Source organism: Saccostrea cucullata, unplaced genomic scaffold (genome assembly GCF_032062105.1).
Source record: "Saccostrea cucullata isolate Sc308-1 unplaced genomic scaffold, CSIRO_AGI_Scuc_v1 ctg125, whole genome shotgun sequence".
Lineage (NCBI taxonomy): Eukaryota > Metazoa > Mollusca > Bivalvia > Ostreida > Ostreidae > Saccostrea > Saccostrea cuccullata.
The window spans coordinates 484,011-556,099 of record NW_026936290.1 but is presented as its reverse complement, the minus strand read 5'-3'; the positions used below and the strand labels follow the sequence as shown (position 1 = coordinate 556,099).

The window sequence follows — 72,089 nt, the reverse complement described above, 5'->3', positions numbered from 1 at the left end:
AAGATATCTAGATAAGATCTCGTTGCGAGCAACGAGTAGGTCTTCCGTCCGATTTTTCGATAAGATCAGCTATGATTTTGACTATAATCTTTGTTAAAACATAATCATATAAAGCCTTCCCAAATTTCATTTAATTTGTTTGATTAATATAACATTATCAACGACCTAGAGATGAAAGTCTTTTGGCCCTCTAGGCCCCTTATTTGAGGGGTTAGCCCTTTTTTCTTCATATCAAATGATAAGGCTTGTGATTTTAAAGATTTTTTGTTCAACAACTATTTAAGGAATGCATTTAATAGCTACCCATTTTATACGGTATAAACTGGGTTGGGGCAGTTTACGCTTTATAAACCGCGATTCGGAAAGATATGTATTTAAAAATTCAAAATTTTAGAGAACATTGACTATATTATGTCTATGCAAAATTTGGTAAGTATTGGTTTCATGTTTAAAAAATTATAAACATTGTCTACGACTTTTTGGGACAACCCTCGTATATTGCTCCACATTACAGTCAAGGGAACTTATTTTGTTACATAAATCGGCATCAGCATTTAAGCAAAATAAGCATGAGCATTTACCTAGCATCTCTATCAGCATTTAAAAAAGAGCATTGCCAGAATCAGAATTAGCAAGCAAAGCATATACACAACTTGCATTGACCTACTTAGAAACAGCATTAGCTTGCAAGCATCAGAATATCAATGATGTTTTATTCAGCAAAAAAATAAGAAAGAAAACAAGTTAATATTTTCAAATTTATTTATACATGATGAACTATTATAATCAAATGATTATTTTATAAGGTACTTTAATTGCTTATATAACACAATTATCCAATGTGTTTGGATTAAGAAGACTTTTGTAAGTTCATAGTTTTATTATAAAGTCACAGCAATGGTAACCAACAATGGTACATGAAAAGTTCAATTACAAAGATCTCGGAACTAGGATGGTAAAGCTCTCATGGTCCGTCTCGGAGCTAGGATGTTAAAAGCTATTGATACTCAGTGCGCACATCTTTTGTACAAGAAGCTGCATCATAGGGTTCACATATTTGGTAACAGCAATTAGTGAGTTAGAGTGTCACTTCATTAATATTAACATAGTCCGATCCGCCCCTCACTGAAGTTCTGTCTCACATCTCCTTATAGGATGCGGCAATGTCCACTATTTACATTAACAATGTGTATCTTGCACATTCGTCAGTTAATTAGATAGCTGAAGCTTTGCACAGTCTGACTGAAAGTGTCAATGTTCGAGAACAACACATCGTAGAAACTAATTGTCCGTCAAATGAAGACGCTCTCTTACTGTATCCAATTTCCCAGAGTTTGCTAGCAAGTTTGTAATTAAGATATCATTGTCCGTTTCTCTACACACTGATAGTATCAATTATAATTCACAACACAATATTAAAACACAGATAAATGTACTGTACAAGTTTATTTATCAATTAAGGACAGATGATACAAACAAAAAATGGATGCCTGAATTGGTATATATTTTTTGGCCTAATTTCATAGCAAAGATGCAAATAATAAATTTCTAGAATATAAAATTAATAAATTTTAAACCTTCTGTGATGTTCAAAAGTCTGTCTTTCTGAAATCATCCTTATTAATCTTTACAAATATTTTTCACTTTAAATTCCATTTTTGTGTAAATTTGAGTAAAAAATAAAAAACTACGCGGTGAAAGTTATTTATTTTATTCATTTAAACATGACCCAAGTTGTTATTTTTAAATTCTTTGACAAAAGTTTGTTTGTAACATTTGTCCTTAAACTTATAATTTATGCGCTCATTGTGTTACACTTAAAATAACAATGCTGAAATTCAGTTATCTACTTGCAGTTGTATAATGCTACTTCCTGTAATATTGACCTTGTTTTAAAACAGCATCAGGATAACCAATAAAAAATTCACATCATGATCAGAAAGCAAAGGAAGCTTTCAAATCAGCATCGATGATGTGACAAAATTAGTTCCCTACACGGTGAACTAGTGGCGAAAGAAAAGTTCATTAAGTTAATCCTAAAAGTTTTGTTTTAAGTCTACAGTTATCAGGTGCCATGGAGGATTGAGCATTCCCTGCCGACCGGTCCAACTGCCGTGTGTTCCTTGTCATGATTGGGAACATATAATAACGAAAAATATTTCAACAATTCAATGTTAAAATAATTGCCAAACAATTAGTATGAAAAACGTCAGTAAGTATTTAAAATAAATGATAGACTGTGTTCGCCACAAAGCCATTGATCGACCAAAGAACTTACAAAATTGTGATTTTAAACGAGGCTGTTGATATTCTTGTTTCATCAATTTGTTTTTCAATAATTTCCATCGCTCTAGAAATAAGAAATTAAATTTCTTTATAAACAAATAAATCAATATGCATTAAGTTTATTCTTTCTTATACGTTTGAAGTGTTGTTTCATCTTATCACGATGAGGCAAAAGTTTATCTGGTATTTTTTTTTTGCTTGTGTTCATTTATTTAAATGAACTGAATTTATTCAAGGTTGTCTACTTGCTTGCTATGACCTTTAACTCGAGATTCCAATATAATGGCGGTATTTAATTAATTGATATTAGATATTTCCATTCATATACCGACTCAATAATTCCCAGTGAACATGAAATAAAAAAATCATCAAAGTCGGTCATATTTGTTTCATAGTTGGAAGTTTACTGACTTAAGAGGATAATTAATAGCTAAACCTTATTAAAAAGGAAATGACCACTGTTTTAAAATCCTCAACCTTCTTTTTCTGATATAGAAATGGTCAACTTTCCCCTGCAGTTAGTGTTTACTCAATTATTCGAAACGTAATAGAAATTTCTAGGTACAATATGTTTTAAAGGTAAACTACTGACAAATGTGTTGAAATTTCATGGATTTAACAAAACGACATTTTATGTTTTAAATCAGCCTTCCGTATATTCTGTTTTGCTTAAAATGACCTTTATAATAAGTATAACTTTTAAGTTTACCTTTCTTTGGGTGAAGTGTTTTAAACAATCGATAATCCTTTCTTTTTATATGAATTTTGACTACTAGAATAACAAGCACTTGATACATAAATAGGTCTCAAAACGTAATACAGAGAAAGCTTATACTCGTGGAATGACATAGATCAATAGATCAATCACTGTTGGCTAAATTCACCTTTCTCAGACCTCCTCTTAGGGAAATGATCCCACCTATTGAAGTTCGGAAGATAAAACATATAGAGATAACGAACTGTATTCAAGATCAAAAGTTCATAAAACAATACAAAATAGCAAACACGGACCTCCATAACATCAGAGGTGGGGCCAGTTGCCATGGAGGAGTGAGCATCCCCTGCCGACCGGTCACACCCGCCGTGTGCTCCTTGTCATGATGCGGAAAAATCCGTCGTCAATTCAGTGTTTAAATAATGGACTGACAATTTGTATGAAAAACGTCAGTTAGCATTTGACTCAGTGATAAATTGTATTTGCTGACAAGATCATTTCATCGACAATAGAACTTAAATAGTGATGCCCTTTAATGAGACTATTGAAATTCATGGTTTATCTACTCGTTTGTCAATAATTTATTTATTTTTAGAAATTGTTCAGACGTGGAGCATGCTCTTGCGTATCGAATCAACTGAGATACTGTTAACGTATTAAATTTAACGGTGTATTCTATTTAGCGATTTTGGCGGAAAGCAGAGTCCGTTAATTCAAGTACATTGCTAAATGTCTTGTATATTAACTTTTATAACTAGCAAATTCAGACAGCGCTAAATCAAATCTACGCTAACTTGTCGAAAATTGAATTTCCGCCAAATATCGTATACGCCAAATGTAATACATTTACAGTATATAAATTCCGTATGCAGGTGATGAAGGTATTTTGCTGCATAAGTAAATGAAGTTGACCAAAGAAAAGTTTAAGTCATCACATTTATCATGCTTAGTTATTTTATTTCCATTAACGTCGTTTTAAAGTAAAATATCCAAATATGCAACAGATGTGTCAGACTCTGTCTTATCTTTTATCTCAAGCTCACCAGATACGATATCGTATCGACATAAGAATGGAAATTACCATTGTTGATTGACAATGCGTCGTCGATATATCTAAATGTCGGGTTGAAGGCCACATCAAGTGTTTTCTTTCACTTGCACAAATTCTGCTTTATATGAATACGAAAATAGGTTTGCTAATAACGGGGAGCAATTGGTACCCATGGGAATTTTCCTAGATTGTTGGAAGACCTGGTCTACAAAAATCTTAGATTTCTGCTTTAGACCTTTGCCTTGTTGACTAATTTGTTTGATTCGTGGATTTTATTCTTAGATTTACCATTTTCATTATATTCCCCTTTCTCATTTTCAACGTTTCATTGAAGTTTTTACACTCTACAAATCTTGTCACAATGTGGCGGTTATTTATTTAAGCATTTTCTTGCATACTTCACAGCAGTCTCGATTTCTATATGACTTGAGAGGTGATAATGTCACAATGAGGCTGGAAATTTTACATTAATTTCCTTTACTTACATGAGATATGTTTTGCACTTCCTCTCAGGTCACAATTAGGTTGATTTAAGAGATTTGATCAAATGTTTGAAAGACTTTTTTTTAATCGGTTGAAAAAAAATACCATCTACATATGTCTATTTTCCCCCACTTTTCTGTACAATATCGTACTCTGTGTTTTTAAACATTGGTTTTTCAGGGGGTTTTCCTCGGTTTTTCTTTTATTTGGAATTTATGCCCTTTTCACAAATTCATTTTGTTTATTATTATGAAATCGATCATGCACTGTTTTATCTTAACCTTTTTTTCAACTAAACAAAAATCTTTTTAATTATATAAAGTAATATTTTTTTTAAAAAATTACGACACCAAGATATTAAGAAACATTTTTGAATATTTTTATAGCATCTAATTGTAAAAAAAAAAAGTAAATGAAGATTATTAAGAAATTTTCAAACATTCAATGCTTTGTGATATAGCTAATTATTAATAACGTTTCTGTATGAAATCAAATGATGATCTAACATCACTCAGAAAAGTGGGTTAGTAACGTGACCGAACATTATTTAACATGGTTATGCTTTGAATCTCAAAATATATGTCGAAGTTTTAATACCTATTTCTTGACACATTGACACCGAAAATTGGGGACATTTGCTTAACCCTTTATCAGAACAAATTAGCAACTAATTACAAAGATATAAATAAATATCTACAGATGCTTCACATTTTATATGGTTTATTTCAGTCTTTCATTACTTAAAATATAATCTGGAAATCGATTAATTATTAAACAATCTTTGAAGACAGATAATAAATTTTAAACACGATTTTACGTCAGAAAGTTTGACATTTTGTTTTATTTATGCCCGCTGATTGGAATGACGGATATTTTAGTTCTGTTCGTTTTTGATTTATTATAGATGTATCAATTAAGAGAAATAAAAATGTGATAAGAGTAGAAACACTGTTTAAAGAAAATTTTCACGAAACGGTTGAATTGATGAGATTAACTTTTGTATCGACAAGCTTTCCTTATTTAGCAGTTTACCTTTTTCACCTGCATACGTGTATTAAGTGGTTTATGCCTCACAGTTTGATTTGCAATAATATTTTCTACTCAGGAACAATTTTTTTAATCAAGGCAATCTTTTAACAAATATGTTGATGAATCAAGGATATAAAGTATCTTATAAAAGTAAACATTTTGCAAGAAGTTAGGTCGATACAATGATCATTTCAGCTAATACTATCTAATATCAAGTCGAAATCTGACTAACATTTTCACACCAAGAGTATCGAGGAGTAAAGAAAGAAAGAGGTTCGGTAGAACATTAACTGAAACTTTTTCATATTTCTTTGTTTGTGTGGATTTTGATAACATTTAGGAATCCAACATATACATGAAGGATATGGAGATAACGAAAAGAAATCAAAACGAAACCTAACGAAATGAAACCAATCTAAACTATCAGAATGTTTTCTTTTTTTCAATCAGGGTATATATAGATATAATTATATATAATATGTAACTGCATATGATCGATTTTTACTTTATGCCAGCTGCAATTATGCGCGAGCATAGTATACATGTATAATTTCATTTTGCGTAGTAGCCTCTAATTTTTATTTGCATTAAATTTATTTCGATTCGTACATAAATAAGTCTTTACATGTAACACATCAATGTTAGAGAGATTTTGGTAGATACATGTAGGTATATTTCGTTTCGATTCAGTTCATTTCGTTTTGTGTCTATTTCGTTTCGCATTTTACATGTATTGAATACGTTACAGATATATACTAGCTACCAGGTAATTTGCTGCTATTTTGCTGCGTTTAATTGATTTTTTTCGTGGCAATATTTTTAATCAATTGCAAATCCATTCAGTAAAGAAAAGATGCAAAAACTATTACATGTAAGATTAAATTAAGTGGACCCAGCTTTAATTCCGAAGCTAAATTAACTTGCGAAGGCATTGAAAGGAATATTGATATTTTTACCCAGAAATAACCTTGACAGTATATCCTTAAAGTTATGTAAGGGTAATAAAATTCCTGCCACAGTCATTAATTATCAAAGCAAGATGAGGTCGTGTTCATGTGATACGAAAAAAACATCGTTAGATGGAAGAGGTGATGGACCAAGATGTAGTGTTATTAAAGTGAATTCTGGTTTCAACCATTTAAAAGCTAATGAAATATTATTGCAGATCAAATGAAGTGGAAAGATATACACAATATAGGAAAACAAATGCATTGAATTCCAGTAAGATTCCAGTCAGATTAGAGAAGTATTGCACACAGACGAAATCGTTGTTGGAAGAGGTGATATGATTAATTTCCGCAAGAAATACCAAGAAGATACACGTAAAGAATCCTCATCCAAATCAAGAATTTCTCCAGGTACATCAAAGTGTGAAGTTGAGACTAAACCAACAACAATTTCTTCTTTGAAAATACCTGATCCCCAATACAGAATCAAATTGGGTTTTGAAAATATATGAAAGGTATTAATACAACCAGACAATTTAAGAAGAATTCGATCATTGCCAACAAATATAAAAACTTCATTTCATGCATATTTAAAAATTAAACATAAAAATCAGCTAAGTTCCGAATCATCCGACGTAAACAATTTGCCAATATTCTGGAGAAAAAGATCGGAATATCATAAGAAAACATGCATTTATCCAGGGAATATAGGATCTCTACTGGATAACGAGAAATCAAAGGGCTCAATGCCTCAGACATATTTCAAACCTGTAACCCAATGAAACACGTTACTGAATGTCCATATAAGCGTAAAAACTGTTTTCGAGCATGTCTAGTTTCCTCCAAGTATATGGATACTCTGAGAAACAGAAATTATTCTGTGGGAAATAATTTTAAACATTGACCTATATTTTGTCACCAATCCATTTTACAGAAAGTTTAAGCACGATCTCAGCCTCATAAATCGATTGCAAGGACAACAAAAGACCTTTCTTGATTTCAAAGGTAACAGCAAGCCCGGAAAGGGATTTGTCAGATGTATGTCAAAGTTAAGTTAATTTCACTAAGTAATAAACATTTTGGACATCATATTGGAGTGGTGTCTTAAATTGTTTACCGTTAAACAAATATTGAATGTTATATTTTGAAAAATATTTATTTGACTTTAAATTAAATATCCCCGAAATTTATTGTAAGAGAGAATTTTGGTACTTTTACGTTTATTTCACATTATGTAAGGAAATAATGTTTCTTTTTTCAAGTTGAACTTTGTTCAACTAAAGAATATTTATTATGATATTTTTACCGACTATTATCCAATTTCCTCTGTCCGATGTAAACTGTTTACTTATTAGATATCCCATTTTAAATTTCAAGATTACAGTTTTTTTTAGAAAATAAATTAGGTATACATTTCGATAAATTCATATTTATATAATAGAGAAAAATTATTTCTTTCAAGATTAGCAGAATGTTTCGACTTTTAAGAATTAAGTAAGTTTTTTCTTCCTAAATTGTGGCAATGTGAAATTAATATAAGAAGTAAATTTTTCTGATGATTCATATTTTAATTAATTAAATCTGCAATTTTTTTTTTCAGGCATACAGCCATTACAAAGTTCTTAGTGAGAATAAGTGCGCATATATTTGACCTATTGATATTTTTTTCGAGATGATTTGTTTAGAGACCGTCTCGTTAAACATATTTGTAGATATTTTTCAACGATTCCTCTTGCCAAAATTAAGATGAAAAATATATCCTGAATTACTTTTCATCGAAAAAATGATTTCTTGGGATTTGAAAACGTTATCCCAATGAGGAAACCCTCTTTACCAGATTATGGGACTGTTCGTTAACTTATTGAGGAAAGACTTTTTCATGGCTCTACGCTGGTCGCCTTTTATGTGTAATAGATAGAAGAAATACCATTGGCCACATTTCAGCAAGTGACAGTAAAATGATTTCTATGGTCTACTTGTAGTGACCTCTTCTTTGTAGTCAAGAACCAGGACCATGAATGAACAATACGAATAAAACGCTTAATGTTTATTCATTGGCGTGATAAATTGTCGTAGACCAAGTATACAACTTGAACTAAACTGACACTAATGTACCTTATTGACACTGGCTGGTATGCTACAACAAGGACCTGAAGTACATATAGACCACTGATGTATAACAGTCTCAACAGGCATCAAAAGAGACCACAAATGTATCATCTTGGAAAAAAATAATCTTACTTGACAATGCAATGCTCACATCGTGTATATTTATAAAAATACGTTCCTTATTAAAAGATTTTTTTCATGTTTAAGAAACATCAAAATGAGCGTATTGTTCTTCCATTAAATAAATTAAAACATTGTGTGGTTTTCTCACGGTTCACACCTTTTTGTGCAGGATACATTCACGTTTTAAAATGTGAATGAAAATAAAAGAGTTTGAATTTATTTTCTGTACAATAATTATCCAATTAGATAAGATAATATTTATTTGAAGTCGAGTACTTTAACAAAAAACATTAGCTCTGAAGAGCTATTTTCCGACTATTTTTCTACTATATTTATTCTACATAGTTAACAATTTTATCTGCCTTTTAGACTTTTTATATAATTACGAATGTTTATTGCTTTAACGAGCAATGTAATTATAAAAATATCCGCCAAAATGAAACGTCGCTAGTTGATTTTTTTTTTAAATTTAGAAATACATATACATACATGGAATATCTAAAGCACTGTATACGTTCGATCGATGGGTTATGTACTCTACTAGTATCATGTTATGATAAGTGTGCAGTTTCATTCTAATAACACCAATTATTGCATTATTTTTTTCCTCTAAAAAATAATCCTCCCTACAATCGTATAAGATATTTTTGGAAAAGTATTGGTATTCAACAGCGGAATTACCAGTGAAGAAAACTGCATTCATATCTAAAATAAAACCGTTATTACAATAATTCTTTATCATTTTCTGAATATTTGTCATGAATTTACAATGATAAGTTCTGTTTAATTATCATAATTTAGTATTATACATCTTAATATGATATGTAGATGAGAACGATAAATAAGTCTTTCAAATAAAAACACAAAAATTTATCATTAAGTCAAATTGTGACTGACTTTTTTCATACTGATTGTTAGGCCATTATTTACACACTGAGTTGTACAAAGATTTTCCCGATCATGACAAGGAGCACACAACGGGTGTGACCGGTCGGCATGCGATGCTCACTCCTTCATGGAACCTGATCCCACCTCTGATGTTTTGGAGATCTGTGTTTGCTTTGCTTCTATTTTTATTGTTTCAAGGACTTTTGAGCTTGTATACTGTTCGTTATCTCAACATGTTTTAAAGCATCCTAAGAATAAATAAACATAACAAATTCAGTCGAAAGGTGTATTATTTATCTTTAAGCATAAAATATACCCAGTAATACACAAAAAAGACTATTTGTAATTTTAAAATATTGAAATATAGTGAATAGATAAAGTTTCCTTTATTGTTCCCGTAGTGCTTGGTTATAAATTTGCCAGAACATTCTTTTCATCAAAGATTCCTTCTTTTGAGAGTTACGTCTTTTTATCATTAGTTAAAGATTAGAATATGAGCAAATTATTCCCTGCTCAAAGTTATAAATTGAGGCTATCAAGCAAAGGAACTATCCTATATATATATATTTAAGAAACAATTAAATCAAATGGATAAATACAGTGAAAAAGTGGTATAAAAACGCAGCAAAAAAGACACTTCAAACCTTATTTATATGTATTTCTTGCATTCTTGTACTTTTATTTATAAATATTCTTAACTACAATAATTTCGTATTCACCATTTCATTTTGGGTTGTGAATAATTTATCTAAAACATTTGTGTATGAATAAAAAAATGAGTTGTAAATCATGATCACTTTTAATTAAGCTTAAGAATGTATAAATATAATTTCACTAAATTCTCCTCATATAATAAATCATATACATTCCAACCATATAAAGTGCATCAAATCAGCATGCATCTTGATTTTATTTACAAACAGTCCGTCTTATGACTATATATACAAAGTTACAGAGTGCATATTAAAGAGTGCATATTTGGCTGTGGTTAAGTCTATTTCAGATTTATTGTAAAAATTAAAAAAAAAACTTGTTAATAAGGTACGTCAAGTTTAATGCCCAAAATTTACGAGCTTAAACTTCATAATAAAAACAATAACGAAAAATGCAAGTTCTTGGTTTTCTGTAAATCTAAAAACACTAATTAATATAAACGTATTTTTTATCCGAAAAAGCGTTATTGATTTCTTATGGGTGTTGTCAAAAACAATATATCTTCCAAATCTAATCTTCCACCATGTGTCAATGATATATCTGTGATTGTACTGGTTTGTGCCGTGACAGCACATCGAGTCCCTGTCAAGTTTAAATATGCTTCACGTTTTCATATTAAGTTTGTAACATTCTTACATACTGTTGTGTACTACAATTTACAAAAATAAACTTAACATATTCACTGCATTTTATATTTTCTTACTTAACACGTTAACCTAGGCACAGATGCGTCAAGCATGTGTACACACTTCTAAGGTTTTGCGTGTTTTAAATATAGTTCCGGGTTCAAGGTTCAGAAAGTGCATAAAATATCTCATTGAAACAAGAAAAAAAGCCTTGTAGCTTTTTCTTTATTACATTTATAGAATATCATACGGAGCCCTAGGTAAACCACAGAAAAAGAAATAAAGGTGATTTTATTTTGGGTTCGATCCCTTCAGTGACTAATGATCCTGCATTGCTTAAGTCGCATTCTGCGTCTTTATCCGTTAGTCCTTTTTTTCAAAATGCGTATTATTTATGTTTCCAGAATCATATCTTTTTAATTGCATTTCCAAATATAAGATTGCATCATTTTGTTGTGTCCACACTTCCTTTTCCAATTCAAAGTTGAAAATATTTTTTTAATGTTATCATGAAAATTAATATATATTTTTAAATATATATATTAAAAATAAAAATACACTTTCCTAAGAAAAAAAATCAGAAAATATTTATGTTTATAAAGTCATGCAAAAGCTTTTGCCTTGTTTATTTAATTATTTTTCATTCCTTTGACGAACGGAACCGGCTTTCCCAAACTGCTGCGCGTCACGTAAAACAAATGACAAGATACAAGAAATATCATTGGATGAATGGTCACACCTTACTTCAGACACCTCGAAGGTTCGTAACTATAAATAGATCGCACGTTCTGCATGGACATCACATTACCAGAACGGGACGGTGTGAAAACGTACCATCTGAATATTCATCATGTGGACCTTCTTATCAGACTTCAGCGTCCTTATCATATTTGTACTTTTATCTACCCTGAGTATTGTGTACCCTGCACCTACGATCTCTGAGAACACAACAGATTGTCATAACACAAGAATAAATGATGGAATTAAATGCGGTAAGATACAATTCTTTTACTTACAAGACATTCAATATTGCACCTTAATATAAGAGGATTCTCTCTGGAATGTATTTGTAATGATGGTGATTTGTACTCTAATTCAAAGTTATGCTCAATTGGAATAACAATCTTCATAATTTAACGTATGTTTTTGAAGTTGTATTTTTCTATTACAGCTAGGGAATTTGATCATCTCTGGAGAAACCGGCCAACAAAGCATTGTCCGATGCAAATCATTATCTGTATGGTATGTATTATGCATTTTATGACATTATCTAATGAATGAATGTAAAGTATAAATCAAATGCGCTGTGATCAAATGTTTGATTAATATTGGTCTTCAAAACGCGAAACTAGCTTTGCACTATTTTTTATACTTTTAGTCGCGATGATTAAAATACAATCGCATTGGGAATTGTAGTATATTGTATTGTAATTTAGATATAAATATTTTATTTATTAACACTTGTATGAAATTCAACGAATTCTTATTCTTTTTTTTTCAGTTTCACTTCCACACACAGGATTACGATTTTTTGAAGATGCGCGTGGATTTTATGTGATGATAATTTTATTTAGTATCATGTATTCTGTTTCATTTCATTGAACATGTTATTTATTGTCATTCATTTAGATTAGCATTATTTCAATTTTATTTGCTATTTATGCACTGTTATGCAATTGAATTCCCCGAGTGCCAAATTGTTGTTATTTTATTAATTTATTGTTTGCAATAAAATTTTCGAGAAAACTGGAGTTTATTTTTTAATTGGACAAGTAAGGGTGACTTTAAAACGTCATCTCGGAAAGCCTCATTGTCTGATAAATGTTCGCTTTCCATTGGCAGCTTGTTATTGGCATAAAAATGTATGAATCACACAAAAATGGGTAAAAAGAATAAAGGGAATATTTTGTCAGAGGATCAACGTTTGAAAAGTGCTGATACTTATATGACCAAGATTTGAAACATATAGTTTGCATCCCATGGAACATACTAGTACTGATTTTTGTACTTTCTGAAGTTATCTTTACTAAACAATTACAGGGTCCGTGTCTTATGTCTTTTGCTAGTCCTATTGCTAAGTCCTTGAAGAACTTACGTGGATATTCATATGTTCTTGGTAAGAAAATAATATCTTAAAGAGAGGCTGTTCTTTTGGACTGACTGAACGTGGAAATAATGTATCGGACTTTTAAAGAAATAACAGTTTGAATAAAAACAATTGAATGATTATAATGTAATCAGAAATATAAACAAAAAAAAAAATTAAAAAATAAGAAAAAATCTTATTAATAAAAAACGTTCTTTTCTTACTGGCTTTATTTTTCATATATATTTGCAATTTCGAAAAGAGAAGAAATGTGTTCAATTTCCACAATTGTTCTTTACGTTTAGAATAAAAAAAAGATTGGATGTAGCTTGCCGGTAACACTTTTATTTGTAATAATTGAAAAGAAAATGTTTTGTGTGACAAAAATATTCATTTATAAAACTTATTTTTTTAACGACTCGAGTAAGGATTTTTAAGCAAAAACCAAAATTTGAATAGCTTTAGTAAATTTTTATTATGGAAACTAATAAATAGATTGGAAGTACACACCGAGAAGCTAAGATATAATTTTCAAAATACATCAAAAAGTAACATACTGGTAGATTTTTCAAAACAGTTGAAATTCACGATTTTTTTTTTATTTTATACGTTATTGCTTTAAAATAAGTCATAATAATGACTATTTGAAAAATTACGATAAAATGTATTTTGCATTTTTGTATTTTAGTGTCTCATATTTCATACGAATTGTTAGTCCATTATTTATACACTAAATTGATTTTTTTTTTCGTTATTTCCCGATCATGACAAGAAGTACACTGCGGATGTGACCAGTTGGTCGGCAGGGGATTTCATTTATCAGATACAAAAATGAAATACCCGGAGCACTAAAAACGAAAATCCTTGACGTTACCCGACGTCAAAAGCTTAAACATGTAACTTTTCTCAACATAGTCACCGTTTAATTCAATACATTTTCTATGTCGCTCTAACCAGTCTAAAAAAAATGTGCACACATTGTTCATGTTTCATGCGTAAAATAATATTTAACACTTCCTGACTCAGATCCTGCAAATCATCAAACATCTGGCGGCGTAAAAATCAACTTTATTTACGGAAATACGGCAAAGTCACGTTACGAAATTCATTTTTTACAGCACTGCATTCTCGGAATGATGGTCTTCCTTTGCGCATATCATACTGTAAACTGTTTCCTTCCGTTGAAAATCTTATATGCCACTTAAATACTAAAGGACAGCTTCCTTTACTATGTTTTTCCCGACTGTTTACAGAATTTATGGGTCTCTATTGGTGTTTTTCCGATGTCTACGCAGAATTTTATCACTGCTCTCTGCTCCACCTTTTCCGAAAACGTCCCTTTTTCGAACAAAGCCGATCCTGTTTTAATAGATTCTAACCTCGATTTCTCAGCCATTTCGAAACTTTGAACGTTCAGATTTTGCAAGTTTAATATGATAACTTTTGTCAACCTCATTATGTAAAAGCCATCAAAATTTCCTTGGAATTTTACAAAATACAAATGAAATTTATAAAATGACTTTTAAATTAAAATTCGGGGGTGCTCCGGGTAACCGTCCCAAGTCTAATAATGAAGCCATAACTGTAATTACACATTTGAAATCGAATATAATTTTACATATGGTAATTCACATTTAGTAAAGGATTTGAAATATGATAATAATAAATAATCAATGACACAACTTTTATTTGAATTTAAGCCTGTCCACGAACTTTACGGACAACCCTCGTATACAATAAAGTTTGATTTGGTATTTAATTTGAAGAAAATTTTACCTATGTAATAAGTAATAAAAGCTTGCAAGTAATTTACTAAAGTATCTTTTTCTGCGATACATACACACATACCGCCATCAAATATTCTTAAAGCTACTGCGATATCCTTTGAATTTATGATCTCGTTCTCGCACGTTCGATAACTGTATTAAACTATTGGTAAAAATCAATATAAATTAGATAAATCAGCTCCTTAATGAGTTTTGATGACGCATCTAGTTACAATTGCGGGCTACCACAAAAAGTACGGACTATTCGTAAACACTAAAGTAAAGAAAGATCTATACAATCCGTAAAAGGAGGGGATAGGATTCGGGGTAGGTCAAGTGCCCAAAAGTGCAAACTTCACCAATGTAAACAATCAATCTTTTTTATCAATTCAGCTTATATACAATCGGAAAACTATCGTGTACTCGACAAGATCTATGAAGGAAGCAAATGGATTAGTTAATATAATAATGTCAATGGTACCAGCGTAATTGTGGTCTTGTGTTTGGGGTGTGATATTGCGATAACGTTTATCAAATTATAATAAGAGGAAAAACGAAATACTTTCTTGCGTTCACAGAGAGTTATAGAAACCAGAACAAACAGTCCGTTAGAACTGCCATTTTTACTTTTAGTAAACAGGACTGTAATGAAGAATAATGAGAAATAAACATAACAAATTTGCTTTAATGTCACATGGTAACAGAGCAGAAAAAATATTAGGTAGCAAGAGTAAAATTCAGAAAAAGTTTAAATATGGAGTAAAATATCAAAGTTCTTTATTCAACACGGGCAGACTTATTGGGTTTTTTTAAGAAATATTTTTTTCTCTTTCTTCTTTTCTTAAATAGACGATACAATAAACAAGAAAGATTTATCTTATTAAAATCTAAACAAAAACAAAGTTACTTACTTAATTGTTTAATAATCCAAACAGATTCAAATTATCTTGTGACTAAAGGAAAATAAAGGACAAACTAAACACGTGAAAACTAACAGTGACGTAAGGGATCCAATGAATAAAATTAAACTTTTATTCCAAATAAATTCCAACAGTGTCAAAACAATCCAATTTTGGAATATATTTGTAAAACAGGATCAGAATAAATACTTATTTTATTTACGTTGCGAAAAACGAAATAAAAATAGAATACATGCTAATTTTACAGCATATTCTTGTTATTATCTTTTACTTTCACGTCGAATTCAGCCATTAATATAATCATAGATAAAGGACTAAATAAACCCATTTCAAGTTTAAAATTTTAATGCTTTACAATTAATAAAACTTTTAATTTCAGTACCCATGAATCTTGAAATACAAAGTAAAATGTTACAAAATATGTGAAAATAACAAACAATGATAGACCTACAAAAAACTACAAATGATAAAAATCTATAATCATGGCATAAATATTAAAGACCCTCGAAAATTCCAGACATGGGATGGTAATTGCTATTTCGTTACAAAAAGCATTGTATATGATAACATTTTTTTTACTTCTTAATTACTATAAACTAATGAACTTTCGGTGTCTGACACTTTCTAAAAGGAAATTGCTATTCTTGAAACTCTTAAAAAAACAAACTTTAACATCAGTTTCACTGAGTTACGATCTTGACCTCATACTGAACAAAACAAAGATTTAAAACACAAGAGGGGGGCCAGATGCCTGCTGTAGAAAGATTGTACTCTAGATGATAGCGCAAAATTAAATAACTTTATTAAATTACAATTTTACTTTTTATTTACTCTGATTAAATTCATGTTTCGATTATACTAGTAGTATTAAAAAACTGAATTATGATTGATTGATTGTATATTGTATAACGTCCCTCTCGAGAATTTTTCACTCATATGGAGACGTAACCACTTACCGGTGGAGAGGAAATTTTGTCCTATACTCGGCACTCAGGGCCATTGAGCAGGGAGGGAATTTTTTTGTGCCAGCACCTACAGCGACAGGGTACCTCGGTTTATACGGTCTTATCCGAAGGACCGGTCTCCATGTCCCACAGTGGGATTCGAACCCGCGATGTAAGGATCAACTCCTTACTTCATGATTCTAGAGCAGACGCTCTAACCACTGCGCCATGCGGGCGAAAACTGAATTCTGAAAAAAAGAAGAGTGTGTATTACTTAGACCGACATTTGAGAATTGAACAAGCCAAATAATGCATTAAAATAATGCAAATAGGAAGCATAGAAAAACCAGAACCTCTAATATATCAGGGATAAGAAATGGTGACATGGAAAGTAAGTATTCCCATTTGACCATTTACACAACCCTGAATGTACTCTTTCTCATGATCCGGCAAGCGGGAAATTTGTAGACAAATCAGTGTGCGTTTTTGATCACAAGCCTTTTATTAAGGTGCACTTCGCAATTCTCTTAACCCTAGGCAAAGAAATCAGTGGCTTCTATCGTCAAACAAAAACATAGCTACACTGTGACAGTTCGGTGTATTTCAGATTAACATAGATTTCTAAAAGTATAATAAATGTTTAACTGTGTAAAATGATCTTAAGGACATATGATACAAACAAAAAATGGATGTCTGGATCGGTATATATTTTTTGGCCTAATTTCATTGCAAATGATGCAAATAATAAATTTCTGGAATATAAAGAAATTGTAAACCTTCTGTGGTGTTCAAAAGTCTACCCTTCTGAAACCATGCTTATTAATCTATATAAATATTTTTTACTTCAAATCCCATTCTTGTGAAATTTTGAATAAAAAATTAAAAACTACGCGGTGAAACTTATTCATTTTACTCATTAAAACATGACCCAAGTTGTTATTTTCAAATTTTTTGACATAATTTTGTTTGTATCATCTGTCCTTAATTTAGAAATTTATCTTTTAATGAATCCAGTCTATGAGAATACAAATAAGAACATACTATCTATTTATTCTGATTAACCCACTCTGTCACCTCTGAAGAAAATAGAACTGCACACTAGCCTAAAATGCCATATTTGACTATATTTGTATTCTTCGTCAACAGTAATTCAATTTTTTCAAGTCCAATTTACTTGACTACATCCGGTAAAGGTAATGCACTTTGTAAATTAAAAATTCATTGATTACTTCAAATTAAAAGTTAAAGAAGAAGGTTATGGTTTTAGTTTTGTTGTGCCCTAAAAATGTAATTGCATCAAAAAGATTTGAAACTGGCTTAATAATTAGATAAATCAGGAAAGAATATGGCCTGAAGGATTACCATTCTGCAAATATGACGTCATATGACGTGATGCATTTATCTATTTTAAACAGAACAAACCTCAAAATGGCTCATTTCCTTTAGAGAATAGGGTCCACAGTCGTCGCCCATTTTAATTTTTTGATAAGTTGTGCAGAAGTCAATAAAAAATCACATATATCAAAATCTTTGTGGGCGATGCCTGTGGACAATACTATATGAAAGAAAATTTCATTGAAAGTTGGTGTCCTTTGCAACTTCTTAATAAAATACGTGAAAATTAATGCACATGTTTATGACGTCACAATTAGCATTTATAAATGCATGTGAGAAAAATGATTTGTATGATTTTTTTTGCATGGAATTTCAATGATTCAGAAAACATGAGTTTTCATCTTTTACACTAGTTTCATTTTTTTAGAAATCACAGAGCAAAATTTATATGGAAACCATGCCTTGGTCTTTGAAAAAGAAATCTTAGGGGTAATACATAGGGAGGTTTTTCATCGGATTTCTCCAAAACGACATTACATATAACTTGGATTTTATCCTTTTGCTTGAAATCTTAAGAATTTGTTGTTAAGTAATATGCACTATTGGGATCAATCTAGATTTTAGTGAGTCTGGTAATGATGTTATGAACGAATTTTAAGGGGGCTCTCTACAACGTCACAACATGGCGTACTTCATTTTGGTCCCAAATGATCTGATTCAAATTCACTTAACACCGATAAATCACTGAGTATAAAACAACATGCGATATTGTGGATGGAATGTACATTGTATCACCTCAATTTATACAGTGTGTTGCCCAAAATGTATCCTTTCTTTAAAAATGAATAGTTTGTCAATTTATTCAATTTTTACTTATTTAATATATTTACAAACTTATTAGAATAAGATTTCTAGGTGAGAAAAAATGATATAAAAACATGGCTTGTCCATATGCTAATTCATCATTACGTGTCAAAAGGCCATACACTCAATAAACATATATGCTTTCCAGCAACATACCCGGTATATCCCCCAAAAATGCAAATTTGATCAGATAAGACATATGTATTATCTTCCCATCGACTAGAGGATACTCTGTTCACGATTTGTATACACCCGAATGAATGGTTAAAATGCTAAAACGTTTGGACAGTAAGTGGAATTTTGCATGACCCAAACATTTGATCAACATTGATGATATGCTGTTTGTATGAGAAACGTGCAGGTTTTAGACGAAGTGTGAATTTGGTTATAGGAATTTCTTTTATCCACTTTTGGTCATTTACCATGTTTACATATTTTGTTATGTCTAGCACTGGATAACACATGCAAGTTGGATAAAAACGGTAAGTAAATTTACCTTTCTCAATACCATGAATTCACTAAATACATGTCTTTGTCATTGACTGGAAACTTGATGGTTTTCGCTTAAACTCATTTGAAAAACAATACATATACAATAAGAACTTCTTTCAATGTCCTTGCTTGACATTTTTTTTCAATACTTGTGCAAGTTATAGACTAATAGAGTTTATTTGAAGTTTATAAAAAACAGTACCAAGATATTTGAGCCCACTCTTGAAGCAGATCTCTCACACTAGAATTTTTGTGATGTTTGAAATTTTTGACAGTTTTTCAATTTTGTTCAATTTCTTTTTTTCATTGATTTTACCCTTTGATATTATATAACTTTTCAGATATTGGAGAAGATCCAACCAGCTATTCTCAAGAAAATGCTGTTTTAGTTTTTCTTTTGTCTATTTTGTAAATTTAAATAAAAATTATGTTGATTATATTTTAAACTTTGTTAGTTATTATTTCAATATTTTATAGCATTAAACTTTGAAGAGAAATTTAAAGCACTGGGCTTTTAAAAATATAGATAGGAGGGGTTCTAACAAAATAAATAGAATATTTTAAATATTTCTAAAAAATAAATTGAAAAACTTTGGAACCTTATTTTATCAGATATGGAGCCTATTATTAGAAACAAATGTATGCAACAAAAATCAGTTATACTTTATAGGTGTAGAGATCCTCCTTAAGAATAGATCTAGAGTTGTTTAGGGAAAATTAAGGAAGGAAACATTTCCAACATTCAAAATGAAAACGGCGCTTAATTGAAAGTTCTCATGAAAAGAGGAACTGTAATCGGAAGCTGAAAATTGAAAAGTTATTGGAATGTCTAGATTATACCCACTTATGTATAATACTTATAATAATTGAAATTATAAGCGAGAGTAACGTCTTGGAAATATATGCACTGATGAGTAGAACAAAACTTTATATATTGAAGTATTTGAAATATTCTTATGTTAATAATTAGCAACGCTGAACATCTTTATAGATCAATTTGTTCGAAGAGTTAATGAGTATGCTATAATTGTAAGTTTTGTGAAATGTAGAATTTTTCATCATCTGAACTGAATTCCACAATTCTCCATAATAATGGTAGGGATTATTTGCAAATGCAAGATTTATGTTCCATACAGAACATAAATCTATGCTAGAATATTAATTCATTGATTTTTTCCAGATGATAAATATGTGTTTTGCAAGCAGGCATCATAATTTGAATATTCACCTGCAGCCGCTCCTCATAATAAAGAAAAAGTCATATTTACATTGAATCTAGATAATTTAGCAAAACGAGTCAAGTAGCCATACGTACTTATTGAAATTTTCTCTACACTTATGAAGAATATCCATGGCAAAATGGTAATCATGCAATTCACAAATCGAGAATTTCAGTATATAGCTCAGATTATACTCTTAATTTAGAAAAATCGTGTACAATGGTCACAAAATGGTAATTAATTGACATAATTCTTTCAGAATTTCCTTATTTTTGATGCATTGTTTTAGATTTTTTTGAAAAATTTTCCTTCAGAAATGCAACGACCGTAAGATGTTTCATTTTAATTCCTTATAAATTTAGCTGGCTCAGAGAAAATTAATCTCCTCTGAATCTATCTAAAATGAAGAAATAAATGCTTAAAATAACATACGAGGGTTGATCCAAAAGTAATGTCACAACTTTGATAAAATTGCTATAAATTGACGTAGATGAACAAAATTATACATGATAGAAGCTTATTTCATTTCAAATCAGACCTTAAAAATTGAAAGGAATATGATGTATACTTTCCAAAATACCGGATTTTAAACGATGTGCGTTTATGGTAATCGCCGCACCTAAATATAACGTCATATGACGGATACGCACCGTCATACTTTTAAGCATTTCCCCTTCGTTTCATTAAAAAAATATTTGTGATTCGCAAACACTCTCACCAATTCCGCTTTCTTTAAGAATTCTTGGTACCATTATACACTCACTCTTTTCATAATTAATCCCTTTGTCAAAAATATTTGAATAGTAGCATAAGACAACTTAAAAAAAATTCACATGTCACTCTATACGTCTGTCTTTTTTGACAACGTAAGACACCATTGAACGTGTCCGTCCGATCTCCTATCTTTCGGTCTTCTTGTCCACTGCTGATCATTCAGTGACCAATCACTCGCCCAAAATTGCTGAAATCATCTATTAATCATCTCTTTTTTACATTATTTATTCTCTAAGTCTGATTAATTAACATAACTGTCGCCTGTGATGATTCCCATATTTCGAAGCAAAAATGCATTACAACTCGTCCAGCAGTTTTTTTTTCTAATTTCAACAATCCTTTTGTTCAATTCAACAGAGTAAAACAACACTGTTTATGATCACAAATTCCAATACCGTCTTTTAATTTTCAATTAAAGACTAGAAAATGACGAGAATTGTGTCTTTAAAAATTGGGAGATTAGCTGCTTTTTTAGAATCTTTTTACCGGTAATGTGTTTGTCTTTTATATTCTAAGAAAAAATACCCTTTAAAACATTATGTTCCGTTGTGACGCGGCGGCACCCCCTATGCTCTATATTTTAAACATCGATAAAATAAATTCAAATAAACATTATAAAATTAAAATTTCAATGTTAATTAGATCTTTTGGTGTATTATATTTGATACTATGACGCCAAATATAAAAGATATGGGCACTGTGACATTACTTTTGGAACAACCCTCGTATTTCAACTGAAATTATTTTTTCTTCAAACCTTATCTGTTTTATTTTCAAAAGAAATACACATAAATGGATGCACCTTAGAAGAAATTTTTAAACAATAAAATTCTTTCTTTGGTTCTTAGTACGGTTGTATAATTTTTTTCCTGCAATAGCTGTGACGTTAATTCCCGTACTAACAACCAAAGACATTTTATTGTTTACATATAAATCTGTAGAGATGATCATTTAAAGTAAGATTAAGAGGGTTAATTATTGTATAATTAATATGTACGTCTTAGTATGTTTAATTGATGGAATAATCACTGAAAAAGAAATCTGTACAGGTGATATGCTTAGTATTGTTCATGAACTGATAAACAAATATGGTTTTCTTAAGAAATAAAGGAGAAAATATTTAGTGGATGCACATATTTCATCATTAAACAACTTCAACACGTTATATACTTCAAGATTTAAAAAAAGATAATGAATCTATAATGCAAATGATAAATTATCAGATTTTAAAATCTCAAAAAAATCACTTAAATTATGATGAAAACACTTGATCTGAACAGGTGAATCAACAGCATTATTGGAGTCTCAAACTAATGAAGCAAAAAAATACAATAGTTACATATTGAGTTTTTGTGCATTATTTCAATGAATTCTTTTCCTTTTTTTGAATTAGAACGCATTTCACCAATTTTTTTTTTGTTTTGTTTTGTTTTGCTTCACCTGTTTAATAATAAAAAAAATAGCATGAGGTTTGTCACGTATTATAAATATTCTCCGAAAAACCAAATCACGTTCCTAAATTACTACCATTGGCATCAAACTATTTGAAAAATAGATACGTTCAAAATTTGACAAAACTTATCTGCTAAAGACATTTTCCAGACATATGAATTAAGGGAAATTAATAAGAAAAAAATTTCAAGAAAAAATTATATAAATAAGTAAATAAATAATCAAATTATAACCTCAAATATGTCAATATTTAAACAAAATATAACATATGTTTTTAATGATGAAAAATATTCAAAACTTTCAAAAAAATGCTTATTTCCTTAGTGGGAAATAAAGTAATTTTATGCATTATATGTAGCGGAGATAATGTGTAAATATTTGAGAAATTGTTATTAGGATATTTATATAATGACCAAAACAGGAAAGGGATTTTTCAAATTATGTTTATTTTAAGAAAAAGTCATGTGAACCTATGGCACAATTCTTGTTTTATTAAAGATTAACACAAGACAAATTACTTAAAAATGAAAATTTACCTGCCAAAAAATGTGAATGTTTGTCAAGATTTTTCAAGGTTATCTTATAATTTAAACTATTCTTTCATATGGCCATGGAACTTTGGTGTGATATAAACATTTTAACAAAGCCTTATCCTTGGATGTTTAATATTTCCGAGATGAAAAAAGAAAACGCAATCCGTATATGTACGGGTCCCTGCTGACAAAGTAAAGAGCAATATTGCCTTTGTTACTGATTTAAGGCTCATTGTTTTCATTGTATTTTAGAACAATTTGCATATATATTACAATATTCAAGAAGTGAGGTAAATCAGATGTGGAAACTAAACAGTTCAAAGTAATTTTTGGAAAATTTGAAATCACAATATTTATGACTTCTCAATTATTTACCACAAAAAATTAAGTCTAGGCTATTTTTTTTACATTAACAACAGTTGTTTGTTTAAGAGAATAAGAAACTTTATAATGACCTTTACTTATCCTAGATTGTTGCAATATCATTTTTTAAACATTATGATTGTACACACAAGTGTTCTGAAAATAAAAGTTCAGGCTTTTTTATATCATTGACATAAGAATGGTATGAAATGCTATATCTCGGTGAGCTTGAGATTAAAGATACCACAGAGTCTGACTCATCTGTTTCAAATTTGGATATTTTAATTGAAAGGACGTTAATGGCAAGCTAACAACCATGTTCCATGGTAAACGTGATGAATTTAACTTTTCAATCGTCAATTTCCCTTACTTATGCAGCGATAAACCATCATCACCTGTACACGGAGTTTATATCTCTCAGTTGATTCGATACGCAAGAACATGCTTTACGTATGCACAATTTCTAAAACGAGGTAAATTATTGACAAACAAGTTGTTGAAAGAAGAATATCAGCATACTCGTTAAAGTCATCATTTCGTAAGTTCTGTGGTTGATACAATGACCTTGTCAGCAAATACAATTTATCATTGAGTCAAATGCTGAATCACGTTTTTCATACGAATTGTTAGTCCATTATTTATACATTGAATAACGACGGGTTTTCAGTTATTTTCCGACCATGACAAGGATCACTCGGCTGGTGTGACTGTCGAAAGGGGATGCTCATTCCTCCATGGCACTTGTTACCACCTCTGATGTTTTGGAGGTCCGTGTTTTGCTCTGCTCCTATTTTGTATTTTCATACCTTTAAAATTTGTTCCTATACAAATCTATAAAAGTCCAACATTTCTAATGTTTTGCTGAGCGGGCATAACAAAAATCTATGTTGGACCAGTCGATGAGATGTTGGACCGCTCATGTCACAGAATGGGCGGAGCTTAATCTCATTTGCATTAATTTATGTATAACAGTGACGGACCTGAGGTTTACATTATGGATGACAGTACAAGATACGTGCGTGTCAAAAAAATTAAAGGTATAACAAAACATTTATTGACTGTGTTCTCGGGCAAAATGCGTTTTGTTGAACCCTCGAACAAAACTGTCTGCGTAAGGCCTAACGGCCTCAGGCAGACAGTTTGGTTCTTGGGTCCGACAAAACGCATGTTGCTCTCGAACTAAGCCAATAATTGTTTATTGTTTTATTGACTTTTTAGCTTGAACATTGTTCTTTATCTCCATATATTTCATACAGAAAGAAGAATAAAACTGTATTAAGATATGAAGGGTTTACATCAATTTCAACTACTCTGTATATCAAAATTGATAAACGTGATAAACAGGTTAAAATAAAAAAATATTAATATTACATTATATTATTATTATTATTATTATTATTATTATCATAAAAATGTAACATATTTATTATTGTGATTATGACGATAAAATTTCTACAACATGTGGTGATTATGAGGAGCATAATTTCTTAGGTGCCTTTATTGTATTTAGAAACTATGAGTACTGCAGTATTGTTTTTGTTCTTTTTATTTTCCTCAAGTGTGTAACTGACAGAGAGGGTAGAGTGTAACAACATACAAAATAATAATCGCTCTATGCATAGTAGAAAAATACCAATACTGCTGATGAGAAAATGACCTGAGGTTTTAAATTAGCTCAATAACACTCACTTATTTTCTTAAGAGAAATACACATATTTTCCTTAGTGTGCAGAATGTGGGAAATTCTTAAGAGAAATACACATATTTTCCTTAGTGTGCAGAATGTGGGAAAATAATAATTTTCGATACAACTCCCCCAATCTTTGTAAACATTGACCATCAGAGGAATCTAATTTAATCAGTTCGAGCTGATAATGGGGAAAATACTACATAGTGGGGAGTAGTAGCATTTTGTCAAAATAAAATATACAAATAATTCCTCAAAGGTAAACGTAAGGTAAAAAAAAAACCTTTATCTTTTTATCGTTCTTAAAGCTTACAAATTTAACACGTAGAGAAGCGTTTATTATGTAGATTGAGTTTTGTGACGCCCCAGTGTTTGAGGGGGTTGTGGAATTCCAGGAGGTGGACAGGAATGTCGATTATCTCCCCTAGATACTGGAGCTCCTCTAGTTCTATCTGTATGTCCTCCACCAGACTCCTGTGGTCCTCACAGCTCCACCTTAACCGGATGTCCTGTATCTCGTGACGGAGGGTCAGGAGCTGCCGGGCGAGGGCCTGGTCTACCAGCCTCATAGCCTTCTGTAATAGAGAAATACAGCATTAATTCATTGTAATTGACAAATGGAATGTTCTCAGGGTACTGCATTCATTGTAATTGAAATGTGAAATGTTCTCAGGATACAGCATTGCTCATTAAATAAAAAATAAGAAATATAAAGATAAAAGAAAAATTCTTATTAATTTAAAAATTGTGGCAGGATTAAGAGGATTGGCTATTAAGAAATATATTGAAAAACCTTAATAAATATTTCATTGAAAATGTACATGTCAACTTTTTTCAGCGTTATTTCTTCAAATTATGACACGGAATAAACCTGACTATTGGAACATTGAATAACAAGTGTTCATTTGTCAAGAAGCTTAAGCATTTTACGTCCATCCTTTGTTTATTAGTCACTGTGTCGTAGTCATTATGTTAACAATTTCGAATTTTTCAAAGAAACAAGATGTTAACTATAGAACTGTTCTTTTTTTTAATTCTTGGACTTTAATCTTTCACAGAATGTTCTTGTAGGAAATGCAAGGTCAACTTTCAAAGTTTCAGAAAATAGATTCTCAGGGTAAGTTTTTAAGAGACACAACCTTTCAACAAATTTTCTTCTAAAATCTAGGATATGCTTAAAACAGATTAAACACAGTTTGATTTTTACAATAACTTTCAAGCCGAACAATGTCATAAATAGCAATCGTGCTTTTCCTGTTTTAAACAACCAAATCGCTTTTGAAATGACGAAGCAAAATAATTATATCCTTCGTGAACGCAATGTAAGCTGCATTTCTGATCATTTTACTTTGCTATTAAAATGATCACTATGATAAATTTTTAAGTAATTTAAACCTTTCTGATAAATTCAACAAAAATGAAGTAGGAAATTGTTTCAAGTGAAAGACCTCTGCACAATAAAAAAATAAGTATTATTTAAGAAAACAATTTAGTACAGGACGACAATTATACAATTTTGCATCATTAGGAGCTTGTAAATAGTCCTATACTTCTATTACAAATATGAACAACCAAAGTTTATAAATGTTCGTTTTCTCTATCCTTGAAAAGGTTATTGATAATATTGCCACAGAAAAGTTTGACATTAAAGTTGCAGCTCATACTGCTTTAAAATGACAGCACGACTTATCATTATGAAATTATTAGTGGCTGCAGTACTGAGTCTCTATCAAATATTTCAAAACTTTATCTGAAACTTTATCAACAATAATCGGCATTTTATGTCGTGTCAGTTAAAGATTTAGTATATGGTGAAGTTATGGAAGTGTTTTAAAAGTTAACAAATTTTAATTATTATTAGAGTTTTGAAAGATCCATCCATGTTCGTTTTCTTAAATTTTTTCTACTTTTATGTGACTTTTCCTCTTCAAATTAAAAACTTATCCTCATTTTCCTTTATTCTTACTGAAGCTGATTCTTCTTTGATTCATAAATAAAAAATATGTTGTGGAAAGAATAATCTGCTTATTATCTTTTTTGAAATAATTATTAAAACGCAGCATATAAGTTATTATTACATTTTTACCCGTGAAATACTGTAATTTATTCATTGAATAAAAATGACATCCTGTCACAGTGTGAAAGGATATCAAAATGATAAAAATTTAGTATATAACGAAGATTGCTGTAAAAAAAATCTTCCTTGACCTAATATAAGATGTTAAATAAAAGTTGACAAATTTTAACAAAATCCATGTATTATATGACGAGCTCAACTATGACGTCATGAGCCTATGACTGTATTATAAAAAGACAGAGGCAAAGGCAGAATTGTTTTTAAAAATGTAATAAACAGAAAATTCAATGTGTTGTAGTTGAATTTTTTTTCACTACTTTTATGTGACTTTTCCTCTTCAAATTAAAAACAAAACATTAATATCCTCCTCATTAAATTAAAACCGTTCCGTTGTAAATACAATGAAATTGAACTTCTTAAATTAAACTAATAAATAAAGAGAAAAACATTATAACAATATCCATATAATGGTAGGAGATAAATGTTGATAAAGACAAAGAGGCTTAAATCGTACTAAGCAAGATATTATGGATATTATAGAAGTAAAACTCCTGAAGATCGAAAATGAAACCGGTTGAGTTTATCTTAGTGTTGTGCTTTTTTTATTATTGAAGTAAATATACTGTAAGTAGAAGTGAAAACTAGAGATTTTTTTTTTATTATTAACCATGATAACGTACACTGGGAAAATATATTTCCTTTTTTTTCTTTTCCAAAGAAATCAGTGGTAAAATAACTCATGTAAAAAAAGTAGAAATTGGTTTATTATTGAAGAGTTTAAATCCAAAAGTAAACCTTTGACCAGTTATGGTTTTGCTATTCTTGAGAAGATGATTTTTAAAGAATTTTCCTATATATTTCTATGTAAAACTTTGGTCGGCCATTGTGGCCCCGCCCTACCCCAGGGGTCATGATTTGAACCCACTGAAATACCTGAGGGTGCTTCCAATAAATATGATCACTTATGACTTTGTTATTCTTGAAAGAAGATTTTTAAAGAATTTTCCTATATATTTCTAAAAACATAAATTGTGGCCCTGCCCTACCCCGGGGGTCAGAGAAAACTGCCTGACATATAAATATGATTAATTATGGCTATGTTATTTTTGAGAAGAAGATTTTTAAAGATTTTTTCTATATATTCCATTTTATTGTGTAGGACACTACCCGAGATCAATTATGGCTTTGTTATTCTTGAGAAGAAGATTCTTAAAGAATTTTCCTATATATTTCTATGAAAAATTTTGGTCGGCCATTGTGGCCCCACCCTATCCCCAGGGGTCATGATTTGAACCAACTTGAATTGACACTACCTGAGGATGCTTCCATATAAATATGATCAATTATGGCTTTGTTGTTCCTGAGAAGAAGTAAAGAATATATATATGTAAAACTTGTAAATATATTTGAATTGACACTACCCGAGATTTTTAAATATGATCAATAATGGCTTTGTTATTTGATTTTTATTTTCCTAACCATAAATAAAACTTGTATTGACACTACTTGGGAAAAAACATCAATTATGGCTTTGTTATTCTTTTTTTAAAGAATTTTCCTTTTTCTATGTAAAATTTTGGTCAAAAAAACAAAAAACACTACCTGAGGATGCTTCCATATAATTATGATCAACTATGGTAAAATATATTTCTAAAAAATTCTAGAAAACTTGAATCTACACTACCTGAAATTTCATCTTTCCTGGCACAGTGGTTCTTGAGAAGAAGATTTTTAAAACATACCACCATATTTTCATTAATTCCCAATTATCTCCCCTTGAATGAGGGTGTGGCCCTTCATTTCAACAAACTTGAATCCCCTTCTCCCAAGGATGCTTTGTGGTAAGTTTGGTTGAAATTGGCCCAGCGATTCTTGAGAAGAAGTCGAAAATTTTCGTCGAAAAAGTTTACAGACAGACAGACAGCTAGACAGCTAGAATAATTTGGGCATCAATTACAATTTCAAAAGAAATTTGAAAGAAATAACTCCGAATAATTTGGGCATCAATTACGATTTGAAGTCACGTTTTTATTCTAAATTCTTTGTTTTCAGCCCGATTAATAATAACATGCAGATATATGAATCATATAGTACCAGTTCGTGTCGAATCCAGTTCAGAGCCTGATCTATAGTCATGGTTTTCCCTTCACACTCCACCTGCCCAGCAGGAAACCCTTTCTTCTGTGGTCTCTTAGTTCGACATTCCTCTGTCCAGTTCTTTAATGCATTCTCACATAACACAGCTTTCCTGTTGTTCTGTTTGAAGAAGTTGTCATAGTGATTTGTTTTCCAGTTTATATAACTCTGTCTCTTCGTCTGGAGTCGTAATCTTGAGGCGGTGGCGCGTAATCGCACGAGGTCAGATGGGGAGCCCGGGGGTACAGGCCTCTCCCCCTCATGGTCGGGATTACAGTCGGAATTTTCGAATACTCCTTCTTTTATCACATTTAGCCCAGGTTGCCTTGACACCGGTTTCATGACTTTCACACTTTTTGATGTATTTATCTCCCGATTTTCAACTTCATACAGGAACACTTTTCTGAGATTCCAACATAGTTCCGGTAATATATTTCCTGATTGACACAAGAAATTGTGATGTTTTTAGATAAATAGACCGTTATCTGTTTGTATCATTTTCTTATCCATCGTCTTAATTGACTCATCAGCATAAGTAGCGATCCTGGCCTCTTATCGTTCACCCACGATTTCAATGCGCATGGTGCAAGATCTGTGTTCTCTATGAATTCAAGTGGTTCCTATCTTTTAAAAGTTCAAAGCGTATGCTTATATATTCATTTCAAGGAGAGGTTCCCTGGGAGTACTGCACTGTAAGCTGAGACCGTTGTTAATTACTGTAATGCTCAATTGAAAACATGTTTGTTTCCTCGCGTCTAAGACTATTTCTGACTTCTGAGCGCGAAGAGTTATCTGTTGAATGAGTGAGTAAGAATGTCGGCTATTTTAGTCATGTCTTTCCTTGGAAGCTTGACCATAGTTTTTATCAATCAAATTAACCAAGAAAAAATGTATACATGTATTGTGATAAAATACCGACCTCATCAGATAATTAATTCTTTGTCCAGTTTCCAATATAGGATATTACTATCCAGTTTTAACTGGAGAAAGAGTGCATTGTGCATTATATAGTCTGTTTTTTTTAATCCTAGCTTCAAGCATGGATATGATTTTATTCCAATTGCTTTCAAGATACAAGCTTTAGCATCTACGTAATCGAAATTAAGAAATACGTAATCTAACAAAGAGCTGTATTTTCCATCAGCGCCTTAATAAAAGACAAACGATAAAAAATTTTTCTCGCCTTTCTCAGTTTAATGCCAGCCATAAGCTGTTAAACGCCGAGTGATTATGCGGAATTCTAACTAATACACGGGGAGATTTATCTCCTTCATCTGCATCTGTAACGTGTCAATCATAGAAACAGCTGAGTCGAGCAAGTCAATCATCACATGATTAATAGAGAATCAACAAGTAAACAAAAACTACACTGCTAACTGGTTATTTCTGTTTTCAATCTACTCTTTCGGTGGCGAGGCCATGCCACTACATAGATACATGTCCGAGAGGTCAGCATCCCGAGAATTAATTCCAACATTGCCTTTAATTATTAACAAAGGCAAGAAAATGTAATGCATTTTAATTCGCAAACGAGGGTTTTATCAATATTTTTCGCAAGCAAGTAGTAAATATGGCAATTATTTCAATCAATAATGTTGGAATGCTGGAAAATCTTTTTACTGAAAATATTTTCAAATAAGATTTAACCAAAAGAATGTTTTGTCATTCTCTTTACATCTACTGGTAATATTGTTGACAAAAATGTTCCTCTCAAACAATACAAAACCTGTCAGCAGGGCAAAATTATATATTCATTTTGATTATATATTGATTAGATGGACGAAACACTTCGTAGTCATATTTAGTATGAAATATGGAGATAACAAACAGTATTCATCCTGAAAGGTCCATTTTGAAAAAAACGAATCAGGAAAAAAGCAAACACGGGCCTCTAAAACACCAGAGGAGGGATCCGGTGCCATGTAGGAGTAAGCACACTCTGCCGACCGGCCACACCCGCCGTGTGCTTCCTTTCACAATCGAGAACAAAACGATTCCTTGTCAGCAAATACAATTTATCATTGAGTCAAATGCCGACTGACGTTTTTCATACTAAAAGCTAGTCCATTATTTATACACTGAATTGACGACGGATTTTTCCGTGTTTTCCAGATCATGACAAGGAGTACTCGGCGGGTGTGACCGTCGGCAGGGGATGCTCACTCCTCCATTGCACAGGATCCGACCTCTGATGTTTTGGAGGTCCGTATTTGCTCTGCTCCTATTTTGTATTGTTTTATGGAGTTTTGATCTTGAATACTGTTCGTTATCTCCATGTGTTTCATTCAGTAAACTATATAAAAATTGACCTAATAATTACTGTAGATCACTAAATTTTCGTTATTTTCGCGAATAGTCTATATAAAAATTGATATATTCCTAATGATTAGTATAAAGTTCTCGAATGAAATGTTTACAGTAGTATGAGAAATGTTCCTCAGCATTCTGAATGAAAAGATTGTGTTTGCAGTCAAGTCCATTGTATCGACCGTAGAATTTGCTGACTTTAAACATCCATTCATATTCTTGTTTTATCAATCTGTTTGTTAACACCGTTTTAGAAATGTTCGCACGAAGGCATGTATCAGATCAACTGAGAGACACATAACCCCATAGGCAGGTAATGTACATGTATCTTACTAAATAAGTAAGGGACTTTTTCGATTGAAAAGATTAAAGCCATCACGTTTATCATAAAGCTTTGTTGTAAGCTACTACTGTCGTCTTTTTCTAGAATATTCAAATTTTATGATAAAGTCTTCTTCAATTTTGTTATATATCAATTTAAAAAAATCGTTTTTTATTTATTTCCTATATATTTTATATTTCTCTAATAATCAAGAGTAAAAGTATTTATTCTGACACTATATACACTCATTATGAAAAAAAGATTTGATCATATTAACTAAATGTTAATTTTATACCATCATTTTTATTGCATAGGATATATAAGTGCAGATGATAATGCCATTATCGGCTGATACTGAGTATCCCTATAGGCCGGCCTGTATCATTTCCACACATTTTTCAGAGTTTTGAGTTTATTGACTCCTTGGTCGGAACTTTTCCGCCTGTCCCCATAAATAGCTGGGGTTTCCAGTTAGGGTCTGTCAAGGCCGGTCTGTCGATGTTAAATTTAGAAATGTCGTACTGAGTTTTCCCGTCAATCGCCATTTCACTGAGAATCTTTCCAAGAAGACCGGCAAACCTGCAAAATCTTTTAACTCTTAAAGTTGGCATTTTTTGTCTCAATAGTCAATACATGTATGTCATGGTTTTTATTTTTTAAATTCACTCTTTAGTGAAATTATACTTCATTTATTATTTTATTTTCATGAACAATTTCAGACCAAGTTCTTTTTAAGTGGTAATGTCTGTTATCATAAATTTTCATACTGAGTTTTATTCCATTGCTTGAATACTGTTAAAATAAATTTTCAGACTGAGTTTCATTTCATTGGTAAAATTTTATTATTATAAATTATCAGACATAATTTTATTAAATTGAGAAATCTTATTATCACATTTTAGATGTAGTTTTAGTTGCATTAGTAGAGAACTTTTCCTATGTATTTTCCGACTGACACATACTTGTAGCAATGTCCCGCTCCACAACAGAGAATTACATTGTCGTAACCTTCAACTCTCTTCCCACAGCTATCCACGACAAAATGGCGGTCAGGCGGCATTGTGTACAGACAGGTCTTAGTGTACATCAGAGGGCCTAGAGACTAAAATATACAGACAGAGTTTTAATGCACATCACGGGGCCTTGAGACTGAAATAAAGACAAGTTTTATTTAGTGTACATCAAAGGGCCTTGAGACTGAAATAAAGACATGTTTTAAAGTACATCCAAGGACCTAAAGACTGAAATAAAGACAAACTAATTGAATAACTTCCATACAAGAAAGAGTATTTGGTTTTAATGTTGATTATATTTTAAATTTCTGGTTTCTGACTAGACCGTTCTATTCAATGTATATTTACGTGAATGAGATTCTGTCACAAAGAAAAGATTTTTCCGAGTTTTATATTTCTTTCCAATTGTACAACTTTTATGACAATGGTAAACTTATTTGAAAAATGGTCTATATTTTGGCGGTATGGTGGCGTATGAAAATATCTTCTTTTCTGCCTCTCAAAATTATTAAAGAACAATGAATTTAGTTATAATTTTTACACAATCAAAGAATTGAAGAATTCTTTTAATGTTAGCTAAATTAATAATAAGGGACTAAAGTTTTAAAATACATCAAATAAATATGATTTTCCAAACAGACTACAATTATGTCAGCTTTAAAAAGCTTATATCATTGTTCAAATATTCAAAATTTTTCAAAGTGCTAATTGGAGGTCTCTTGATAGCAAATTTTTTGTCTTAATTAAAAATACATATTGTTCTCAAACTTCTTTCACTGGGAAAATAAGAAAAATCTTAATATAGGGCGCATAAAAAAATAACTTAAATATCCTAAAAATTCAAGAAAAATAGAGAAAATTCGGATTAGCCAAAAAGCATTTTTGTAAAACTATTTGTGTCAATTTGGTAATATCATCTTATAGACCTTATATGGTTATATCTTTTTATACAAAAAGAAAAACATTTAATCTTTTGAAATAAAAGACCTAAATATTGGATGCAGTCATTTTTTACATTGTGACTTCAATGTCAAGGAGAGAAACTAATGACATATGACTGACCTTGACTCTAATATAAAACGTGTGTAAATTTTATCTAACTGAATTGTGGTTTTGTAGATATATATTGTCTTTTTGATCACCTCTCGTATATATATTCATTTTTAAATACAAGAAATACAGTTTTGTGTGAGAAGAATCCTACCTTAAACAATACAGAAATGGAGAAAAGGAAACACGAAATTCGAAAACATCACAGGAGTGAGCATCTCCTGCCGACCGGTCACACCCGCCGTGTGCTTCTTGTCATGAACGGGGAAAATTTGAATGATCCATTGTCAATTCAGTGTCTAAATAATGGACTAACAATTAGTTTGAAAAACGTAAGTCATCATTTGACTCAATGAAAAATTGCATATGCTGACAAGGTCATTGCATCGACCAAAGAAGTTACGAAAAGATGACCTTAAACGAGACTGCTAAATATTCTTGTTTCATCAGCTTGTTTTTCAATAATGTACTTCCGTTGTAAAAATGTTTCGTACGTAGAACATGCTCTTGGATATCGAATCAACTGAGAGATAAACCCAATATACAGTTAACGTACGTAAATTGCTGCAAAAGTAAGGGAAGTTGACCATTGAAAAGTTAAAAAATACATCACGCTCATCATAAAGCTTGGTAAGTAGATAACCATTAACGTCTTTTTCACGTAAAATATCCAACAATATCAGACTTCGTAGTATCTTTTATTTCAACCGGGATAAATAGTATCGACATAAAAATGGAAAAAATAATTGTTAATTGACAATATATTTCTAAATGTCAAGTTGAAGACCAAAGTAAGTGTTTTCCCATGGGAATTCTAATAGATTGTTAGAAGACTTGGCCTCCAAAACCACATAGAAATTGTCAATCAAAAAACAAAATAGTTTTGCAAATGACCATTGAGGAGGTTAGTAAATTAACAAGTTCCATTTTTATTGAAAAAGCAGTTGTCAATATCAAAAAGCCTTGACTTTAATTTATCGTTGGGAACGTTTGCATATAAAGTACCATCATAAGAAAACCACTTCTTGAATATATTGTTTCAAAATTCTCCAGAAGTTTCATCAGAGAGAACAGAGACTGACATTGTATAGAAATATCTTTTTATTCATCTGAGGGCCTAGAGACTAAAATAAAGACATTCTTTACTGTACATCCAAAGGCCTATAGAGACTGAAAATGTACAGACAGCTGGTGTTAGTGTATATGAGAAGGCATAGAGACTGTAATTATACAAACAGGTTTCAGTGTGCAAAACCCCATAGTTTTTAAAAAGACTGGTCTGGAGTGCAAGTTATCAAGAGACTGATATTGTACAGGTAGATTCTTGTGTACATCGAAAGACAAGTGTCTTGCTGAGAATCATTTGGCATATAAAAAAGATGGGTGGTGGTAAATGAAGAAAAATAACTACCAGATCATGGAATTTTTTTTTCTTCCCATTGTTTTATAATTTCGAATTTGTTACTGTTTATTCCTGGCTTTGACCACTGCACCTAAGCAAATTCTTGCTAGGGGTTTCGCTAACGTTGAAAAGAAACAAAAAACCCACTGTATTAAAGTGTTCATATACATGAGGTTTTAGGAGAAAATTTCGAGTTTTTTACTAAGCTGAACGTAATGAAAAAATATGAATGGTTGTCTTTCTTACACCGTTCCCTTCATATAAGACTCCCTTTGTAAGCAAGAATCTCTCGAATGAAACTTTATATTACGTTTCATTAGGTATTTTATTTACCCTTGGAATTGTTTTCTTTAGATGATCGATGCAGGCCTGTTCACGGACCGGATCTGGATTGAAGTTCCGGGTATCTGCTGTGACCACAGGACCGCCTGCATCAATGCCAATCTTACTTCCGGAGTTCCCATGCATCGGAAGTCCGTAAAAGTCATACTTAGGTGAATGGTAAATCCAGATCGGGTACCTATGGACATAATTTAAACGTTTCTTTGCAAAGCCTGTTTCTTTCTCTTTTTTGAGAAATCGTTCTGTTTTGAATCAAATTTGTTTTTGAAATATGCAAAAAAAAAATATACTTTTCTTTGGTGAATTCTTTGACGTGTGGCGTGGCGAAGTAAGTGACCTGTTCCTGAGTGACGTATACAGGAATATGGAGTCCGATGGAGCCCAACACATGGTTTATCCAGGCCCCGGCCGACACTACCAATTTCTGGCACTGAAACACGCCCCTCGGAGTATAAACCTATAATGCCAAAAATAATCTAATCAAACACGTGTACTCCATTGATGAAAATAATCGTGTTTTAGAGACAAATTTAGACAATTTTATTTTGAATTATGCATTAAAAGTTCTTTTTTCTCATCAAAATATTATTGCAAGGAAATTATCAATGTTATTCTTAGGTGGATCTGTGACAGGGAAGGTAATTTGTTTACCCCAGCCTCCTTAATTTCAACAAGTTAGAAGGAATCTATTCTAGTTATGAATGAAATATATTGAAATAACGAACAGCTGTATTCAAGCTTAAAGTCCATTAAACTATACTATATAGGAGCATAGCAAACATGAACCTTCAAAACATTAGGGGTGGGATCGGGTGCCATGGAGGAGTGAGCATCCCCTGCCGACCGGTCACACAGGCTGTGTGCTTCTTGTCATGATCGGGAAATATTGGGAAAGTCAGTCGTCAATTCAGTGTATAAATAATGGATTTATTTAACAATTAGTACATGTATGAAAAAAGTCAGTCAGCATTTGACTCATTGATATATATTGTATTTGCTGACAATGTCATTTTATCGACCACAGAACTTATGAAACAATGAATTTCAACGAGACCGCTGATATTCTTGTTTCATCAACCTGTTTGTCAACATTTTATCTCGTTTAAAAATTGTACATACGTAGAGTATGCTCTCTTAAGTATCGAATCAACTGAGATATATAGACTTCGTGTGCAGGTGATGATGGTATATTGCTGCATAAGTAAGGGAAATTGACGATTGAAAAGTTAGTCATTACGTATATCATAAAAATTGGTTTTTAGATAAAAATGAATCATTTCACCGACAGGTATATTTGAAAAACGCTACATAAAATGTAAAATCGTATTTTCTGAATTGTCATACAGAATCTATTACTGTGTCAACATACAATTTTGTTTCTAAAAATTGCATTTTTCATAGATATTTTTATAATAGTGAGCTAAAAAATAATTTTCGAGATAAATGTTTGATATATCAATAGCTTCGATCATTGCGGTGTACATGTAATTCGTTACACTAGTTTTTTTTTTCTCATCAAAACCAGATTATATTCACTTTTATCGAAAAAATATGCTGTGTGATGTGTCAACTTCAGAAATTGATAAAAATAAGGTATTTTCTAAAGCATATTTCTCAAGTATACGTAAGTCCGTTTATAACTTATCATTTTTGCAATACGTTTTATATGAAAAGCAAAGATGGTTGGATGTCAGATGGCATTTTAAAACTGAAAATGTCACAAAGGTTTACGTTGAAATAAAACTCTGAAATTTCTGACACAATGTTTTACTTTTTAAGCGTGATTTACAGAACTTCCCCCAAATAAATAACCCTATCATACTTATAATTTTCAGCTTTCGCAGCTTTCTCATTATAGCAATATTCTACTTCTTTTTTAATTAAGGAGGAAGGCACACTAATGGATAATTAAACACACACATTTTCTGTAAGATAAGAGGGAGCTATACCAGATATGATAACAAAAAATCCCAATTCAAAATAGAAGAGCGAAGAATGTTCTCATGTTTATTTCATACGTTTGAAAAAATGCTTACATAAATGACACGCGTAAGAATTTCACCATTCATATTAATTAGAATCAAGGGTTTGTTTTTTTTTTCCCTCTTTTTTTACTAAAACGCATTTGTCTCTATCTCGTTTACATCATCATGAAAACCGCATATCACAAATTTGATATTTCATTTACATATTTTTCTACATACACTAAAACAATTTCTCTTCGCGGACAAATGCAAGGCATACTGGTATGTGTTTCCTTGTGGAGTTAACATTCGCCTGTTTCTAGCGTAAATTACGTAACAAGTCCCTACTAATCACAAGGAATTTAATTAAACAGTTTAGCGAACTTTGTAGTGCACATTTTGACAGTTGTCGCAAAGATGACTTTGGAACGAACATCCACCCCAATTAACTCAAACTCCTTGTAAATGGTCAAGCACGTGATGAATCGGAAGAAATTTTCCTACCTCTGTGACATATATATTTTTTTTTTTACGCTTTTGCAAGTAGTTTCGTTCTTCGACGATTGTTTAACTTTTGTTTGCCTTCCATCATCTGTAGAAAAAAAATCCTGGATCCGCGGATAAACTTGTTTGAATGTTTGCATTTGCAATTAGCTACCAGAATGTGATGAATGGGAGAAAGGGTACAGATCTCTCCCAATTTTTTTTAAAGGTAAAATAATGGAAATTGGTTGTATTTTACAATTATATGTATTTACTTTTATCCCACCATTTGTCAATCTTTCAAGTCTTTGGACGGGGCAGTTTTCGAGGACTGTAGCACCGCGTGCACGTGCTAGCTGGATATGCACGGCGTTTCCCATAGCAGCGTCAACAAGCCCAGCCATTGGCTCATATATGGCTGTATATTCATCGGAAGTCTGAAACTGGGGGAATTTGGCTTGAAGTTCTCTGCCAGTCAGCCTTTGGTATCTAAATAAAAATACTTCAGATAACCTTTATAAGCTCACGGTCCTCATAAATCTGTATTTTTTGAGGAGGAATTCTCATATCTATATATTGAATTTAAATATTCATAATTTTTTCACAGATTGAAACTCGCATTACTTGATTTAATTTAATCAATATTTTATTATGTAAAGTAAGATTACATAATTGGATTGGACATCAGGCATGGCCTATATAAGTCCTCTCCAAGGTCAAGGTTACAAATGTTAAGTACTGACAATAAATTACAATGATGAAAATATTCCTTATGAGTTACATTAAATTCTTTTGTTAACTAACAGTGGGAAAAAAGGAAATAAATTGAATTAAATTATACAGAAGAATTATTACTAAGCTTATGCATATTTGCTATACAATATAATGATAAATAAATAAAAAATTAAATAAATAATTAAAAAAAATAAAGAAAGAAGTGCAAACAAAACAACAAAACAGAATACGTAAAGTGCAAAGAACTAATATTTAAGAAAATACAAAATAGAAAGAAATAGTAACATTTAAAAGTAAATAAATTCAAGCAATGACACTGAGTGAAGAGAAAAATAATAAAGTGCAAAGACAAATTACCAAGGAAAATACAACATATGCATAGAAAATGGAAATGCTGAGACTTGAAATAAGTAGAAAAAATAGGAAATATCTGGATTTATTTTTTTTTTAATTACAAAATACTATCAAAATCTTTTTGAAGACTTGATGTATAGTTGGACTGCTTCAAAAATTGAACAGTTAATTTTATAAGGTAGTTGCCTATCGCCAATTAGCAAAATATTCAAAATTTGATCAGGAGACATTGTTTCTAATTCTATTAAACTCTGAAGACTTTCAAAAAGTATCATTCTCTGATTATAATAGGCAGGACATCTTAAGAAAAAATGATAATTATCCTCGTTCAGATATCCACACTTAGTACAAGATGCTATTTCACTTAAGTATTGAGTATACAGGTGAGCATTTAAATTACTAGATTCATTTCTTAATTGACAATGTATAATGTTTTCCTTGCGATTGCCATAATGAAAGATTTTGACATCCTTTATTCTATCTGCAGCAGGTTTCTTTAAGACATTTTTAAAACATGAAAAAGATTCGATACATTTTGTTTCAAGTGGTAAATTATTCCATAATCTAATAGTAGAAGGCAAAAAACTGTTGAAATATGAGACTGTCCTTGCTTGAGGTATAACAAAATTAAAATTATCAATATTTCTAAGATTGTAACCATGATTTGTTGGCATAAAAGGTGTGACCATTTCTTGTAAATAAGGAGGGGATATACCATAAACAGTTTTATAGAACAACACGAGTTTTTGTCTTTCTCTTCTCTTATTTAATGGTTCCCAACCTAATTCTAAATACAAAGCATTTCTAGATGAATTTTTCCTGAGTCATGTTATCATTCGGGCAGCTTCTACTTGAATATTTTCTAAAAGATTTGAGAGTTCTTGTGAGCAATTATCCCAAACAATGCTACCATATTCTAAGATGGGTCGAATAAAAGCAAAATAGACTTTTACCAATGCACTTCTATCTAGCAGATGTTTCAACATTCTTAAAAGATTTAGTCGAGAACAAGTTTTATCATATAAATTATTTAAATGAGATGTCCATTTTGCATCACTTTGGAAAAGAAGTCCAAGATGGCAGTGTGACCTAGATTCACTAATAATGCTACCATTACAGCCAAATTGGACGGGGGGATGGTTATTTGAACTTCTTGTAAAATTTACATTACAAGTTTTGGTGGGATTGAGATCCACACCCCATGTTAAGGCCCATTTATTAATTTTATCTAAGTCAGATGTAAGTGATACTGCTGCTGCATTAACATCATTATCTACCACTATAAACAGTGATGTATCATCTGCAAATAGCCTGGTATTATTAACTAAATTATCAGTTATGTCATTAATATACAAGAGGAATAAGAAAGGACCTAGAACAGAACCTTGAGGAACACCAGCTGATACAGGTTTAAAATTTGAGAAGAACCCATTTACAGCCACTCTTTGAACTCTATCATCTAAGTAATTTTCTATCCATTTTAGTAATGTACCTTGAATTCCATAAGATTTTAATTTAAAAAGTAGACCTTTATGCCAAACTCTATCAAAAGCCTTTGAAATATCACAAAAAATGAATCTGACATCTTTACCTTTATCTAAATTAGATATAATTGTATTATAAATTTCCACTAATTGGTTGACAGTTGAGTCATTAGGTTGGAATCCTGACTGGTATTTTGTTAAGATATTGTTTTCTGATATAAAATTGTACAAATATTTAAAAATAATTTTTTCCATAATTTTGCAAACAGCACTAGTTAGTGAAATTGGCCTGCAGTTATTTACTAAGTCAGGACTACCTTTACCCTTAAAAACTGGGGTAATATTACCTTGCTTCCACACATTAGGTAAACGTTTTAATTCAAATGACTTATTAAAAAGTTTTGCTAGTGGTTTACAAATGGAGGAGGATAATTGTTTAAGAATTTTTGGTGTTATCCCATCTGGGCCAGGAGGTTTATTTACATTTAAATTGTTTAATTGATCAGCAACATCTTGTTCAGTGACAATTATGTTTTCAATTGTTACTAAGGGGGGACCAGGACCATGCTCAGGTACTGTTTTACTTTCATCAACACTAGAAACATTTGAGTAATAATTATTTAATGCTTCTGCCTTTTCTAATGGATGAAGTAAAATTTGACCATTTGATTTTATAGGAGGCATAGGTTTATGTTTGTTAGAAAGTTTTGCAATTGATTTCGTAATTCGCCACCATTTTCCTGGTGGTATATCTCTATTAAGTATCTTAGATGTAAGTTTTTCCTTATACTTTTCTTTAGCATGTCTAACCATAGAAATTACTTCATTTCTGAGTTCGCATTACTTAGTGACGGTTTCAATAAGATAAAATGTTACAGTTTAATTTTAGAAGCAAGGTCAGGTCTAAGTTATTATCTTTTCCTTGAGATTAAGAATAAAAAAACTTATGTTGCCAATCATGTGATACCTACTTCTATTTCAAAATGTTATTAAACAAGCTGCATATTTTGTAAAGTCTTTGATTGTTTAAAAATGGCATTTAAAAATTGTTGTATCAATTTTGAGAAGCAGAAATTCTTTTGCCTCAGTTCTGCCAAATACCGGTAATATAGTTCCTGCTAAATTTCATTAAACTCAGGTTATCTATTTCTAGGGAAACGAATATAACTACGTTCTTTAAAACCCAGATAAGAATCCTTCCTTGATTTAAAAAAATGTACTTGTAATATATTCGTACATGGAAATTCTATTGATACTAAATTGTTCTCAGAAATTTTCAAAGCATTGTTGTACCTAATATTGTTAGCGCTCATGGCGTCGGCGTACTTGTCGATGATGTACCCCATTTCGTCCTTCCTGGCCCAGTTAACTCCCCCTGTCTTGTAGACCAGCTGTACCCCGGACTCCCTCTCCACCTCCTCCCAGCTGGGTCAGAATCAAGAAAATTAAAACTACTCACTTTCAATCGAAATTTGTGTTTCCAACTGGGGTGAAAATAGTACTCACTTTAAATCGAAACATGTATTCCTGGGGGTAAAACAGTACTCATTTTAATCGAGACATATTTCCAATTTTGTAAAATAGTACTTATATTTAATCAAGACTTGTTCTTCAAATTTTGTGAAATTGTACTCATTTTAAATCTTTAAACAAGATCTCAACCGGGGTAAAATAATGTTCACTTGAAGTCGAAAATTATGCAATAAATAGTGACTGAATTATCTGAAGTAAATTACTTTTGTATGTGTTTTCTGCAACTACATGTACTATTATTTCTATTCATTTCAGGTTTTTTTTAAAAAATGGATTTAATTAGTAATACAAAACTAAGGAGAACTTTTTTATCCCCAGTCATTATGATTCATTTCGATGTAAATAATAATTGAAAAGTTGTAACGAGATAAGAGATTATTGCAAAAAAATAATAAATGTGTAAAAACTATTGTATAAATGCAAATGTCTGATAACTTACGCTTTGTACGTTTCCGGGGTCAGTTTGGTGTACATGTCATCATGATAGGCCAGTCGTCTGAAAAATACAGAGTTCTGGCCCTTGTTCCGCATCACCTTTAAAGTGATCGGAATGTAGTTCGTACTTATGCATATTCTGACTATGATTCAATTTAAAAATGTGCATATTGATTTATCTTGCCTTAAAACAACTGATTTCCATAAGGATATGTTTATTATTTTGCCAAATAAAACATCGCCAACTGGTTACATTAATATTCATTATTCAAATATAAAATCTCGAATATCCGTATTTGATGTTGTTTCCGACGAATGCTTGTTTCTTATGCCCATAAAACCGATGTTCCTCCCACAATTGTGTCTTTGCATCTAACGTAACTCGAGTTAATTGAACAACGATGGCCAAAGAGCCATTCATGTATATGTAGACATTTTTTTCTTTTTCAATCATTACTTTTGAACACCCAATTTCATTTCCCCTGCGAATCTATAAGTATAAGTATTAGCAAAACTTTTAAAGCTTTCCTGCCGACTTGCTTTAAATACATGTAACTGTTTTTATTTTTTTTCATCGAAATTATTTGAAATGTTTCATCGAAATTATTTGAAATGTTTCATCGAAATTATTTGAAATGTTCGAAATTTATGGCAAGCCCTTTTGCTATTTATTCGGAAAATAAAATTTAACTTAAAATTACAGAGATATCTCTCATTTTAGAGAAATATCTCTTTAAAAATAGAGATATCTCTCAACGTAAAGAGATATCTCTCATTTTGAAGAGATGTCTCTATGAGAAAGAGATATCTCTTAAACTTAGAGAGATATCTCTAATACTTAGAGAGATATCTCTTTTTATTAGAGAGATATCTCTTCCACTTGAAAAGATATCTTTTTCTCCTTGAGAGATATCTCTTTCGTGAAAAGAGATATCTATAAACGTTAAAGAGATATCTCTTTTACCTAGAGAGATATCTCTTTTACTTTTGGAGATATCTCTCAAGGATAAAGAGATGTCTCTTAAATTAAAAGAGATATCTCTCTTAGTTTATCTTAAGAGATATCTCTTCAAGTGAAAGAGATATCTTTCAAACGTGTCTAAAAGAGATATCTCTTTCACTTTAAGAGATTTCTCTTTGTCGCAAAGAGATATCTCTATACATATTTTATTTGAATACCATTTCAAATGACTTCTCCCTATACCGGAAGTAAACTTTTTATTGACGGAAGTATAGTTTATTATTTCGTAAGCTGAGAAAATTCGGTCCATTGCATATGCTTTCTTTCGTTTTCGTGAATATTAAACTTTACGCATTTTTATCAACGAAGTTGCCATTATTATTTGTTGTTTCAAGTAAGGGATTTATAGTATTTTTGTTTACACAGTACAAGACTAGTATTTTTCAGGGTAATTCCTTGCTCAGTCTTTTTTTTTCTTATAACATAGAAACTATTCCAGAGACTTTACTTCCTGTTTCGCTTTCGTTTTAAGGTGGAGAATTAATTATTCTATTTTAAGCGTCACTGGAAAAAAGATATCTCTTTCATTAAAAGAGATATCTCTTAAGTTCATAAAGATATCTCTTTTTAAAAATCTAAAGAGATATCTCTCTAACTAAGAAAGATATCTCTTTTTACCTTGTTAAAGAGATATCTCTCTAACTTAAAGAGATATATCTCTAGCTTATAAAGATATCTAAGTAAAATAGATATCTCTCTTACAAATATAGATATCTCTTTTGTTTAAAGAGATACCTCTTTAAGGTATAAAGATATCTCTTTTAGATAAAGAGATATCTCTATAAACTAAAGAGATATCTCTCTATGTTAGAGAGATATCTCTCTTATTGAAAGTAAATTTTTATTTCGAATAAATAGTAAAAGGGCTTGCCATAGAAATTTGTTTCCATTTAAACCGTTGTGCATAGATCTTAAATTGCATCTTCGGAATGGAAATAAATACTGACTTACATTGTTACCTATAAATAATGAATCTTTATAGAGAAGAACATATTTATTATGTAAATAAAATCAAAAGATAAAAGATTACGTACGTCACTTCCTCCTGAATCCGACACTGCGCATGTGAGAAAAGTGCAAAGCTACCAAGACGCTCTGGTACAAATTGCGATTGGCGGTATAGAATAAATTAAACGGGAGTGAGAGAATTTGTAATTTTATCAATGAACTGAAAATGAGTTCAGAAAAGAATTCGAAACGTCACAAAGATTTTATTGTGCAGCGTTAGACATGCAGCATTGCGCTATGTTTCTGACAGTAGTCAAAGAATAGATAAAATTTGTAAAAGCTTTCCTCTTCTTTATTGTCAGAAAACAGACAACAAACTGTTTTACTGCATAAAGATAAGATAAGATAATTTTTATTTAGAGTTAACTAGGAAAATCAACAAAAAACATTAGCACTGAAGAACTATTTTCCGACTACTGCATTTTACTTGAATAAAGAATAATATCATTTACATGCTGGTGTGATCATTTCCTGTTTAAAAATGTTATCTTACGTTATTTCAACTTTAGTCTTATTTCTAGAATGACCTTGTATTAACCCCGATATCTTACATAATCCTGGAATGGTCTTGTGATCCACCGTTATCATGCCCCAGTGTGAACTGCTCTAACCCCAGGACAGCTGTTTTATAAAAATAAAGAAGATATATACAATATTCGATAAAACTATAGTCATACATTTCAATGGTTCAAACGGTATCTTTACTTCTTTTGGGAATCAAATATCATCTAGCTAATTTAGTGAAGCATGGTCGAGGCTCGTGTGGGTATAATATAGCATACAAAACATAAAGCTCTATTTATGTCTCCATCACTAAAATATGTCAAGGTTAAGATTGTTCTTGACGGCACATTTTGCGAGGTCGTTATGCATATGTATATACATAGTTACCTTTCCCTGCCCTTTTGGCCAGCCAGTAGAGGGCAGCACTCCCCACTCCCCCACACCCCACCACTATGTACGGGTATGTCCTCCTTTCACTGTCCGCCATGTAAGACCGCTCTCTTTGATTATCTGGATCTTAGGGTCATTATTAAGGACATTTTACCTCGGTAAAACGACACCGAAAATTTATTTAGGTGTACATGTGCGTATTTCAAATGCGGATCTTTTATTCTCACGGGCGGGGGGTAGGGGTAGGATTGGACCACAGCGACTTAAGAAAAACAGAATCGGGTAATAAGCAAAAAAAAAAAAAGGCTTTGAGCCACATGCTTAAGTTATACGTCTATTTGATTAAATTAATAAACTATAAAATTGAGCTGTACTCAGTAATTAAAATTTTTTAAAATTATAATTATTGTATCACATAATGTAATATTATTATGCAATGGCAAGATAAGAAGTATGGGTAATGTTTATACGTTACAACAAATATGGTAGTGCTTCAACAAAAGTCAGCCTTCTGGTTTCTTTTAAGGAGACTCCATGTATAAAACCAACTGCACTTTCAAACAAGTTATTTTTGTTTCATCATGAATTGACACATGAATTTCATTAAATGCATATATTATGCATTAAATTAACAAAGACGTGCATTAAAAGTTTTTTTTTTAAAACTGAAACACCAACGGCTATGCGTCTACGTTTTCTAGTGTGTTGTCTCTCAGTTTGTAGACATGAATCAATGAATAGCGTTGTTTGAACAAAGTAACAATTTAGGAACTTCTTCTACATTAAATAGATTGAATATAAAATTCGACTTTTGCAGTTTTGCAATGAAAATTTACAGAATACGACACGATGCTTTAAGTCTGAAATCGGTTTAAATGAGGATACAATTTTTGTTATCATAAAATTCTTTTTTATATACCAAGCAAAACACTGTTCTATTTTAATTTTATGCAGTAAAAGGCGTAAATTATATAATATTCACACCAACTACAGCGTTATAAATTAACTTAATAAGATGCAGGAATAAATAGTAACCAGGAAAACTTATGACTTGTCGACTCTCCTCCGCGCCGCCATAAAAAGATAAATTACCAACTTATTCAAATGAGCTGCTGTTTCGTATATTTTTTGATTCAGTTTGCATTTCGGTCGTATCTTTGCAATATTTGCATTTGGTGAAAGGCTTTACTCAATTAGTGTTTAATCAATTGACATTCCTTTTCTTATGTGATAATTTTAGGCATTATTTTTCTTCAATAAAAAATGAGTCCTTGACGATAACGAACTCTGTGTATGAAATATGGCCTAGTAAAATTGCTGGTACACTAGTTAAGGTTAATATGAGAATACTATTCAAAACTCTGTGGACTTTAATGTATATAAAATATATAATAAATATAGGGAATATAATTTTTCAGATGTAATTAATTTAAACCTGTAAATTAACTTTTGAGATACTCGATGATATATCTGCACTGAAATTAAAGCATTGAAACATTTGTATAAACGTTATAATATTTTATAATCAGCAACTAAATTGATTACAAATTAACATACAATCTATCAATATAAATCAAATCCAGATGGGCTTTAAGATTTTTAATTTTGAAATATGATTGATTTTTGCGTTTGTGTGTACCTATATATTATCGGTCCCAGGCCGCCGCAGGTAGACAAAATATTCGTCATAGTAATTAGTGCATAAATTAAGTTCCCTCGATTCCGTTCTAAAGACTGGCACGAATGTGAAATAGAGAGCTCTAATACCTTAGTGGGAATTAATCACAGAATTCTAGTGAAAAAGGTTAGCCAAAAAAATTGAACCATAAATTTCTTGTGGATCCTTAATATGTCCAGTATCTGAATCCAGATTCGACAGGTGTCTTGAGGTATTTTGTTTTTGCTTCATTGTTTATTTACGTTTTGAGGATAATTCAGTGAAAATTTGAAGTAAGAATTGGCTGTCATAATGTTTTACTTGTAGAAATATTCGCTTAAAAATTGAATTCTATGTATGATATTGTGATAAATTATATACACCAAAGACTTCCTGAGAATGAAGGGGTCGTAAACTTAATTATCAGGTTATAACATTAATAGGTCTCAGAAGACATACATTTAAGAGCTTTTGTTTGTATTTCTATAAAGTAGGAAGAAATACCGTTAATGATCATACTTTTTGCTTGTCTTGTATATATCTATAAGAATGATATGGATAATTTAGACTCGTCAATTCTGCTTAAGAAAAAAATACAGTTTAAGCTTATTATGTCAATGATTGTTTGGTAAAAATTTAAGGAACGCATGATTTTTACGTAAGAATCAATTAGGAAAACACGAAAACAACTTAAGCGTTGTAATATGAATTATGGCTTATTTGTTTTACACCAAATCCCCTAAGGCGGTATAGTAGCATCGGTAAAGGAAATAATCAGAAACATGGAAAGAATAATAAATGTCGTAAAAGGATTTTAAATTTTACGAAAATGGCCTCTCTTAACTTCCTGTGGTTGTATATTTTAGTAAAATAAATCAGGAATGTTTCAAATCTGACGTGACCACTTGTTTTTGGGGGCAGTCTCCATTTATATGTAACTGAGATGATAAATAATTGAGATATGTCCATTCGTTTTTAAGAAATATATTGGTCAATCACAATTAAAAAATAAACTTGCATCAAAGCTACCATCAACAACGACATTAGTTTACATTTCTGTAACAGTGGGATGTTCTTTGAAAAATGTCTTTTTTTAAAAAAAGTGCACCTCTTTCACTTTTGAAAAGGATAGAAATTGTTCAGATAAATACAACTAGGAAAGACTATTATTTGTATAACATTCTTGTCATTAAATATTATCATTATATTTAAGTTTTTTCTACAGAATTCCTTAACAATGAAGAAATCCAGCGTGTTTGTACTTTCCTTGGTGTTTTTGGTCAATGTTTTTAGACGACTACATTCGTACGAGTGTCCCGAGTACATGCGCCGCCGATACGACTTTATTGTAGGTAATGTTTATAGTCAAATCAGCCCGTTAACGCGGACACCAATATTACCTTGGGAATTCTGGTCAATGTAACATTTTATGAATGTATAACAGAATATATTAATGTTGGTCGTAACTAATGGCACAGTAATACGTCAGGTGTTTAACTGGTTCCCCTGGTCATGACCTCGTCTGACCTGTATTTTGCCAGATAATGTTTGGAATCAGTTCCCTTTCTATACTTGTTATTGTCTCAAAGAACTGTTTTCCTTTCTTTTGCTATTTATTTATTTTTGCAACAAATACAGTCATTCGAGTAAAATCTGGAAAAATAAAAAGCAAATTTAAAGAACTTTATCAAATCGTGAAATGCTTCGTGCATTACTTTGATTTGTTTTAATTTTTACAAAGCGCACATATATTAAACACCAGTGTCATAATATACCTTTCCCCAAGTCATTTCTTACTTTCGTTACAGTCGGATCTGGATCTGCCGGCACCGTTCTCGCCGCGCGACTCTCGGAAAATCCGGACCACCGCGTTCTCCTGGTGGAGGCCGGGGAGTCTGACAGGGAGAGGAAGGAAACTCCTTATATGGACATCCCAGCTCTCTACCCCCTGCTGGTCAATTCTAGTGTGGACTGGGGTTATTACAGCGTACCACAGAAACACGCGGGATATGCCTACAATAACAGGGTATTTAAGTTTTCTTACCTCCTCTTAATAAACATATTAACAATAAGTAATATGCAAAACCTTCATCATCGGGGGAAAACAATAATGTAGAGAAAATAAAGGCAGGGCATTTTTTTGAAAATCATAGATAAGAATACGTGATTTGAAATTATTTGAAAGGGCAGGGCTTCTGTAAGGGGGTAATTTAAGATATAAAAGGCTAGGAGAAACTGTTTATGATCATTCTTATTTAGATAAGAGGCTGAATATTTTTAGCAATTTCCTCTCCCTCAAGGAAAAGTAAGTGGAGGGACATTCAGTATCAACAAAATGATTTATCAGCGAGGAAGTCGTCATATCTATGATTATTGGGCATCATCCGGGGCTTCAGGCTGGAGCTTCCGGGAAATTCTGAAGTACTTCCGGCGGTCCGAGGATATCGCGGTTCCTGAGCTAGCTAGATCAAGTATGAAATTATTTGATAAGGAAATATCACACATTTAACAAACAGAGAAGTGTGTGAGAGAAAAATAGAGAAAGACAGACAGACAGCTAGACAGACAGACAGATAGTTGCAGACATAGAGAGAAAGAATGAGCGCGGAGAGAGAGAGAAAAGAAAGAAACGGTGGTTTATTGTGTAATCTACTTTAGTTGACAATTCTCAATGGTTTCCGAGTTTAAATAAAATAGACACTTTTAAAAAGATCGATCAAGTTATGAAATATTATTTTAATTTATGATGACATCAGAGAAGTGAAAAGCATACAAAACTTGGCTAATTAGTTCAAATCATGAGGGTATTGAACTTAGATGTAACCCTAGCACATTATTTTGACATTTCTTACAAAATTGACAAAGGGGACACATTTAAGTCATTGTTTTACAATCTATGTTAAAATTGTTTGATCCCGAGCCCCCTCATTGAACGAGAAACTTTGATTCAGGCAAAATAAATCGGACATCCATCATACAACATCAATCAGTTTCTTACCTTTAAAACTTATTTTGTCTTTGACTTTTTGTCGTAAATTTATAAATTATAAATAATATATCTACTAAAATTAGAATTCAAGATAAGCCCTTGAGGTTTCTAACAATGCTTGCATTCACGTAAATGTATCATATGGCTTTGTAAATTCTTTACATCTCATACAACGACACAGTCCACACAAGAAAATGGCCATGAAAACACGCTTTCAAAATATTCAGCAAAGAAATCCAGTGCTTTAAAATGAATTTCGAAAAAAAAATTATGAATTACGCATTAATTAAATTCTGACACCGTGTTGTTGCATTTTCTAAAACATGGCGTAAAATATATTTATTGCTAGCGCTATAACGCTGAAACTAGATTTAATCAAAGTACTCAGAAGTACAGAGAGCCGGGCTCATTTACAGAGTAGAATGGATTTCTTACATTAATCACGTTTATATTCTGATGAAAAAATTATTTCAAAACTATCAACATAAATGATAAGACACTGACAGTGAGTTTTTCAATCCTAATACCACGGTCCGACTTGTCAGAATCAGATTTAATCTGGTACCGCAGCTGAATGTAAACAAACAGGCCAGTCTGGTTCCCTCTCCTGCTTTACCTCGTATGTGTAGAGAACTATTTTATCAAAAATCCTTACGCTAATGAACTATGTTCTTTGACTTATGAACTTTTCAAAGTCATTACTACTAATGTTTATTTTATATAGATAAAACTTCGTTTTATTTTTGTTGCTTTATTTAGCGTTTGTATTATCTCAAAAGCGGTTGAGAGTAAGAACTATATTTTTGCACGTAACTTTAAAATGGCGACTATGGGGTCAACATCCTGCCTTGAACAGGATCACATAAGCCGGCAATTGCTCTTTGAGCAATAAGCCCGGCTAAAAATCTTCCGTAAGAATAAATTTTAAGTTTTAATTTATATGCATAATTAACAATGTAGACTATTTTAAAAATACAGTGTAATTCTGTAACTCTTTCGAACATACAAGTTACTCATAAAAAATAATTTCATAAAATTAAATGTATGGTCCTTTGTGATAATACATGTAAATCATGTATATATTTGTACGAATATATAAGTATTATAATAAGAACATTAATCAAATCTTTTTTTTCTACTTTCTTTCTTACTTTTATACTTTCCTTCTTATTTTTATACTTGTCATACGGCAAACAAATGTTTAAAGCTTTTAAATTATTTGATATCAAGTATTTTTTGTATTTTTTTGTAACCAGGGGGTATGTTTTCAAAATCATTACCATAATGATCATAATCTTTTTCTTCTCGACATCCATAGAAAACTTTTTTTAAAATGAAATTTTGTAGCATACCACGAGAGATGTGGAAACCTTCGTGTTTCCCGATTACCCCCAAGTCCCTTCCTTAACACTTATCTGAATGCCGCCAACACCATAGGATACAAAACCATCAACTGCAACGAGGGAGCAGATATTGGTATAATTTGTTTTTTTTTTTAAGCAACATAGTTGATAATTCAATTGCAAATATCTTTTTAATATGAAACGTTCGTTTTTTTCTTAAGAGGAGGTTGGGGGATCAATATCCATGCTAACTTATGATTAAAAAGATACCCGAAACTGAATTTTTAAAAAAAAATCATTGCTTTTGAATGCTTCTTGTTGTTTAGGTGTATGCAGGATACACACGAACATTAAGTTTGGTGAGCGATGGAATACATTGAAGGGATTCATCAGACCTGCTCTGGGGAGAAGGAATCTTGATATGGTCACAGATGCTCATGTCTCAAAGGTATGTAGTCTCCAGTATACCAGTCTGTCTTCACGCTCAATATTGATATTCAAGAGCGTGGTTCAATAAGTAATGCAAAATCCTGTCTAAAAATACTGTAAGAGAAAAACAAAAAGCAGCTTCTTTATAATTTTAATCCATGAAATAAATGGAGAAAAACGAACAGTGTTCAAGTTCAAAAGTCCATTTAACAATACAAAATAGGAGCAGAGCAAACAAGACCTCCAAAACATCCGATTTGTGATCAGGTGTCATGGAGGAGTGCATCCCCTGCCGACCGGTCACACCTGCTGTGTGCTCCTTGTCATGATTGGGAAAGTACAGAAAAATCCGTCGACAATTTAGTGTGTAAATAATGACCTAACAATAGTAAGTTTGAAAAACGTCAATCAGCATTTGACTTAAGGATAAATTGTATTTGCTTACAAGTCTTCACACATGCTTAAAGTCTTTGTACCTATGATCAGAACACCTCAGCATACTCTTTTTTATGGATGTTCAAAAGACACTGATGAATAATAAAATCTCCAAAACAGTCTTTCAATGATTGTTTTCTTGAAAAGTGTTGAATGTGCAGCCTAAAGAGTTCTCATAGTGACTGAGATCTTGCAAATATAAAGGATGGGTAAGCCCTGAAAACGTTTCTTTCTTCAAAAGTTCCGTCACATCTAAATATTTATTTTTTACACTGAATTGTTAACGATTTTTTTTTTATTTTTCCAATATTTACATGTGCAAGGAGCACACTGTGTGAATGACCGGTCGGCAGGTATTGTTCACTCCTAATCGGCACCTGATCCCACCTGTGATGTTTTTGGTGTCCGTGTTTGCTCTGCTCTCTTTTTGACAGTTTTTGTAATGTTTGAATGGACTTCAGCTTTAATACTGTTCCTTGTCTCCATATTTCATCGTAGCAACATAGACAGGCACATTCAAAATTAACGAGAGGACCGTTGTTAGATTTAATCATAAAAAAACTGTTGAACCTTCATCAATAGAACTTTTTACATAAAAACTACGTACCATCGGTCGTCCTTATTTCTCAAGTATGTTTGTGTATAAATGGATCATTTCACTTTAGATAAAACCCGTATTGGGCATGTCTGAACTCTCCTTCTCTTAAAAGCTTTCTCTCTCATTCACTTTTTTTTTTAATTTTAATTCCTTTATGGCAATGACGATGCTCATATTTTGACACGAATCACCCACCTTTTTCTCTTCTTTTGTATTACAATTAATATTTATATTTGAGAAGACTATTGGCACATATAACCCATGTTTTCTCTTTGTCATCTGTAAGATAGTATGGCATACACCTTATATAAAAATAGTTTTTAATTCATATTTTCGTTGTTTGAACGTTAACGTTTTTAACTGTGTTGATGAAATGTTAATCTTGGAAACGTCTTTGACCAAGCATGCCATTAAAGAAGCACAATTCTAAGTAAAAGTAACAATGCATACTTTTAAGGTGATCTTTTTTTTTTTGCAAGGTAAGTAGGAAAATACATGTCATGCGGTTTTCGGTGTTTGGGAGTTCTTATGCAGAACATTCCCGACTGCAAATTAATAAAGAAAACCGGTTAGGATCTACTCTCTGTAGTATCGTGAAGTAGTATTTTCCTTTATAAAACTGGGTTTTATTTTTTATGATTTATTCCCCTTATATTTCTATGTTGCACATTGGTTTTTATTGCTTCTTATTTGAATAACCTTCTGAAAATATGGCTGAAATGCATATAAAAGATATTCTGTATTCATGAGGTCTGTCTTTTTATTATTGATGAATCAAGGCTTTGTTAGTATTACATACACAATGTTAAAATCTATTGTGACAGAAACATGTTAAATCAATTTCAGGATATTCACCTAATTGTTTAAACCACAGGAACTTTAATTAAGAAGAGCTTTGAATAATGTGAAATGTACTTATTACAAGGGTCGTTCAATAAGTAATGCAAAATGCTATCTCAGTTTTTTAATATATATATTTAATCCTTCAAGGCATTCTATGTTCATTTTTACTAATGTCAAGTCTTTTTATCAATCAGTATGCCTCACTATACTCTTTTTAAGGGATACCTAAAAGACACTGAGAAATAGCCCTCTCCAAGACGTATCTAAAATTGTAAATTCTTCTTTGGTTATTTTCTTGAGGTTTTGGAGTAAAATAAAATATGAGAGAGATCTATGAATATGGTGAAAAGTTTAATTATAAGTTCTGTAAACGTTTCCCTTTTAACAAAGTCTCTTAATTCTAAGCTCATATACAGTAGTATTATCAGATACTAGAGTAGAAGAATAACAGGGGATAGGGGGTTATTAGACCTCACTCACAGAAATTACCTCAAAGCAGTTTTGACCGAAAATCTTACATTGATGTCCTTTTTCTGTATTGTATATTCGGATATGTTGACTAAGAAGAAAACATACTTGTATTTGAGAGATTATTGGAACTCTGAATTCTTTTTCTAAACAAGTCAATAGCCTTTTCTCGGATTCTCTCGGTTACGTAGTTCTTCCCTTAGGCAATTGAAAGTGCGTCAATGTTTTAACACCCATCACTAAAATTTATCATGCCTTCTGTTTAAATATTGTTTATTTTTTTAGTATTCATGTTCCAATAACCACATAGAACGTATCAGTGAGGATATATTTTACCCACCACCAGATTTATAAATATTTCCTTTAAATTTTTACACACACCGTTAGCTACTCCTTTTAGCAGAAACCCTTTTTAAACAGTTTGTAGATCAGAGCATGCTCAGTTTGAATTTGAATATTTTTGCTAATAATGTAAAAAAAAAAAACAAAAACTTGGCTTTCGGTGATCATAACATCTGAAAAAAAACTTCTTAATTGTGAAAAAATTGAATTATTATAAATTAGTTATGATATACAGAAAGCTTCATCATTTATTTAACGACTTTTGAAGACTTAAGAAATTATATTTAATAACAAAATTCAAAAATTGTAGGCTTATAATTCCAAATTGAAACTGATGTCAGACCATTAAGAAAATGTATTTTTTTTATTTAAAAAAGGGTGATTAATTCCATAAGTAATGAAGTCTACATTTTCCTTTTCATTCATTATGTCAATACTTTAAAATTTGGGAATCTTCTATGATTGTCCACCGCAGAGGTTGACGCGCTTCATAAGAACCTCATATACCATTATTTGGTCTGTGAGTATTTATGAGTATCTATTTATACATATATCACATTTTACAGGTATTGATTTCTGACAGAAGAGCTAAAGGAATAGAGTTCATCCACCGAGGAATTTCCTTCAGTGTACAGACAGATAAGGAAGTGATCCTAGCGGCCGGAACTTATGGATCACCGGCAATACTGATCCGTTCCGGTATCGGATCCACTTCAGTGATCAATATATCTTCTTTTGGAAGAAACTTCAGGTTTTATATAGATGAGTTACAATCTCTATATAAAAGTCTCCCTAAACTGAAATAGTTCTTTTTTATAGGAACAATTAACACTTTTTTAATGGAAATCATTTGCAAAACGTAAAAAAAGTTGAAGGTTTCGCTATAAACATGTTTGGTAAATCAACCGTGGGGAAAATATTCATTGAACTTTATAAAGTCATACACGTAAAAATAAAAAGTAATTATAGGATGAAATGTGACCAAATAATAGAAAAAAGAGCCTTAAAACATATACGAAGAACAAAATATGATGTTTCATTTTGGTTGGCAATTGTTGCCGGTTACCCCCTTGCTTGTGTTTAAATCTGTAAAAAAAAAGCACATTTCCTCATAACTAATGATCAATTTTATAAGATGTTGGTGTGCGTTTTCCCATTTGAAAAAATTCCTTTAAATAGAGCGTTGCTATGGAAATAAGCAGAAAATATATGCTGAAAAACCCGAAAAATATTTTCATTCCTTGTATAAAATGCCGAAAATTTTTATGATTGATATTTATTAACAGCCTGTTTAAATTTTGTCACAGCAGGTGTGGCACACAGGGTTTAATATTGATATAAAGTTCACAAAATCCATCTTCCCTGCTCAAAGGCCGTAAGTGCCAAGCTGAATCCTTTAATTTGTTTCATAGGCCTAAATTTGCAGCCCTTCACCAAAGGCAATGGTGACGTCTCCATATCAGTGAAATATTCTGGAGAGGGACGTTAAACAGTATACAATCAATCAATCAATCTTAAAGCTACCAAACCGTTTGACTACATGTATAATAGTAATTTCTAGAGTTTGTTTGCTCTTTCTATTTTTATTAAGCCACAGTCAAGCTTTAAAGTGGCTGAAAATCTATATAAAAAAAATATCGGTATTGAGAAATTGGTCACTAATCCAGGTTATTAGCAGGATAATGATTTAATGATTCTTTTCTTGTTCTTTTTCACTCATGTCGATTTATCTCCCTTTATTTGCTGTTTCTGGTTAACAGGCATACCCAGTACATTTTTATTAAGTTTAACTCTATGTCAAAAGCATTTTGGCACAGTGTCTTGTGAATTACATATTAAAAACATAAGATAGTTGAATGCCCCATATTGGTTAACAGCCGTTTGACTCTTACACTTGTTACAGACAACTTCCTGTGTTTTACAGTTAGAAGCACTCTGTAAACAGCCTGTCTCAATCCTTGTAAAATATGATATATTTCCTCTTTATTAAAGAGAAAATAATTAATTAACAATAAAGAATGATTTTGGTACAGTTTTCATTCAATACAGATTTTAAAAAAAAATGTTGAACATTAAAGTGATGACAGTTTCCGTACATAAAATGACTGTAAAGATAAAAACAGAACAATGAACATTGTCGTAAATCTTGTAAGCAATATATAATTTGAACAGTGCACCCTTTTAAACACCGGGGATAGGATTAAATGCATATAAGAGTGATAAGCATGCATCCCCTGATGAACAATTAGCTACCAGAGGAAAATTTGTAAGAAAATGATACATCCTTTTCCATGGTTATATTCAATATAATTTATTAAAATTAGATGTTCCAAACTACCACTTCTTAAACGAGAAGCGGTAAAGGATTCGGAACATCTAACTTTAATTAGATTGCGTTATATTAAAATTCCCACCTCTGATGTTTTGGAGGTCCGTGTTTGCTCTGTTCCTATTCTGTATTGTTTTATGGACTTTTGATCTTGAATAATGTTCGTTATCTCCATATGTTTCATGTTTCTGAAACCAAATAGATTGATTTTTCATACAGTGAATATGATGGTCTTCATTTTAATAATTTTGTTGTTCCAAGCCGATATGCCGTGTTTGTTCTTAAAAAAGATAATTTTAGACATAATGATCATAAATCTAAAACTTAATATTTAAGTAGGATAAGTAGATAAAGCTAAATAAAATCATAATAATGAGTAAAAATGCAATCACAACAATGCTTAAACACCTTAGCATGAACATGATCAGCATAATGCATTCGTATGCTTGAGAATATATTAAGAATTGAATTTAATATTGGTAAGAATGAAGTTAATGTTTATGTTGAATCCGAGATGTGGAAATTTAAAGTACTTTTGATTTTAAAAAAAATGAAATATTTGAAAATTCTTACGTGCAATTAATACATGTATTAAATATCTCGAAATTTCATTCGTATCATCATACTTTAAATTTATATATCATTCGTAATGTACCTAGAATGTCAAACGTGCTTCTCTTAAATAATAATAAATACATGCATTTATAGCAATGTATTTATATTCCTAATACTTAATTTGAATTAAATGCCACTTAATTTCATTCTTTAAAGTACATTTAATGATGATGATTTTGTTTTCTGCTATAATATATTATGCATACAGATTGTCTAGCTTAAGTAGTTCTTTCATATTTTGTTTGTATTTTTTTCATTTTTGAGTTTTCGTGGATTTTTCATGTGTTCCGATGCGCCTTTTATTATTAGACAAATTTATTTAACAACTTATACGTACATGTAAAAAGACTAAAACATTTGTTTCGGTCTTTAATTCAACATTTTAAAATACCGACATGAAATATATGGAGATAACGAACAGTATTCAAGCTCAAAAGTCAAATAAACAATACAAAACAGGAGCAAAGCAAATATGGACCTCTGGAACATCAGATGTGGGTTCAGGTGCCATATCGAGGAGGCGTAAGAAACCCCTGTCGACGGTCAAACCCGGCGTGTGCTCTTTGTCATGATCGGGAAATGACGGGAAAATCCGTAATCAATTCAGTGTGTAAATAATGGACTTACAATTAGTATGAAAAAACGTCAGTCAGCCTTTGACTTAATGATAAATTGTGTTTGCTTACAAGGTCATTGTATCGACCAAAGGACTAACGAAAGGATGACTTTAAACAAGACGGCTGATATTCTTGTTTCATTGACTTGTTTGTCAATAATTTACCCCCTTTTAGAAATTGGACATGCGTAGAACAAGCTCCTGCGAATCGAATCAATAAAGAGATATATATGCTCTCTATGCAGGTGATGAAGGTATATTGCTGCAAAGAAAGGAAAGGTGACGATTGAAAAGTTTAACTAATCACGTTTATCATAGAGCTTGGTTGTTATATTACCATTAACCTCTTTTTCAAGTAAGATATCTAAATATGAAACAGATGTGCCAGACTCTGTTGTATCTTTTATCTCAAGCTCAACGGGATATATCATAAGATTTGAAATAACCATAATAATGATCTATTATTAATTAGCTATAATTACTTCCAATCGTATGTCGATTCTATATAGCAAGATGAAATTGAAATAAAAGAAACAATAGAGTCGGCCATTTGATGTTAACATTTGCCAAATTACTTGAATCTAAGAGCATGTACCGAGTAATATCATTTTTAAACCGAGACAGACTATTTACAACTAAGCTAAAATTACTAGGATTTCAACATTTCAAGCATTTCTTAAATATTATTATCGTCGTTTAAATGACCAGTTTTGCAAATATAATCTATCTTCAGGTTCAATTTTATATCAGTTCTTATGCCTTTGTTTTTGTACTAATTTCGACTACGAAATTTCACGTCTACCTGTTCAATACATAGAGCTCTTAGCGAGTGGGATCGATCTATAGGAAATGCATACTCTTCCCACTCTTCTGATCTCACCTCTGAAATTCATTTCCAGGGTTCCCTGTTTATTCACTCTTCACAGATTTAAATATATTGTTTTTGGAATTTTTTAGATCAACCCTTGCACATTATCTACTCCTTTATTGACTCAATATAACACAAGTTTTGAAATCTATTAAACAAACAACATAGTGTGTTTGGTTTCTACGTGTCTGAGTTCTTATTATTGAAAATATGAATGCAGTACAATTCAGGGCTGAAGACCAAAATTTTTATCCGTTTCTAATATCTTGCCTACCAGATAATTTTGATAAGTTTTAAGATTTTTCAAATAAAAAAATGTTATCAAATTATTTATTTATTTTTTAAAAAATAGAAATAAAATTGAAACAAGTCAAAAATATATTTTGTTGAAGTTGTAAATTCTGTTGTTAAAGAGATCCCTGATTCTTTACAACATTTAATGTAAAACCAAAACAGCGATCACATCGAAGGATTTAGGGTGAACAATAGACATGAAGACAGTTTTCAGTTGAGAATTGAGATATAGGACACCATATGAAGTGCATGTAAAATCACTCTTATTCTCATTATTTCCACTGAAGAAAATCCTTGCTGAAAACATTTTCTTTGGTAAAAAATGTGATGGACACAAATTATTTTATTTTGTTTAATTTGTTTGAAGATATATAAATTTTAATTCATAATTAAACTCAAGCCATCGAAACAAACTTTACATTAAATGTATTTCTAAATATTTTAAATTCGTTGCTTGTTTTCAATGAACTCCTTTAAAGTTACTAAATATATGTATAAGTATTTGTAAGCCAAGGATGGCCCGCCTACCTCCCAGCGAAGCAGACCGAAAACCCTTGTATGGCTCTAGAAGATTATGATTTGTTGTGAAGGAATAAAGGAAGATAAATCTGACAAGTAGAACCTTTATAATATTAGATTCGGAAATTTCCTTTCATTAGAACAACTTGTTATCTTTTTATCTATTAATATACAATTCTTGTCCTTTTAAAAAATGTTTTCTAAACTATTCACATGGATTGTTTCGGGAAAAATTTTTCTGATGAAGTTCTTAATTTGATAAACATATACCTAACGTTTGACTTCGCATGATCCAACTTCTTGTTGTCTACATACAGACGCACGTTAAAAGCAACAACAAGCTAGCATTGTCAGACAGGGGGCTGTACTGATTAACAACTGTGTACATGTATATGTTTAATTTCTATGTTGATGAGCTGTTTTCTTCGAAGAAATATAAAAAAGTTAAAAAGTAACATATAAGAATGTTATGTCCATAAGGGTGCATGAAATTTTAATGTCGATCATTACGTAACAAATCTTTTAAAATATGCAATCTTAAAAAAAGCAAACAAACATTAAGTCATTGTTTGAATTAAGATGAATGCACTTTGTCATTTTTAGCAGTTCATTGAAAATGTAATCGTCAGTTCTTTTGTTCACATCTAACGAGTATTAATTAAGGATTGACATACAGTGTCTAGTATTATTGATTTTGTCATAGAATGTTTTTTGGGTAAATTTTGATAGAGATATAATATATGGTGGATATGATATTTTCTATATATTTTTTTCCTAATGGATGCTTGCTTTTGAGAAATATTTGTATCCATGAAGGCCAGTTATTTTAAATAAAATTACATTTTCCCCTTTTTCTGCGTCGTATGTATCGGAAAATGGTTAATGTGCTCCATTTCTCAATATTCAATTAACGATTGTCGATTATGCCCTAAACCAGAAGAACAAAAGGCAGTTATAGAAGATTAACCGATACTGTAATCTCCTTATATCAGTTAAAGATAGTTTCGATTGTGGCTTACTCGAGTCAAACAGAAGGCCGTTCTGTAAAGCTAAACTAGCTGCTTTTGTCAGCTCATTATTAGTCTGTCTCTACCAAATGTCTTCACATCAGCTGTTGATTCCAAAAGCGGTAATGTCATACATTTATTTTTAGAACATTGTCAACTGCAGTTACGAATTTTGGAGTATGGCAAAATGTTAAAATCAATTCATATCGAAAAACAAGTCTTGTAAAGATGAATGAGGAATTAAAGGGAAACGCCGAATTTTGCATCACCATGTATTAGTAATATTTTTGCTAGAGTAATAACATATCAATGTACATCTAGGATCTAGTATAAGATAATAAAAATCTAACAAGCTTTTTTCTTTACTCATTACGAACAGGAGTTACGGAACAACTCCAGTAGTACTGTGAAACAGCGAATAAGAAAAGGTTTAATTAAGTTTAGTCACTTAAAAATACTTCAAAGAACTTTTAGAAAATATAACATTACAAAATTTACCAAATCAATAATATAAAAATATGATTTTTCAATACTTAAAACAACAATACTCAAAATCATTGAAAGACTTGCAATTGTCGTTTTAACTGCTTTTTAAATATAAACGGAACTTTAAGAATCGATCAAAAATTTCATTATCACATGTCACATATCAAATTGTTTGCAAGTTCATTGAAGGGAGCATGTTGCTATATCAAATGAAGATGTTATCTTATCAAGGAACATCGTTCTATGGATGCCGAATTACTTAATTAAAGTTGTTTAATTGGGACTTAAACAACTAAAGATTGGAATCCAAAGACAAATATCGGGCAACAAAAAGGCTTAAAGTAGGGAATTTCGTTAAAGCTTCCAATCAAAATACTAGAATAAGCATTTTTATACTTTAAAAACTTAAGCTGTTCCCTCTACGATTCCTGTAATGCTTTTTCACATTCAGTCTTTTGTTATGTATAAAGGTATGCATGATATATAGAGAAAACGAATATTCAAGCTCAAAGCTCCTTTCAAACAAAAAGTCAGAGCAAGCTAAAATATCAAAGGTGGAATCATGTAACCATGGAAGGGTATAAAATATTAAAATCCCTTCGGGAATGTTTTAGAGAAATAATAAAATAAATTCCAATAAAGCTTTTGTTTCCTCGATAAACTGTGAATTAGGGTGTCTTTTGTGTTACAGGTACCACCCATCTCTTTGGTACCAGTCGGGGAATCTCTTCAAGACCATCCTACGGTCAGTCTTAGAGTTCTTGTTCAGCAACCAACCATCAAGCCACACGCTATAGCTGATCAGGTGAAGAACAACCAGTATCTGTTTCAGAGAACAGGTAACGAGTAATCACATTTTGTCACTAATTCTCATGATCTCAGTGTTCATAAAATCTTTCTGTATTTAAATTTAAACCTTTGTAAATATGTCTTATAATTTAAATACAAAATTCTTCTGTTGCAGGGGACTCTTGATATGTCTATTTAAGGAAATAATCTTCCTTTTTTGTCAAATTTAATAATATATATACTATATATACAATATGATAATTTCAGGAATGCTAGCAGAACTTCGTGGAACTGAGGCTCTTTTGACCTTCCAATCTGACCCGACCTCTATCATCGCTTATCCCGACCTTCAGATAACCTTTACAAGTTCCCTAGGTGACCATGACCCAATGATTGACTATGTAGGAAATAAAAATGTCTCTGTAAGTAAAATCAATCTTAATCCTATGGTTATTAAGTAAGAACCAAGTATAAATATCAGCTTTCCATTCAACCAATAATTATTACAAGAAATAAAGATCAAAACTCAATAAAATCTTAAATTTTTCTCAAATTCTCCATTAATTTACAGTTTATAAAATCTTGGTACTCCTTGGCGAGGGGCAGAGATGGAATAACCCTCAACATCAAACTGTTGCACCCTTCCAGTAGGGGGACTTTAACATTGAATAGTTTGGACCCCAAGGTTCCCCCCGTCATCGACCCGGCCTATTTATCATCTCCTGGTGATATCAGAGTGTTAATAAAAGGTATAACTAATCGCAGTTGACAATCTTTTATTCCCCTAGGAGAATTATCTGCGATTTTTTTTATCTTCTCATACTTGCCAATATTCTTCGCAGCGATCTATTAAATAATGTTCAAATCTTTTTATATAGAATGTTTATTCTTTCAAGAAAAGACAAACGCGGAAAATAGTTTGTTTATAGTAGTTTTTCCAAAAGAATTGGATAAAAAGATTGGTTTTGTTTTCTCTTGCCTGTACAGTGGTTTTGTTTACTTACAGGAATCAGGAAAGCCCAGGCACTGATACAAACGCCCGAGTTTCAGGAAATGAAAGCTTCTTTAGGTCCTTCGTTTTCGGGTTGTCTACATCATGCACGTAACTCTGATGCCTACTGGGATTGTTATATACGTCACTTCATGGAACCAGGACACAACGCTGTCTCAACAAATAAAATGGGTTCCGTCAACGACGGTTCAACAGTTGTTGGTCCAGATTTAAAGTATGTTAGTTAAAGGTTTTAATCTTCTGATGTCTGTTATATGGTATTTCAAACATTATTTTAATTTAAATTACTAAGTTTTTAAACATGTGTAACATTTGCAAGTATTCTTGTAAAATTATTTTTGTTAATTATATGTTATACTTGTCTGAGCAATCCTTCTTGGCATTTTCACATTCTGTAAATGGAAATGAAATAAACAAAGGGTTGTGATTCCTTTTCACTCCCGAAAGAAACAATGCATGCAATTACAATAAGCAAAAACCAACTCTGAATTTCATGAAGCCTTTTGGCAATTTGATTTCGACTTAGATACGTTGATGTAATGTATTTAAGTGTTTGAATTTTGACATTTGATCAACACTTCTTGGGATTTCTATACACAGTTCTTTGAGTCTATGTTGCTTAAAATGTATTCACTGTAACACTTTGTATATTTAAAAGTGCATGCCACAAAGAAATTTAACTTTAATGTAAAATTCAATATTCATGGATTCTTTTCTAATTTTACAGAGTAAAGGGCGTAAGTGGTCTACGTGTTGCTGACGCATCCGTTATACCAGAAATAACAGACTATACAAACGCAGCGACGATCATGATAGCAGAGAAAGCTGCCGACCTGATCAAAAGTGATATTAACCAGCCACTGTAGAATCAAAAGTGATATCAATTAGTACTAGTTAGTGACAACAAAAGGGGAAGGATAGAATGAAATTACTTAAACATACTATGTAGATAAATCACATGTGTTTTCTAGTGCATTTTAACTTTCATTCAATCTCATGTTTACATTTCTGCTCTATTATTTGTACTCATACTTTAATCTTACAAAATTCAAAATTTAAAAAGGGATATAATATGTAATATTAATCTTATTCAGTTATAGGTTTGTAAGTATTTCACATGTATGTATTTTTATAATCAAATACAGTTACTGTGTAACTAAGTATTGAGTCTCAAATTATCATCGTAGGTGTATCTTCTCATGGACTTTCCCTTTTTCAAAATTTCAAATGAGACTAATATGCTTTTTAAAAAAAATTTACGGTATATGAGTGACACAGTTTTGTGAAATTGTGAAATACATTTTGTACTATGATTCAAGCCATGTATACAAATCATTGAATCATGAAAAAATTGATAATCTTTTGTTTAGAATACATATTGAAATAAATTAAACATATGAACTTGAATAGACTAGTCTTTGTTTTAGTATCAGTATCGGCAGTGTTCACTGTAAAAAAATGTATATGCTTTAGAATTTATAGTATATAACTCAGATTTAAAGACACATGGGTGATTTATTTTAATGTGTAGTCAGTAAACTTTTTAATCTTTTCTCAGAACTCTTTGTACAGTCTGAACATAAGAATTATCCAACAAATTACTGTTGAGAATTAAAAGAAAGAGAGAGGAGAATGCGTATATGGAATGTGTCTGATATATTTATGTTGCTTCATTTGAAATTAAAGAACTTTGAATATTTCTGACTGTATTGTTGGTCCGTGATGCACTGTTGATCACAATTAGTTTTAGAAACTAAAGACATTGTCACGTCTTACCATGTAGTTGCTTGAGAATAATCATGTTATAAAATCTCATAATTTAATTTTGACGTGCAGTTGAAATTTGTATTACGAATACTGCTTGATAAGAAGAAGGAATGAAACATATTGAGATAACAAACTGTATTCAAGATCAAAGGTCCATAAAACAATGCATAATAAAAGCAGAGCAAACACGGATCCCCAAAACATCAGAGGTCGGATCGGGTGCCATGGAGGAATGAGCATCCTCTGCCGAACGGTCACACTTGCTGTGTTCTACTTGTCATGATCGGGAAATAACTGAAAAATCCTTCGTCAATTCAGTGTATAAATACTTATGAAAATATATTCCCAGAGGTCTGTGTTTTTGCACACTATTTACAGATTTGTGTTTTTGATAGAGATCAGTCATTGATCCTTATTCTACAATTAATATGCGAAACGTCAGTCAGCATTTAACTCAATGATAAACTGTATTCGCTGACAATGTTATTGTATCAAACTTTCGAAACGAATGCTTAAAACGAGAACATTGCTTCTCTTGTTTATCAAATTGTTTGTTAATACATTGCCTCGTTTTAGAAACTGTACTTACGTAGAGCATGTTCTGGCGTATTGAAGCAACTGAGAGATATAAAAAAAATGTATGCAGGTGATGAAGGTACATTGCTGCATAAGTAATGTTTTGGAAGTTTACGATTGAAGAGTTGAATTCATCGCGTTTATCGTAATGCTTTGTTTTTAGACAACCATTAACGTCTTTTTCTTGTAAAATTTCCAACTATGAAATAGATGTGTCAGTCTATGTGGTATCTTTTATCTGAAGCTCGTCGGGATATAGCGTGTGGATGTATGAATGTAAATAGCTATTGATAATTGATAATACGTCGTTGATTTATTTAATTGTTGAATTGAAGGCTATTTAAAGTATTCATATGAATACAAACAATAATTTTACTTATAACGGGGCGAAATCGGTAAACATAGAAATTCCAACAGATTGTTTAGTCTTCAAAAATGACATATATTTTCCATTAGAAACTCAAACATTTTTTTTAAATATCAACTTCAAAATACTTAAGTGTACAATCAGAGTGTTTTTTAACAAAATAGTGTTGCAATGACCAATGAGAAGTAAAATAAATAGCTACAATTTTACTTGCAAAAAGCAGCTGGCTATGATGTCAAAAAGCCTGACTTTAACTGATAGTGGCGAATGTATATCAGTATTGAATGGTAGTGTATTTTGGTGTTATTGATGTTAGTAAAATTTTGTCACTTCAAATTTTTCGCAATGTTCCTTTGAATTTCGTGTATCTACGTCTGATTTGCACTACTTCTCGAATACATGTTGCACAGTACTCCAAATGCTTGTCCTTCTCGGGTCTTAATATTTTAGTGAGGATTATAGAAAGAATCTAGGTAGAACATTTACTTGAACCCGCTATGTAATGTATTATCATTATAAGGATTTTTATGACTTTTAGGAATCCAATATAGATATGATAATTCAAATTCATTTTGAAGCATTTCTGAAAAATAAAGGGAGCTATGTTCATACGTTGTATTACAACTTGTAGAATAAGTCCAAGGTCTTCTAAAAACAATATACATTATTTAAGAAATAAATAACAAGTTTATAAACTTTGCAATATTGAAGTCGAATACATCGTTGCACATCAAATCCTTCTCAGAAGATTTGATCACTTCCGACCCACTTCAATTCCCATTGAAGTTTATAAACTTGTTATTTATTACTTATATATACATTTGAGACAGACAATTGAATATTTTCGAATATTAAATATTGCACTAAGCGTACGTCGTAGATTTCGAAAAATGACGCAAGGTGTAAATAGGCTTGACTGGCGGTTACGCTTCGAATTCATCAGGCAAAGGATTCTATTTCGAAGGGAATATTTTGTGAAAGGCTACTTGTGATCAGTACTAGTGAAAAGATTGTTGTCTGGGAATATTTTTATTCGTGAAAATGGATAATCAATGCTGAAAAGAAACAAGAAACACGTCTGAAGATCGATGATAAAAAGTTGGAGGAATTTCGGTCGCTGGAAAGTGAGGGATGGATCCGATTTTACCGAGCCAGTTAGTCAATCTAAAATTTGATAATAACTATGTATGATAATTATGATGTAATCAAATTTACATTGATACGACAACACCGTGTTTATCAGCTGTTCGGAAAAACAAAATTACACATTTATCGTGAGTAGAATTTATTGAAAAAAATATAGTTTATCATGAAGATTTAACTTAAGGTCTACCCAAAAAAATAAGAATAAACGTTAGCGACTGTGCAGCTGACAAAAGTGACATAAAACTTGTAAACAAACTTACAAAGGCTAGATCTAGTTTCTGTCGGTATATATTCTCTATATACACAGGTTAAATCGATAATCAAAAACTGTTTGAAATACTTGTTTACATTGTAAATCATGTAAATAAAATAATTATTATTTTACTTGCTTATTTTGTTCATTTTTTTATACATGTAGAGCAAGTCATTTCATATTGATGTACAGGTAGATATTATGCTGTGATATCAGCAAAAACTCATAGTTATATTGCTATGTTTATATAATGACGTCACAAATGTATATATAAAACAATGAGACATACCAAGACAATGTTGTTACTAGTAGCTGCTTTATTAGCGAAGTCATAGTTACATTGCTAATAACATGACGTCACTGAATACCTTGATTGGTTAAAATAATTAATAAATATTCAGAAGGGAATAGTCCCAGGGAGTACATATAGCTCTGATTTTCCAGGGAGTAGTCTTCAGATGAGGGAAATAGTCTCTTCTCGGGGAAATAGACAGTTTTATGGTATTAATTTTATATAGAGTAATTACAGTAGAGACATAATTATTTTTTCTGTGAAGAATACTAACAAAATGAGGTATTTTGTGAAATATATAGAGAAAAGATACAGATAAAATATAGATAAATTATATAAAAAATATAGATAATAGATATAGCTCAAAGTCGTCTGAATAACTCAAATTTGGAGCAGAGCAATCAGACTTCCAAAATATAAGAGGTGGGATCAGATGCTCGATATCCAAGCTTTGTCGAGTTTTCTGTTTTTAAAAAGTTTGGAAGCAACGGTCGGTGTATATTAGTGGGAAATACAGGGATGAAATTTAAAATATTAGTTTGAAATATGATGGAATCATATGATGCCCCTGTTGATTTGATCAACAAGACGTGTTTTGAAATAATGATTTCCACTTTTGAATGAATAACTAATTTAAGGAGTCACAGATGTACCATGATAATATGAGGTACCACATTATTACAGCTGTATATTCTTTAATTATATCAGTAATATGATGTTATTGTCCATTCCTTAATCATTTGCTGCTATGACGTTAAGGTGAATGGTTTTACATCTTGACAGAAAGTTCAACGAACTATGTCTCCGAAGGAAGCCGTTCATGTGATTCTGCGACGTAATTGTCACTTATGCAATCCTTGACGTTATTCCATGTTTTTGTGTCTGTGCTTGAATGGAAATGAACATTTCCTTATGCACAATGTTCTGCAAAGTGTTTTGAACAGCTAAATAAATAAATAACTAATACATGTATTACCACCTTTCGTAACAACAAGCACACAATATTCAGTGTTTCATTAGTGTTGTAATTGAAAATCAATAAATGTCAAAGGTAAATCAAGAGGATGGACGGTTTGCAGAACCTACGTATTGATGTCGTGAAACAAAAATAAAAGTTAATATTTTCTATCTGGACAAACCCTTATTTCAGATACATTTCCTTCTTTAACCACACTGAAAATTTAAGTTAGTCACCATGACCTAAAAAAATAATCAGATTGATTGTCCTCCGGATGAGGGTGCAGTTAGTCAATTAGACGATGTGTTGAATTTTGACGACTCGAGAAACATCATAACTAACTCGATAGTGTACCTTGACTAATTGAAAGTCAATGAGTACACTATAGCGATTTTATTTGACTGTATTCTTGTCATAATGATAGATTCCGATATTCAAAGTGATTATCATTTCATATCAAAATGACTGTCAATTAGTTATATTTCTAGGCATTTTGACGATATTGGAAATCATGATGACGATGCGCGTCAGATCATTTTGATTATAACGCATCAATGCCCTTCAGATACAAAATATAACAATTATACGACTAAAATTTGAACTATTTATTATAAAACTTCATAAATATGGTTATTTCATGCACCAAATATACACAAATAATAAACTGATCATCTTAAAAAACATAAGATTTGCATAAAGACATTGTTAAAATTTAAAAGAGACAGACACCTTCATATATAGCATACATAGATATTTATATATTTTCAAGCAAATTAGTTTTACTGTTTGTAAATGATTTCTAATCAATCAAAGAAATAACTTCAGGAAACAGTCTCTCGTTGCACACTTTTAGTTGTTTCTTTGTTTTCCTACCTCAGAGGAATATATTTACTGGTTGTTTCTTCTTTGATCATTACAAATTCTTTTTCACAGGTCCTGCAATGAAAAATAGTCTTTATAATTTACTTAATTTACGTATTTAAGTTGCTTGAAAGCAAAAGTAAAGTATATGAAAACAAAATTTATTTATGCTGAAAGGAAATCAAGATATAACTTTAGTTAAATACTAGTAGCTATTTATGCAGTATTAAGAAGAAAATAACGGGTACCTTTAGTCGTTTAATACATACAATTAAAATGACTAAAAAATTACGTTTACCTTAGCAAACATGGCACATGTGCATGAAATCATCATCAGTTCTGTTTCTTCTTGTTTGGCTGTTTTCGTCAGAAATGGGTTAACTACAAACCATTGTGATTTTATTTTAAATGCATTTAACATATACATGTAATTATAAACAAAAAAATGGAAAAATACGAATAATATTTGGTGAAGCAGGCCAGTATAGTAAGTGGAGAGTTAGTACATGCACATTAGGGACTAGTCGATTTGTATTTTCTTTTATAAAATAGAATGTTAAAAAATAACAAGTTCGATGTAAATCACCATTATACTGAAAATATAAGCTATCAGTACGTGTAATCCTACCTTATTTTTTCTATTCATGGTAACATCTTCGTGTACCTAATGTGGTTTTCATCTTGTCTATATTCGTAACAAGGTATTGTATTTTGATTTGTTTGTCCATTCAGTGGTAGTTGAGAGTCCATGCCATACTGTGAGTTGTAAAAGAATAATACCTAAGTAATAATTGTTTAATTTTAGACCAAGTTCGATTAGAGCTGTTTGCATTAAGTGAATATGCAAAAATCTGCTTGAACACAATCAACCCACATCGTAACCTACATGTATCATAATAATGTAAAATACAACAACTATTGAGGAAAAATATCGAGTACTTTGTTTATTACAACATTATTTCTCTGTAGAACATTTTTTGAATAAGTTTTTTATAGAATTATTTGTCTAAAACAAGAAAACAACAAAACATGACATACCATGACTTCCATGCAGTTTTCCTGGGATGAAAATGGCGACCGACGCTACTGTTTCTTCCCGCCAATAAATATAAACAAAATGACCAGTTAGTCAAAGTTGACCAGAGACTTAGTCACATTATGTATTGACTAACTGAACGGAAGAAAATGACTTCAAATCTGGTCAACGTGACAAATTTATGTTTTCAGTGCAGGTTGTGGGAATTATGGAAATTGGAAACTTCAGATCCGAAGGAATAACTTTTTTTCTTTGAATGAATTGACGACGGATTTTTCCGTTATTTTTCGATCATGACAAGGAGCACACGGCGGGTGTGACCGGTCGGCATGGGATGCTCACTCCTCCGGGGCACCCGATCCCACCCGATCCTCTGATGTTTTGGTCTGTCTTTGCTCTGCTCCTATTTTGAATTGTTTTATGATTTTTTTTTCTAAATACTATTCGTTATCTCCATATATTTTTAATAGAAAATCGCTGGCGTTCTATCCCTACAAAGAATTATAGCATTGCAGCAGAAACGGCTAACTTGAGATAAATGCAACAGCAGCATTTGAAAAAAAGTGTGTTTATTTCAACCATTACAATGAAGGGGAAGTTCATTGTATTTTTACTTTTTGCCACCAAACACCCATTGTAAAATCGATAAGAGGGCAAAAACCTAATCTTCTAAACTTACCTGAGGTAAAATCAGGGGCTGATGAGGAGTATAAACCTGTATATTGAGATTTCTCTTACTGCAAGACTTGTACCTGGAAAACTTGTTATAAAGGGAGACTTCTTCTGGGAAACAGATTATATAGTAACCCCTCCGAAAGACTTCCTGTGTGGTATTCTTCCTTCTATAAACACAATTTATGTAGATGGTCATAAATGGGAAATCTCGCCATGAAATAATCTTTCTTTTATTTATCACGAGTCTTTATTAATGTTTACTTTAGCTTCGAATGTTTTGATTGGTCTGGTATAGGTGTTCAAATTCGGTTCTATGGTGTTTTGGTTTATGTTTTTTTTATTTTTACCTTACCTTAGTCGACCTGTTTGGTGGTATTTGTCTTTTTTTAGCTCACCTGAGCCGAAGGCTCAAGTGAGCTTTTCTGATCAAAATTTGTCCGTTGTCTGTCGCCGTTGTTGTCGTTGTCGTTGTTGTCGTTGTCGTTGTTGTCGTCGTAAACTTTTCACATTCTCATCTTCTTCTCAAGAATCACTGGGCCAATTTCAACCAAA

At 31.4% G+C, this 72,089-nt stretch overlaps 3 protein-coding genes across 3 annotated transcripts; 1 reads left to right on the top strand and 2 right to left on the bottom strand.

Moving 5' to 3' along the window:
• Positions 1 to 25,157: 25,157 nt before the first annotated feature.
• On the bottom strand, positions 25,158 to 30,409 carry LOC134245276 (protein FAM167A-like). The gene is made up of 2 exons (XM_062727582.1): positions 29,579 to 30,409; positions 25,158 to 25,982 (listed from the first exon to the last, which is right to left on the bottom strand). Exons 1-2 carry the CDS (start codon positions 29,960 to 29,962, stop codon positions 25,725 to 25,727), a joined length of 642 nt encoding a protein of 213 aa, XP_062583566.1. The 5' UTR covers positions 29,963 to 30,409; the 3' UTR covers positions 25,158 to 25,724.
• Positions 30,410 to 32,532: 2,123 nt separating this feature from the next.
• On the bottom strand, positions 32,533 to 46,064 carry LOC134245275 (monomeric sarcosine oxidase-like). The gene is made up of 9 exons (XM_062727581.1): positions 45,965 to 46,064; positions 45,625 to 45,694; positions 43,049 to 43,105; positions 42,370 to 42,501; positions 38,779 to 38,992; positions 36,347 to 36,513; positions 36,048 to 36,234; positions 33,212 to 33,351; positions 32,533 to 32,828 (listed from the first exon to the last, which is right to left on the bottom strand). Exons 1-9 carry the CDS (start codon positions 46,062 to 46,064, stop codon positions 32,648 to 32,650), a joined length of 1,248 nt encoding a protein of 415 aa, XP_062583565.1. The 3' UTR covers positions 32,533 to 32,647.
• Positions 46,065 to 47,544: 1,480 nt separating this feature from the next.
• On the top strand, positions 47,545 to 65,013 carry LOC134245308 (L-sorbose 1-dehydrogenase-like). Its single transcript, XM_062727620.1, has 12 exons — positions 47,545 to 47,856; positions 48,850 to 48,976; positions 49,433 to 49,650; positions 49,906 to 50,095; positions 51,961 to 52,089; positions 52,283 to 52,404; positions 55,638 to 55,797; positions 62,489 to 62,644; positions 62,862 to 63,016; positions 63,166 to 63,343; positions 63,601 to 63,820; positions 64,334 to 65,013. The coding sequence occupies exons 2-12, from the start codon at positions 48,862 to 48,864 to the stop codon at positions 64,470 to 64,472; spliced, it is 1,782 nt and encodes a 593-aa protein (XP_062583604.1). The 5' UTR covers positions 47,545 to 47,856; positions 48,850 to 48,861; the 3' UTR covers positions 64,473 to 65,013.
• The last annotated feature ends 7,076 nt before the right edge of the window (positions 65,014 to 72,089 follow it).

What these genes read in the sequence shown, in the direction of transcription:
- LOC134245275 (XM_062727581.1), bottom strand. Translation starts at nt 46,064, where the DNA reads ATGGCGGACAGTGAAAGGAGGACATACCCGTACATAGTGGTGGGGTGT. An exon ending in AAAGAATTCACCAAAGAAAA is followed by an intron (nt 36,235 to 36,346) that starts GTATATTTTTTT and finishes TTATGTCCATAG; the next exon opens with GTACCCGATCTGGATTTACC. An exon ending in TAAAGAAAACAATTCCAAGG is followed by an intron (nt 33,352 to 36,047) that starts GTAAATAAAATA and finishes TGTATATTTTAG; the next exon opens with TCTCTAGGCCCTCTGATGTA.
- LOC134245308 (XM_062727620.1), top strand. Translation starts at nt 48,862, where the DNA reads ATGAAGAAATCCAGCGTGTTTGTACTTTCCTTGGTGTTTTTGGTCAAT. An exon ending in GATATGCCTACAATAACAGG is followed by an intron (nt 49,651 to 49,905) that starts GTATTTAAGTTT and finishes GAATATTTTTAG; the next exon opens with CAATTTCCTCTCCCTCAAGG. An exon ending in GTTGTTGGTCCAGATTTAAA is followed by an intron (nt 63,821 to 64,333) that starts GTATGTTAGTTA and finishes CTAATTTTACAG; the next exon opens with AGTAAAGGGCGTAAGTGGTC.
- LOC134245276 (XM_062727582.1), bottom strand. Translation starts at nt 29,962, where the DNA reads ATGAAACCGGTGTCAAGGCAACCTGGGCTAAATGTGATAAAAGAAGGA. An exon ending in ACTGGATTCGACACGAACTG is followed by an intron (nt 25,983 to 29,578) that starts GTACTATATGAT and finishes TCTCTATTACAG; the next exon opens with AAGGCTATGAGGCTGGTAGA.